Source organism: Lactuca sativa, chromosome 8 (assembly GCF_002870075.4).
Source record: "Lactuca sativa cultivar Salinas chromosome 8, Lsat_Salinas_v11, whole genome shotgun sequence".
NCBI classification, from domain to species: domain Eukaryota; kingdom Viridiplantae; phylum Streptophyta; class Magnoliopsida; order Asterales; family Asteraceae; genus Lactuca; species Lactuca sativa.
In genome coordinates, this window is record NC_056630.2 from 15,655,604 (window position 1) to 15,727,692 (window position 72,089).

At 37.2% G+C, this 72,089-nt stretch overlaps 1 protein-coding gene, 2 long non-coding RNA genes and 1 pseudogene across 4 annotated transcripts; 2 read left to right on the forward strand and 2 right to left on the reverse strand.

Moving 5' to 3' along the window:
* Positions 1-23,188: 23,188 nt before the first annotated feature.
* On the forward strand, positions 23,189-29,128 carry LOC128127656 (uncharacterized). The gene is made up of 3 exons (XR_008225541.1): positions 23,189-24,374; positions 28,052-28,285; positions 28,370-29,128. It is a non-coding gene; the product is annotated as an uncharacterized LOC128127656 (long non-coding RNA).
* Positions 29,129-29,215: 87 nt separating this feature from the next.
* Positions 29,216-30,210, forward strand: LOC111919639 (uncharacterized protein At2g29880-like; annotated as a pseudogene).
* A 367-nt stretch (positions 30,211-30,577) lies between these two features.
* On the reverse strand, positions 30,578-33,040 carry LOC122195732 (uncharacterized). Its single transcript, XR_006186387.2, has 2 exons — positions 32,465-33,040; positions 30,578-30,778 (listed from the first exon to the last, which is right to left on the reverse strand). It is a non-coding gene; the product is annotated as an uncharacterized LOC122195732 (long non-coding RNA).
* Positions 33,041-35,705: 2,665 nt separating this feature from the next.
* On the reverse strand, positions 35,706-38,808 carry LOC111919640 (uncharacterized). Of its 2 annotated transcripts, none has more exons than XM_023915199.3 (8): positions 38,076-38,808; positions 37,823-37,970; positions 37,587-37,737; positions 37,364-37,489; positions 37,214-37,294; positions 36,929-37,121; positions 36,572-36,842; positions 35,706-36,122 (listed from the first exon to the last, which is right to left on the reverse strand). In XM_023915199.3, exons 1-8 carry the CDS (start codon positions 38,271-38,273, stop codon positions 35,836-35,838), a joined length of 1,455 nt encoding a protein of 484 aa, XP_023770967.1. In that variant the 5' UTR covers positions 38,274-38,808; the 3' UTR covers positions 35,706-35,835. The 2 variants fall into 2 exon arrangements, with proteins under 2 accessions (XP_023770967.1, XP_023770966.1); XM_023915198.3 differs by having other exon boundaries at positions 35,706-36,125; positions 38,076-38,807.
* Positions 38,809-72,089: the final 33,281 nt, after the last annotated feature.

Sequence of the window (72,089 nt, forward strand, 5' to 3'; positions counted from 1 at the left end):
TGGGTTGTGACATATGCGAATAACACTTTCGGAGTCACAATAGAGTGGAATGCTTTTCATATTTAAGCCATAGTCACAAAGTTGGCTTTGAATCCAAATGACTTGAGATGTGCACGAAGCTGCAGCAATGTATTCAGCCTCAGCTGTTGACAACGAAACACATGTTTGTTTCTTTGATTTCCAACTCACCAGCTTGCCATCGAGAAATTGTTACCCCCGATTGTGCTTTTTCGATCTAAACCGCAACCCCCTAAATCAACATCTGAAATTTTTTGTATGAAGAATCCTGATTTCGCAGGGTACCATAAACCAAGAGGTGAGGTTCGCTTCAGATATCGAAAAATATTCTTTATAGCCATCAGGTGAGGTTCGCGTGGATTAGCTTGAAACCTTTCACAATAACAAACAGAAAACATAATGTTTGGTCGACTAGCTGTTAAATACATCAAAGACCCTATCATTTGGCGATAGAGGGTCATGTCAGCAGTCGGTTTTTCCAGAGAAGGTGTTAACTTCGTTCCAAACGCCATGGGAACCTTCACTTTTGACTCTCCCATCATTCCAAACTTAGCGAGCTGAGTTTTCATGTAAGCCTCCGGATTAATGAAAATTCCTTCTGGTCCCTGTCTAATGTTTAATCCAAGAAAAAAGCTAATTGGACCCATTGAGCTAATCTCAAATTTAGCTTCCATCAACTTTCGGAACTCAACTGTTAGGCCGGGATTTGTAGATCCGGAGAATGATGTCATAAACATAAATTTGTACAATCATCAAATGGTCACCCTCTTTCTTGCGAAAGAAGGTTAGGTCAACCGAACCTTGCTTGAATTTGGACATTTTAAGAAAACGCGTAAGAGTTTCATACTAGGCTCTTGGAGCTTGCTTTAAACCGTAAACTGCTTTGTCAAGAATGTAACAGTGATTGGGATATTTTTCATTTATGAACCCAGGCAGTTGTTCCACATAAACGATCTCTTCCAATTCGCCATTTAATAATGCACACTTCACATCCATTTGAAAAACTTCAAATTTTTTGTGTGTTGCATATGCCAAGAAGATGCGAACAGATTCCAATCTAGAAACAGGTGCGAAAGTCTCTTCATAGTCAATTCCTTCTTCCTAGAAAAAACCTTTGACTACCAGTCTAGCTTTGTTTTGGATTATGTTCCCTTCTTTGTCCATCTTGTTTCTGAACACCCACTTTAATACAACCACAGATGCATCCTTTGGTGTAGGAATCAGTCTCCATACTTTGTTTCACTCAAATTCATTGAGTTCGTCTTGCATTGCCTGTAACCAATCAAAGTGATCGAGTGCAGTTTTAACAGTATTTGGTTCAACTTTGGAGACAAACAAATTAAACATGCAAGATTCCACTTGAGAGCTTCACATATTCTTCAAATAAGTCGGAGATGCGAACGTTGCGAACCAGCTTTCGCAATTGAACTTCAATTTGTTTGATAAAATCCTTGAGCTTTGGAGTTGCATCTGATTTCTGTCTAAGAAAGAACACCCAAGTGAAACGAGAAAAGTCATCAAAAATTACTATTATATATTTACTACCACCAACGCTTTCAATAGCAAAAGGACCGCAAAGGTCGATGTGTAGAAGTTCCAAAGGTTCTATAACTTTCATGTTCACAACCGTTGGATGACTTTTTCTACTTTGCTTTCCCATCTCACACGCGGCACATAAGTGTTCCTTGTCAAACTTGAGAAGTGGAAGTCCTCGCACATGACCACCAAGAACTAGCTTGTTGATGTCTTTAAAGTTGAGGTGCGAGAGCCTTCGGTGCCATAGCCAACTTTCGTCAGGATGCACTTTCGTTAGTAGACATATAGATGGCTTCCCTCGTATTGGATTGAGGTTCAGTGGATACATTTTACATTTTCTTTGAGATTTCAATAGAACAGTCTTGGTCTTCTTTTCTATTATTTATGACCCTTCATCATCGAACGAAACCTTCAGTCATGTTCCTACCATTAGTTACGAAACAATGATTGTGTTGCAAGCCTTCTACATATGCCACCTTTCTGATTGAGAATTCTCCATTTGTGATCATTCCATAGCCTTTTATTGTGCCAAAATAATTTTTACCATAATTGACACATCCACCATCCTTCAGAGCACGAAACTCCCGTACCTCTTCCCTTCTCCCTGTCATGTGATGTGAGCATCCACTGTCAATATTGTTGGGTTTTGAGCATTCTAACACTTCCTAAGTGTACATGCAACCCTAATAACCTTGGATCTATGTTTTTCTAATTATCATGCAAAGTTAATTTCCAAGGCTATGATTCTATCTAGCATACATGGGGAACAATTTTAACTTGAATAATAGATAGAACTACATACCTTGTTGTTGAAAGTGTTCCTTGAAACCTTGTGAGCCTAGCACCTCAAGTGTGATTCCTCAAATGCTTCACACAACACCAAATGCAAAGTATAAACTTGAGAGAATACTCTAACACACTCAAAATCGGCCAAGCCCTCTTCTTTCTCTTGTGTAGCCAATTTTGGGGAGAGACATGGTCCTTATATAGTGTGTTGCATTAGGTAAAACCCTAATGTAACATGACTCTTCATTTCTCAATCCATGGGTTAATTCCATGGAGCATCCATGGAGCATCCTATGGGTGGAACCCAACTTGATAATCCATGGAGCCTTTTAGCCCACTATATAAGATATGGAAGATTTACATAATCTACCCATACATTTAATTAGTTATCCTTTTGATCACTTAAGTAATTCTTGATCAAAACTGATTAAATAATATTCTTAATATATTAGAACTTATAATATATTAAATAAACCGTATGTGTTATTTCTCTCATTTAGTTTATCCAATTGCATGGTGCCATGCAACCCAAATAGACCATGCCGGGTCGGGTCAAGTATTTACCAGAAATAGTTATGGACATAGACACCTTATCCAACAGTCTCCCACTTGGATAAGTCTAATAACTATAACTGCAATACTTCAGGAACCGATCGGCAATCGTAGCTCTTTCAAGGTCTCTCGGAACTAAGAAGATGTTGATACACCATTTAAGATAAGTGATCATATAATCCTCTGTTCTAGATATCAGCCGTACAAATAAATGGAAAAAGTCTTACTTATTGTCCAGCAGTTTGTTTCCCGATTTCCGATTTGTTTGACAAAGAACTTGATTGAACACATCAACTTAGTTCTAACTAGGCCCGGTACATAGGTCAAAACAAAATCATCGAGGGGCCCAGATATCAGCTTCTAATCCAAGAAGGAACAGATAAACTTAGACTCATATGTTTGTTCTACCACTCATTGAATTACACACAAAAGCACGTTTTATAACATCGAGTTACCAATACATTTTCGTACAATCAATGCATAACCAACTCGTAAGTAACAAATCATATCTCTAGGTTTGAAGACTTATATGATATTACCGTCTCACGATCACTTGAGATAAAATTCCATGAAGTGATTCCAGTGAGCGTGGGTTGATTCCAATACTCAGAACTTATGAGCACTCATGAAGTGTTGTCTTATATCCTGACACCTACAACCAACTTCATGACAGTCTTACTTCATATCTACTTCCAACATATGACTGACTGTGGAAAGTTTGAATAATATGTGAAACCACAACATACTATTCTGGAAGTCAAAACATGCAAAAGAAATTATAGTAAACGATTGACAAAAGATAGTAACACTTTACTCATAAATAAACACAACTTTTATTCATCATCAATTGTCAATTACACTTTACAAATTTCATAATTTATATAACTACTAAAACTTATATCATCCTTCAGCCTGATGCTCCGAGCATGTTGGAGATGCTTAACCCTACTCAGTCCCTTCGTGAGGGGATCTGCTGGGTTCTCATCCGATGATACCCTCTTTGTCATGAGGATTCCTTCTTCTATGCGATGTTTGATAAAATGATATTTTATGTCGATGTGTTTGGATCTCCCGTGATCCCTTGGTTCCTTGGCTAAGGCAACAACACTTTCACTATCACAGAAAATTTACATCAGCTCCTTTATAGCTGGTACAACTCCAAGGTCTCCAATGAAGTTCTTTAGCCATATTGCCTCCTTTGCTGCCTCGCTTGCTGCTGTATACTCTGATTCACAAGTGGAATCAGCCACTGCCTCCTACTTGGAACTCTTCCAAGTGATTGCTCCTCCGTTTAAGGTAAAGACCCAGCCCGACTGAGAGCGGAAATTATCCCTATCAGTTTGGAAGCTAACATCACTATACCCTACAACTCTCAAGTCATCACTCCCACCAAGGGTAAGGACCCAGTCCTTAGTCCTCCGTACGTACTTGAGGATATTATTTACCGCAGTCCAGTGTGCCTTGCCAGGATTCCCCTGATACCTGCTAACCATGCTCAAGGCAAAGGCTATATCAGGTCGAGTACACGTCATAGCATACATGATCGAGCCTACTGCTGAAGCATAAGGTACTTGACTCATTTCTGCTATCTCAGCCTCGGTACTTGGGCTTTGTGTCTTACTCAATCTGGTGTTACTCTGGATGGGTAACTCTCCTTTCTTGGAGTTCTGCATGCTGAATCTCTTCAACACCTTGTCCAAGTATGTACTTTGACTAAGTCCAATTATTCTTTTACTCCGGTTTCTTAAAATCCTTATCCCTAGAATATAGGCAGCTTCTCCTAGGTCCTTCATATAGAAACACTTCCCAAGCCAGGACTTAACTTCTTGCAGAGTTGGGATGTCATTTCCTATTAGTAGTATGTCATCCACATACAATACCAAAAAGCTAACTATACTCCCACTAGCCTTGACATAGACACAAGATTCATCTTCACTCCTAGAAAAGCCAAATTCCTTGACCTTTTCATCATAGCAAAGATTCCATCTGCGAGGTGCTTGCTTTAATCCATAAATGGATTTCTCAAGCTTACACACTCTATTAGGGTACTCGTTGCTGACAAAACCTTCTGGCTGACTCATGTAAACATCTTCAGTCAACTTTCCATTAAGGAAAGCGGTTTTGACATCCATTTTCCATATTTCATAGTCATGAAATGCAGCTATGGCTAACATAACCCTAATAGACTTAATCTTGGCTACTAGAGAAAAGGTCTCATCATAGTCCACTCCAGGAATTTGAGAGAAGCCCTTTGCAACCAGTCGAGCCTTATAAGTGTGTACATTACCATCCATGCCAGTCTTCTTCTTGAAGATCCATTTGCACCCTACAGTCTTACGACCTGGTACATTCTCAACCAAGTTCCAAACTTGATTGTCATACATGGATTGTATCTCGCTATCCATAGCCTCTTTCCATTTAGCAGACTCAGGGCCTGCCATGGCTTCCGTGTAGCTGTTAGGTTCATTCAGACCTACTAGTGTCTCATCACTAATAAGTGCCTCACCTTCCGCAGTAATATGGAAACCATAGTAATGCTCAGGTGCATTCCTAACTCTCGTGGAACGCCTCAGAGGTACATATTCGTCAATTGGCTCAACAGGAGTCTCCTCCTCAAGTTGAGGGCTAGGGTTTGAAGTTCCTTCACCACTTGACTGTTGAAGTTCTTCAAGGTCATTTTGCCTCCCACTGTATCCTTGTCTTATAAATTCTCTCTCTCGAAAGACTCATTTTCTTGCTACAAAGACCACATTATCACTAGGACTGTAGAAGAGGTAACCAAAGGATCTTTGTGGGTAGCTAATGAAAATACACCTCTCGCTTCTGGGTTCTAGCTTATCATGAGACTCGCGCCTCACAAAAGCCTCGCAACCCCAAATCTTGATGTGGTCTAGTTTAGGTACTTTACCAATCCACATCTCGTGAGGAGTTTTGGCAACTTTCTTTGTAGGGACTAGATTAAGAATATGGGCGGCAGTCTCTAAGGCATACCCCCAGAATGAGATTGGTAGCAAAGCTCGACTCATCATGGAACGAACCATATCCAACAAGGTTCGATTACGCCTGTCAGCCACACCATTCAATTGTGGTGTCCTGGGAGGTGTCAATTGTGAGACAATCCCACATTCCCTAAGATAGTCGAGGAAATCTGAACTAAGATACTCACCACCTCGATCGGATCGAAGCCTCTTAATGTTCCTGCCCAATTGATTCTCGACTTCCTGTTTAAATTCCTTAAACCTTTCGAAAGTCTCTGACTTATGCTTGATTAAGTAGACATATCCATATCTATTGTAATCATCAGTAAAAGTCAAATAATAACGATTAGCATCCCTTGTGGCATGTTTGAATGGTCCTCACACATCCGTGTGTACAAGGTCCAACAAACCTTCACCCCTCTCACAAGAACCTGTGAAGGGTGACTTTGTCATTTTTCCAAGTAAGCATGATTCGCAACTATCATCAGACTTTAGGTCAAATGACTCCAAGACTCCATCCTTTTGGAGTTGGCCTATGCGTTTCTTGCTTATATGTCCAAGACGAAAATGCCATAATGATGCTTTATCCAAGTTATTATTATTAACAGAATCAATACGCAATACATTATTTCCTAAGTTATCAACCACAGATACTGTTTCATACACGCCATCACAAGGTACTGCTTTAAAATAAAGAACATTATTAAAGAAAGTGTAACGCCCAAAATTACGAGCCAAAAATTTCATTTTGGAAAACATATATTTAGCAAAACATTCGAATAAAACGTTTACTGATCATAACATTTTATAAAGATATCGCATGTCTGGAAAAACATTTCAATAACATAAAAATGTCAGAGTACAAATCCCCAGGAAGGTCTCGTGATGCGGAATACGAAACATGTGTGTGATGGGCTGCTACCGCGCCAACTCCTTCCCCTTCGAAGAAGAGGTACCTGAAACCAAAACTAAAAACTATAAGCACGAAGCTTAGTAAGTTCCCCCATTGTACCGCATATCATGCAATCACATAACATACATATTGTCGGGCATTTCTGGGGTGCCCGACCTACCCGGTACGACCATTCTGGGGTGACGACCTACCCATGTCAAGCTATTCTGGGGTGCTGACTACCCATGTCACGCCGTTGTGGGGTGCTGACTACCCTTCGGTCCTGACGACCGAACCTCGGGGACTATTTCACCCCCTACTGCTACTATCACATATATCATAACATAACATATTATCAGACATATCTGGGGTGCCTGAACTACCCTTCGGTCCTAACAAATGAACTTAGGGACTAGTCCCCTCCTACTACCTCTATCGCATATAATGAAAAAAAGCCAGCATGCAAACATATCATCATATACTGTCAGACGTATCTGGGGTGTCTGACTACCCTTCGGTCCTAACAATCGAACTCTATTACTATCACATGTAACATATCATGCTAGCATATAACATATCAGGTAGTAGCAAACCTAGATGATATCACAAAGACAATCATCTATCATACATTTCCTACTGGTGGGCCAGCATTGTGGCCTTAGACCCACCGCTACTGGAAGGTAAGTCACCTCGAAGTAGCTGCTGATCTGTGTGGGAAAGGTCTGTCTGCTGCTGCTTCGGAAATCCTCCGACTGCAATTCCCACCGAACACTTAATCAATTACTGCTAACCGCCCTCAGGGTAAATTGTCCATTTACCCTTAACATGTCATGAGTCAAGTCACAGTCAACTGCTAGTTGACCAGACTCGCCGAGTTGGCTAGCCAACTCGCCGAGTCCCTTTCCTTTACTCTGACCATAATTCCGTCTCTACTCGTCGAGTTAAGCGTAGACTCGACGAGTCTTCCTTCTATACCCAAGGCCAATAGTCCTTCATCCTACTCGCCGAGTTGTATGAACAACTCGCCAAGTTCATCTTCATCCGAAGAACATTCTAAGCTGTGACTCGCCGAGTTGTATGAACAACTCGCCGAGTTGTTCTTGAGACAAGGAGATTGCCGTGAACTCGCCGAGTCATTGCAATGACTCGCCGAGTGACTTCATGAGTGAGTCTGGCTTCCAACCCACTGAGTCATACCCAATGACTCACCACTCCAACTCGCAACACAAAAAGGGGAACAACCCGGGGACTCGCGACCCGACTCGCCGAGTCAGATGAACGACTCGCCGAGTCTGCCTCATGCAAAAACTATACACGTGATTTTGCTTGAATCCAGTCCATGCCATTCGTAGATCTGGGTTCCTAGGGCCTGGTTTACACGTAAAGTTTCCAACTTTACGTGTAGATAATCACCAATGAAGGTTTTAGGGCTCAAAGTGCACCAAAAGGGGTAGATCTAGGACTTTCATGCAGTATGACTCCATAAAGGCAGTAGATCCAAGCTCCAGGGACTAAATCATGCCTAGATCTAAAGGCTAACAACTTATTACCACCCACCAAGCACAAACAAGCTTGAAGAATGGCTCAAAAAGGACTTTCATGAAGCTATTGGGGACTACAAGCTTGAAAACAGAGGGGAAACGAGCTATACCTCAAGGAAAACGTTGAGATGTCACAAAATTGCTTGGCCTCCTTCTCCTCTTCTTGATCTACTCTTCTTTCTCCTTAAAAACTTCAAGAACACACCCAAAACACTTCAATCTCACAAGGAAAAGGGCAAAGACGATGTTGGGAGCTCTGAGGGTGAATGGGGGCGAGGTTGGGGCGGAAATGAGTGTTTAAATAGGGTGCAACCCCTTGAAATTTAGGGTTTCAACAGACAGTGGTGACTCGCCGAGTCCAGAATATGGACTCACCGAGTCGCCAACTTAAACGTGCCCCCGGACCGCGTCCCTACTCGGCGAGTTGGACCTACAACTCGCCGAGTCCAAGGCTAAAATGACAATTACTAAGATAAATTTTACGTACCAGGAACCAGGTGCTACAGAAAGCATTAATCGAACCAACTTCATTATCAAATGAAAAGGTGAAACCTTGTTTATACAATGCATGAAAGGAAATAATATTTCTTGCCATTTCTGGCGAATAACAACACTTACTCAAATCTAAACTAAACCCACTACTTAGCGATAAAGTATAAACTCCAATCTTGGTGACGTGTGAAGCTTTCCTGTTTCCCATGATCAAGTTTATTCTTCCTTGCTCCACATTCTCACTTCTTCTTAGTCCCTGCAAATCAAAACATATATGAATACCACAACCGGTATCAAGGACCCAAGAGTTAGAATGGGGTGAGTTATTAGATAAGATAGTGTAAATACCTGCATGGTTGGGTTTAACTTTCCCATCCTTCACATCTTGCTAGTACTTTGGGCAGTTCCGCTTCTAATGTGCTTTTTCATGGAAATAAAAGCATTCAGCCTCTTTTGGGTCAGAAGAAGGAGTGATGAAACGTTTCTTCGTTCCACTTGAAGAAGAGCCATCAAGGGTCCTAACCTTGGTACCCTTCGAAGAACTTGTAACGCCCGTACATCAGGGCTAGTCAATTTAGAGACGATAGGCGTCAAAAATGACTTTTTGATGGAAGATTATCTAGAAGGATTAATCTTAACCAAGTTGTAGTATATGTCACAAGGTTTCCGTGCATATAAAGAACGCCAAAATCCGAGTTATAACGAAGAAGTTATGACCTGTCGAAGTTTCGCGACAGAACCAGCACGACACAGCGCAACGTAAAAAGTGAATTTACGCTAGAGCGGTATTTAGCCTTAGCAATCTAAACGAGGATCGAAGGTCTCTTTGTTGGTATCGAAGCGATAAAAAGTCAGGCGAGAACGGACGTCAAACGAAGAAGTTATGAATTTATAACGAAGTTTTTATGTCGCGACCTATTAAAAATAAATAATAAAAATAAAGTCGAAATTAGCCGATGGAGTCTAAACGAAAGTTGTAGAGCGTAGTCTCACCTTCGCGTGGATATAAAGAACGTCGAAAACGGAGTTCGTATGAAGAAGATATGAATTTCCGAAGTTTATTAAATAAATTTTATTTATTTTTAATCTTTTAATCTGGCATTATCCGAAGACGAGTCACCGGTCCGATCCGACGTACGCCCCGCGTACTCCGAAGAGTGTCGACATTTCGGATGACGCATGCAGTGACGATTTCGGAAGCAGTACGCTCTGCGTACTGCAGTACGCCCCGCGTACTCCGAGGCTCCAGCCTCCTATAAATAGGATCCGAAGGCAGCCGAGTCTTTTGCCAATTTCTTCTCTTCTCTCTCCCGTTTTGCATCGTTTTGCGTGCCAGAAATATCCTGAAGCCCCGGTATTATTCTCGAGCCCCGAGGCAAGTCCCGAGATCCCAAAGATCCCGAGAAGTGCGGTTCCTGAGCCGAAGCTCTGCCCGCGAGAAGTTCGATTTTTGAAGAGATCTTCCAGATCTGCTGAGGATTACTGCTTCTGCAAGTCGTAGTGTTGTCCGATCATCTTCTGATCAGGTGAGTGTATACTACCTTTCACAAACACGATAATAATACAAGTATGGTTTGAGTGTATTAAGTATATTGTTGTTTATACGAGTGAGTGTGTAGTTACTTTCTTCTAACACATAAATATTAAGTATTTTCTATAAAATACGTGCTATGTGTATGATATAAAGTTGTTTATATGTGTGGGTGTATAGTCCCTTTCATAAACACAAGTATAATACAAGTATTGTTTGGATGTATCACGTATATGTTTGGGAGGGTGTGTGGTTACGTTCTTCCAACGCATAAATATGAAGTATTTGTTATAAAATACGTGCTATGTGTTTATATATTGTTGTTTATTTGAGATGAGTATGGAATGAATGTTTTATATAGTTTTTAAAGGAGTTAAACTGTATATGTATTCCATATCTACAAATATGTTGGGTAGAACATGGGTAGATGAGATAGTTGGTATGTGATAAAATGATGATGTATGTAAGATGATTAAGAATGATATTGGCAGATGCACCAATTAGGGAATGTCATAATACTAGTAGATGCACTCAAGCATAGTATTGGTAGATGCACCAAAGAGAAAGTGACATAATACTAGTAGATGCACTTAAGTATAGTATTGGTAGATGAAACTAAAAGAGCATGCCTTAATGCTAGCAGATGCGCTTGAGAATAATATTGGTAGATGCACCAAGTAGTGAATGTCGTGATCTTGGCAGATGCGCCAAATAGAGATTGTCATAACAATAGCAGATGGGCTTATAGGATAATCTTGGCAGATGCGCTTATAGGATAATCTTGGCAGATGCGCTTATAAGATAATGTCGGCAGATGTGCCTAAAAGAGAATGTCATAAACCTGGCAGTCGCGCCTCATAGTGTATGACGTAATCCTGGCAGAGGCGCTTAAAGGATAATGTTGGCAGATGCGCCTTATGTAGCAATGGAAGTTTGTGTAAATTCCTTAGGTCAATCCTTAGGAATGAAGGAATGACGAGTAGTTGAATTCCTAGGGTAAAATCCTAAGAAACATAATAGGGATGAGTAATTGAGTTGATTGTTTGATGGTTGAATATAATAATTGTATTATTGTGGGTTGAAAACCCTATATGCTCACCAGGCTCCCAAGCCTGACCCACTCAGTTTTCTTTGCATTACAAGTAATGGCACAAGAGTATAAGTTGGTGGACTTGATGAGAGATTTTGGATTATAGGCCAGTAGTTATGAATAACTGTTGTAAGGTCTATTTATTATTGTTTATGCTTTTGATCTGTATCGGAACATGACATCCCGAGGTTTTATTATTTAATGAAAATACATTCTCTTTGAGAAACGTTTTGATAAATGGTTATCATATTTTATTTTGGGAACAAATTCCGCAATCGTTTTCTTTAAACGATCACTCTAATTTATAAAACAAAGCATAAACAAATCGGTCTTTTCTGGCCGTGAAAATGGGGATGTCACAGAACTCTTTCTCTTCTTCCCTCGTCCTTTCCCGATTGCCAAGACAGGGGCGGAGTTGGTAGGAGTAGGAGTAGTAACAATCGCCTTACCCTTAAGACCACTTTCCGCGGTCTTTAAGAGTCCTTGAAGTTTGCTGAGAGTGACCTCTTCCTTATTCATGTGGTATGTCATGCGGAATTGACCATAACATGAAGGTAAGGAGTGCAAAATAATATCTATTGCTAGCTCCTCGGGGAAGTTCACATTAAGCTTCAGCAAGCGGTCCACAAATCTTTGCATTTTCTGCATGTGGCCCGTGATGGGTTCTCCATCCTTCATTCGGGTTGTTATCATGGAGGAGATGATTTCATACCTCTCTTGTCGTGCACTTTGATGGTATCTTTCTATCAAATCTTGGTGCATTTCAAAAGGGTAGTAGTCCTCGTAGGACTTTTGGAGGTCGGCTGTCATAGTGGCCATCATGATGCATGCCACCTTGGTGGCATCCCTTTCATGTGCCCTAAAGTCAGCGATCTGTTGAGGAGTAGCAACTGTCTCATCAATCTCCTTAAGCTCCTTATCGAGAACATATTCTTTGTCCTCGTAGCGGGTAATTATTCGGATGTTTCTAATCCATTCATTAAAGTTGGATCCATCAAAAGTGACTGTCCCACACAAGTTCATAAGAGAAAAGGAGCCATTAGGATTAGAGCCAGAAGCAGCAGTGTTTGCAGACATCTGAAAAAAAGAAAAGTTTATTTTAGAAATAGGGATAGTCCTTAATAAAACACCCAAATGTAGTATTAAGGCTAGGACCCAATCACAATAGGTATGCCGTAATCTAAGTAATAACATATTTGAAAGGTAGGTGAATGACGATTCACCAATTTCCACCAAAGTCGAAATATTAAAGATATTTAATTTGGTTCTTAGAAACTCCTAGATTCTTTTGAGATTAAATGAAATTTTCAAAGGCATGTTTCAATCTTGAGTGTGCCCTCCAAGTTTTGTGACTGGGATGCCGAGGATCACAAAACGAGGTGTGAAGTAACCATGCAAATTACTTGGTACCCTTAATAAATTACCCCTCAATCGATGAGGCGGTTAACCACACACGCTCCATCAATACTATGATAAATATTAAGTCACCCTTTACCTACCTTGTTAAGTCCAGGTTAGTGTGCCGGTTAACCACACACGCTCCACTAACGACTTAGACAAAGTGTGAAGTGTAATTTCATGGATTAGCACCTTATTCACATTTTTCCTAAAGTAACTAAGATTGGAAATTTAATAAAACATTTAGTTACTTTATAATATTCATCATACTTTTATAGAGAATTTATAAGTCCTTGTCTTACCCGTTCGGCTAACGACCCTCCACCAGTCAAGCGAGCGGTGGGTGAGAGTGGACACCCATTAAGTTGTCATTTTATAGGCAACAACCTTATACCCACCTTATAGACCGGCTTCGTAAATGAGGCGTACTAGCGGTAAGACGACTTTAATCTTATACATATATATATATATATATATATATATATATATATATATATATATATATATATATATTATTAACTTATAATATTATAAGTATAAGGGTTGAATTTTAACTTTTAAAATTCTAAGGGTTGGAACTAAAGTTTTACTCAAGACTTTACTTGTTCCAAAACTTGAGGGCAAGTTTTGTAAACTTTCAAAACTTTTCATTTCTTGTAATTTATGAGTTTATTAGGGTATTAAAAATGAAGACTCTTCATTTTATAACCCATGTGTTCTTTTATGGTTTTTAAACAAAGTGACTTTTGGTTTTCCATAACTTGAGGACAAGTTATGGACTTCATTAAAACACATAATGATTATGAATTAATCTACCACATAGGTTACAAATAATTCCTATGATCATCTAAACATCATAAGATCAAGAACATGAATATGAACACTTTCATGAATCAAAAATTACACTTAAAACTTTGTAATTTTGATAACTAGTTGTTGTAAATGGATCAGCAAAGACATTACACCATCTAAAACAAGTTTTCAAGTACCAAAACAGTTTAGGGTAATGTTTCTAGTCCATTTCCAGCAACTAAAGTCGAAAATCTGCATTCTGAGGCTCCTACTCGCCGAGTGCATTAACCTACTCGGCGAGTAGGTTGAAGATTCACATGAACTCGGCGAGTTCATCAGTCAGATTGCAAAAATATCGACTTTTTTCAACTATTTAGCACAAATAACAAACAAACAAGCCTAGTATCTGATACCACTATTGGGTTTTGAGCATTCTAACACTTCCTAAGTGTACATCCAACCCTAATAACCTTGGATCTATGTTTGTCTAATTATCATGCAAAGTTGATTTCCAAGGCTATGATTCTATCTAGCATACATGGGGAACAATTTTAACTTGAATAATAGATAGAACTACATACCTTGTTGTTGAACGTGTTCCTTGAAACCTTGTGAGCCTAGCACCTCAAGTGTGATTCCTCAAATGCTTCACACAACACCAAATGCAAAGTATAAACTTAAGAGAATACTCTAACACACTCAAAATCGGCCAAGCCCTCTTCTTTCTCTTGTGTAGCCGATTTTGGGGAGAGACATGGTCCTTATATAGTGTGTTGCATTAGGTAAAACCTTAATGTAACATGACTCTTCATTTCTCAATCCATGGGTTAATTCCATGGAGCATCCTATGGGTGGAATCCAACTTGATAATTCATGGAGCCTTTTAGCCCACTATATAAGATATGGAAGATTTACATAATCTACCCATATATTTAATTAGTTATTCTTTTGATCACTTAAGTAATTTTTGATCAAAACTAATTAAATAATATTCTTAATATATTAGAACTTATAATATATTAAATAAACCATATATGTTATTTCTCTCATTTAGTTTATCCAATTGCATGGTGTCATGCAACCCAAATGGACCATGTCGGGTCGGGTCAAGTATTTACCAGAAATGGTTATGGACTTAGACACCTTATCCAACAAATATACCATTCATCATCGAACTGCTCGTCACGAATAACCTGCACGAATTAAGTAGATTTAGGAACCCAAAGTTTCTTGGGTCCATGTGAGCCTTTTACAAAACAGGGAATACTAAGAGAAGAATCAACAAAAAAAAGTTTGTTTTATTAAGGTGGTCTTATCTTTTCTTTTGATTGTGAAAACTTTGATTTTGTTAGTTTTTTTGCTAACATCACACGTTGGAATTACGTTTTTATTGTTCACAACCTTTTGGTTCTCTTTCTTAGAGTTAGTAGATGTTTGCTTTGTCTTCTTTTCATCTTTCGATACTAGCTTCCCTTTTCCCTTTATATCATCTTTTGGATTTTGCTTTGAATGAGAGGGGTGAGTTTTGGACGCGAAACCTAGATTTCGGTTCTTTCCTTCTGAAGATGGAGAGCCGAAACTACTCCATTGGTTTCGTTTGCTTCCATTTTGGGAGCTGAAACTACTCTGTCGGTTCGCTTTACTGCAAGAATGACATTGAATGCAAGATATAGAGTTATGCTTTGATTTTGTATCTTCAGAAGAGTGAAGATTTTTCTGAGTGAACATAATTAGGGTTTTGGAATTTCCAAAACTGCTTCTTTTCAGATAGATTCTTCTTATATCTCCTATTACGTTGATGTTTCTGCTCTGACCACTGCTTTGGTGTTTTATGGATATTAGCTTTGGGTTTCGGTCTTTCATTACGAGTTTCACTCTTTAGCGAGGAGGTTTCGCTTGTAGCCTTGACTAACTCTCTTGGAACCTTTTTGGTACCACTTGTGCTTGGCACATCAAAATGCGTAGGCTTGTTAAGCGGTTCTGCCACATATCTGCCTTTGACTCTCCATGATGTTCTCTCAGACAGACCAACTGTTTCATCAACATTATTGATTGGAGCCGACCAGAAATGCTCCTCACAACCATCAGCATTATCAATATTTACTATTGCTGTCAGCTCGGCTGTTTGCTGCTGTGTAACTCATGTAACGGCGTAAACCTAATTTGGTTTGGTTTGAACCTTTTGATATACCACAACCTTTTCTTTCAGAATTCTAGACTTAGCTTGAGACAAGCGAGCGAACTCAACCGAATTTTCAGAAATTAGATTTTTGACAAGTTCGGGTTCACTTTGACAAATTCAGAACAGTCCACCTCATCCTCTACAGATATTTCACTCATATCATCATCCTCATTAAATCAGAAGTATTTTCAACATCAATTTTGTTTTCTGAACTTAACATGGCATTCAACGAGTCAAACTTCTGCATGTTTTCGGTTTTAATTTTTAATTTGTCATTTTTGTCCAAAAGGTTCTTAAGCATGTCCTTATGGTCCTTGGACTTGATGAAGGACTCTATTTTGTCAAGACCAATCCTATAAGCTGGAGAAATTTCATCTGATGATACAATGGCTTCACAGTCATATACATTAGTATCAATTTCGTCCTCCTTAAATTCAAGGAAGGGCAGAATCATACTGTGAATTTTCTTGCCTATATTACAATTTAGATGCAGTTGGGTAATATTTGAATATAAACGCTTAGCAATTAAACAAAAAACATTTCTCTTTTTTAAAAGCTTTAAATTATCCCTTTGCAAATAAATTGTCTCATCCAATAAAACTAATTAACTCATTCTCCTTTTGCTCTATCCAGATCCGTCTCTCCTCACTCTTCGAAGACACCCTGCTCAATTGATCAGTTAGGTTAGAGTTCGTGAGGCGATTTTGTGTTAAACCACCACTTAAACTAGAAAATTTAGATTTTAATCCATTCAGTTCTTTTTCATAGTTTGTAACAGGGATTTTTAATGATACAAGAATTAATTGTACCTTTTTGATCAACTGGTCACATTCGTTCATCTGCTCTCCAACTGGTTTCGCAGTGAAGCACCTGTCTTCTCGCTCCCTTGCTTCTCCTTTTGCTCCATCACAACCACCATTAGTAGTGTAGCCTCGCATCTCAGATACTCCGGCAGACACCATTAAGCACTTCCTTGTACTTTCAGCTTCAGCTTCTTTTGTCACGAAAGCCCTGCCATGTGTGGGCTTACGTACTTCTTCATCCTTAGAGTCTGTGGATCAGACTTCCACACCACCAAAATCATCATCCACGAGATTTTCCTGCACAATTAAAGCATTATAGTATTGTTAGCACCAGCTTTCTTCTTCTTTATTTCTTCTAGATTTCGTAGGTAGTAGGCTTCATCATCTTCATTCTTGTTCTTTTCTGACATTTTTCTCAAAACACAATCTTTGGCAAAGTGATTTTTGCCTTTGCAGAAGTGACAATCAAATCCAAAGTCACCAACAAGCTTACTGTCCTTCTTTGTTTCTTCATGCTGAGGAGAGTTCTTTGGTTCCTCCTTTGCTTTATCCGAATTGTAGCTTCCTTGCCAGTTTCGGTTCTTGGAGTTAGGAAAATTTCTTTGCATGAACTTCTTTGGATTAGAGACCATCAAAGCATATTCTTCATTGGTTAGATCAAATTCTAATAGATCTAAATCTTCTTCTTCTTCAGACACGTTCTTTCCTTTTGAAATGAGAGTCAAAGATCCCATGCTTGAAACCACACTCGTTTCTTTGGTCACTTCACTTTAGTGTGATTTAAGAATCCCCACTAACTTCGCCAATGAGTAGGTTTTGAATTGTTCATGAGCTTTTACTATAGATACCACTGCCATCCATTCGGTTCATAGGCCATTCATAAAAGTGACCTTTTGCTCGATTACTTTCCTTTCTATGCCATGCTTTATCATTTTTCTAAGAAGATGATTGAAATGATCAAAAGCTTGAATAAGCTTCTCTTCCGGTTTTTGCTTGAAGTCTCCAAACTCTGAAAGCAGTAAAGTTTGGATAGAATGCTCAAGATCCTTATCGGTGGAATATAACTCCTTCAATCTATCCCATATTTTTTTTGCCGTCGTGCATGAACTGACCAACCAGAATGTGTCAGATTGTAGGGCGAATCTGATCATTCTTAGCGCTTTAATGTTGCTTACAAGCTTTTCCTTCTCGTCTTGAGGAACATCCTTTACATCAACCATGAGTTGATTGTACTCCTTTTGCGTCTTGATTGTTCTGTTTGTGCCAAAGTGAACAAACAGACCTATAGTAATCGCTTCCCAGATTAAGTATCCATTATCTTCTAAACCAATCACATAGTCTTCAAAATGATGCATCCAAACTTCATAATCTTGAGTATATAAGATAGGAATCCTGGTTGTTAATCTGATACTGTTAGAGATATTGATTGGGTTCGTTTGTGAACCGTCAAGAGACATGATGATTTTGTTTTGAAACCTATATAAGATCAGACTAGTAAACAAAGTTGGGGTATAATCGAAGTCTAAGAACTGCGTCAATGAAGAATGACGGTTCCAGCAGAAAACGATAATAACGGAAAACCCTAAAACCTTCTTCAACAGAAGAGATGCGTATGGATTACACGGTCTCCTGCTCTGATACCAATTGTTGAAATAAAAACTTATTTGATCGATTAGATCCTTAACAAGTAAATAAACAAGAACAATAAATACAAGAACAATCAATGAATCAATCCGTATATCGAATGATTAAAATATAGTCACACCTCAGAAGAGCTCTCTTAAGAACTTCCTCTGTAGAGGTGCGCTAGGGTTTACAAAACAATAAATGTGATAATTATGAAAAGCGTTAATGATAAGGATGCATGCATGCACCTTATATACTAAACCCTAGAAAGACAAACACGGTTGGACAGGCCTAAACCGTGAATACAAAATATACTAAATAACATAGGCCCAATAACGCAACACAATATCTTCAACAAATTCCTAGTCCAATAATAATTCTTTGATGGCCCAAAGGTCTGAGCCCATTGGGCCCACTAAAGCCCAAAACAATTGGGCCTTGGCCCAACTACACATACCCAAACAAGAGTGCGAGACTCTAAATTTCCTCTTACCAGAAAGCCTAACACACAAAACCTAATCCCATACCTGAAGCCCAAGCATGAAACAAACCCCTAAGCCCATTGATCCGCATACGTGGGGCGTACCCCCATAGGTACACTCATCGTACTCGAAGACAAAGGTCGGAGGCTCAAATTAGTACGCGGGGCATACAAAGACTTACATGGGCATACCCACAGATTCTCCAAACACCTTTTGTGACTTAACCAATTAAGAACTTTGCGTCTAAACTTTAGGAAACCTCTAAATTGAGCTCTTAATGCATAAAGTATGCACCTTTATGCATTTGAATGACCTATAGGGACCCAATAACCACTTCAATCCATTAAAACCCAACAAGAACATGCATGGAGCTCATCTAAGCATCAAGCAAACATTTTTATAAACTAATAACCTTAGGTCTGCCAAGAGTGGCAACTGAAAGCTTCTGAAGTGGTGTCCAACCGCTAGATCTCACTTAAGAGTTCAAAATGGGACCAAAAACCCACATAATCATAGATATCAACTTCTAATGATCAAGCTAAGAACTTTTTATTATTTCCTCAATTCTCATTGGTGCATACATGCACACAATAATTGCTAGAAACATTTGAACCTAGCTCTCTCTCTCGCTCTCTCTCTCTCTCTCTCTCTCTCTCTATATATATATATATATATATATATATATATATATATATATATATATAACATTAGATTTAAGATTAATACATCTACATCAAATCTGAACTATTCTTACATACCTCATACATTCAATCTCTCTCATTTGCTTTCAAATCCTCTCAACTTTCAAACACTTCCTTCTACTACTACTACTACCACCACCACCACCTACCTTCGGCGACTGTACAACAACGCCACCACCTACCTCTAGTGACTATCCACCACTGCTACCTATCGTCTTCGCCACGCCGCTGCTTCCTGCTAACGAATAACTCATTACCACCGTTGTTATATCCTTCTTCAACGACTTCCAAAAGACCAATTGGAGGATTCTGGTAGTTCTTTTTTTCATTTTTGCTAGTGTTCTTAGTCAAGATTTGTCCAGATCTTATCAGATCTCCAACCTGTGGCTTTAGATATAGAACATTTTCCTTCAGTTCTACGTGTATCGCTCTCACCACTGTCGCATATCCATTGAACCGTTGCCACTGACAACATCAAACCACCACCAGATCTGTAACCAATCGACGTCATCTACCACCATCACTGCGGACGTCATCCTTCACACCTTCAGATTTGTGATTTGTGCTTCATTTCCGACCACCTTCCGACCGCCGACCTCTCTAAAGCACCAAAAAACGTCATATCCTCCCTCAACCTTTCATATCTGAAGCCAAAGATGTCAGAAAAGTCATAACCGCCATCAAACTTTTGGATCGGAAGCGAAAACACATTGAATTCTTAGATCTGGTTAGATCTGATGTGTTTAGTGAGATTTCAAGCATAGATCTGGTTTATAAATCATTTTATGGTGGCTAGTGGTGGTTCTACCACAATATCATATCTATTCCACCATCATCAACTCCTCACCTCAGACCACTAGAAAAGTCATCAACAACCATCACCTTTTTAGATTTGAATTCAAAGACACTGATTTATCAAATCTGGTTAGATTGGATCAGATCTAATGTGTTTGGTGCAATTTCAGGTATATATCTGGTGTATACGAAGCATTTCATGTTGTCCACCGGTGGTTCTACAACCTTAGATCGTCGAAAAAGTCACAAACTGTCATCAACCTTTCAGATATAAAGTCAAAGACTCTCTAATTTCTTAGATATGGTTAGATCTTATGTGTTTGGTGTCATTTAGGCATAGATCTAGTGTGTACAAAGCATCTCATGGTAGCTAGTAGTGGTTCCACCACCGAATCATATCTACATCAGATCTGATTTGTATGGTGCACAAAAGGTGTTTGATGAAAGTTTCAACAAAATCAGGTATGTTCTTAATTAATTCGTGAATATTATGATTGAGAGTCTTGAATTGTGTTTATTAAACTGTGAATGAGAGTCCATAAATACTCTATTAAATTGTAAATTTGTGTGGTGCATTCTCTAAATGAGACTCATAAAATACTTTATTAAATTGTGAATAAAATTCTTGAAATGTAAGTTTTAAGCTGAGAATATGGTTGTGAATATATATTTTTTGTGTACTAAACTGTGAATTTTTTATATTAAACTGTGATTTTTGTGTATTAAATGTGAATTTATTATATTAAGCTGTGAATTGACTGTCTTAAGCTTTGAATTTGCTTTGAAATTTATGTTTGATTCTGAAATATGAGATGAAAGAAGCAATATACACAAATCTAGTCTTCACTAATTTTGAATAAAATACATAAAATTTAAACTATAAATATTATGTAAGATAAACTTAAAAAAAACACTAGCCTCCAAATATCAAGGTATAAATGTAAGTTTTAAGTTAAGAATATGACTATGAATGTATAGTTTTAGTGTATTAAATTGTGAATTTATTGTATTAAATGTGAATTGATTGTATTTAAGTTGTGAATTGACTATATTAAGCTGTGAATTGATTATATTAAGCTTTGAATTTTTTTTTTTTTATGTTTTCTTCTAAACAATGAGATGAAACAAACATTATACGCATATATGATTTTCTCTAATTATTATAATAAAGTATATAATATTTAAACAGTGAATATTGTGTAAATTAAACTTTGAAAAAAAAAACATTAACTTCCATATATGAATATATAAATATAAGTGTTCAGTTGAGAATATGGATTGAATGAAAATATTTTTGTTTATTAAACTGTAAATTTATTGTATTAAGCTGTAAATTTTGTATATTAAATTGTGAGTTGACTATACTAAATTGTGAGTTTACCGTATTGAATTGTGATTTTTTTTATAAATTTTGAGTTAAAATATAATTTTTTTAGGTATTTATTAATTTTCTTGTGAATATATTTATTCTTTGTGCTGTATAAATATGTAAGAATGTAATGTTTTTTTTATTCTTTTGCATTAAAATCAAAATGAGTGAATATTAAACTGTGAATGTAGTATTTAAGTTGTCAATGAATAATTGTATATGCAGATCTGATTTAGAAGGAATCATGGTTGCAATGATGACACAAGTGGTTGGTGGCGGCATGTGGTAGTTGGTGGTGATGGTAGAGTTTAGGTTTGACTTTTCTGAATCATTGAATTAGTGTAAAATATATGGTATTAAGTTGTGAATTTTGTTTATTAAACTATAATCGGCTATATTAAATTGTGCATTATCTACATATTTTGTGTTAAAATAGGAATGAAAATATTAGACTATAACATTTACGATTTTGCCCTTTTTTCACCAAAAAAGACAAAAAAAAAAAAAAGAATTTTTACATATTTAATAAGTATTAACATGTTTAATAACTATGAGCTGGGGGTTCTTAGGGTTCTTAACTTTTATTGGTTCACATTTGAACCAATCTATATATATATATATATATATATATATATATATATATATATATATATATATATATATATATATAACAGGATCATGTGAGGACTCTTTTCTCGGTGAGGACACCTTAAAAAATTAAAAAAAAAATACAAATCATAAAATCGAGCATATTATTATATCGGAGAAAAAAAATTTGGAAAAAAATTTTAGATCATTAAAACTGAATCATAGATCATTTTTATGATCCATGATTCAATTTTAATGATTCAAAATATTTTTCCAATTTTTTTCCTTTACAAAAGAGAATTCACCGGAACCGGACCCTATATATATATATATATATATATATATATATATATATATATATATATATATATATATATATATATATATATATATATATATATATATATATATATATATATATATGGTCCGGTTCCGGTGAGGACTCTCTTTTCGGTGAAGACTCGTGAGGACACTTTAAAAAAATTAAAATATATATAAAAAAAATACAAATCATAAAATCGAGCATAATACTATATACAACAACTTATTTTTGATTATCATTTCTAATAATATTTTTGTCAAAAAAAATCAAATGATAATGAATTTCTGAATGCAAATAATAAACTTTTAGACAAGAACTTTAAGAGATATAGTTTTCCTCTTTTAAGTTGTAATATAAATGTAGTTTTCTTCTTTTACGTTGTAATATTCAAATAACCGTAATGCTTTAATGTTTAACACATTTTGAATATTAAAAAAGCTAGCAAGACTTCTCTAACTTATAACATGAGACATCCCTAAAATTATGTAAATAAGAAGGTAGATTGATCAACGGGTTGACGATTAATGGATCATGGAACATGGAAGTTGATTTTATTAAAGGGGAAATTTTCAATTTCTTTTCCATGAAGTTTAAAGATGATGTCCTAATTTATTCAAAAAAGTTAATGAGATTGGTTGTGAATTCTTTAAATCTGAAATCACTTCCTATAAAATAAAATAAAAACACTATATGGAGTTGTGCAAGTGAAAAAGCTTCGGAACTCTAAAGGTTTACATTCAAATTCTTGAAAGGGTTTTGGAACATCTTGGAAGTTGACTTCACCAAGGCTGTAAAGCACTTCAAATCTATGACTCAAATCTGATAGGGGTGTAGCTCATCATTTATATTGCTTATTCCAAAAATCCAAGATTGTTTGTCACTCTCGAATTATAGACCTATAAGTCTAATATGGTGTTTCACAAGGTAACCTCCAAGATCCTTGTTTTGCTGTAACGCCCGATTTTCAAGTATGAAATATTTCTTTCAAGTCTTTGGATCTTACTAACCACATCGTGACTGATGGACTGCCACGACATGACCTCATTTAAATGAATGTGCAGATTCTTTGATCCCCACGGTGTGGTCGTGTAATGGCCACATCATGGTGGCTATTTTATGACAAACCCTAAATTTTCGGGTCTTAAGCCCTATTTCAAGTAAGTGATAGCTAGAGTTTTTTCCCTTCTTAGCCTCCATCACACTCTAAACTCAAAAATCTAAACCCTAGCTTCCTTTTCATGATTTGAGCTCACTTTGGTGCCTTTTGTGATCTTTGATAGAAGAAGAACGAGCTTAGGGGGTGTTTGGTAGGCAAGAATAAAAGGAGGAATGAAATGGGATATTCAGGGGTAATGAAAAAAACATGTTTAGTACGTATTTCATGATTTGAGCTCACTTTGGTGCCTTTTGTGATCTTTGATGGAAGAAGAACGAGCTTTAGGGGGTGTTTGGTAGGCAAGAATAAAAGGAGGAATGAAATGGGATATTCAGGGGTAATGAAAAAAACACGTTTAGTACGTATAAGGAAAGGAAAGCCCTATTCTTGAAGCAATCCCATTCCCCTAAAACACGGGATTTTCATTCCATGGGGTAACCCCGTTTTTTTTCATTCCATTCCCTCCTTATAATTGTATCTTCCGAAATTGCCCCTCTATCAGCCTCTCAAATCGGAAGCGTAGGCACGATATCACTAAAAATCAACATTGCATCTTCAACTGATTGAGGAAAAGATATCGATTTTGCATTTGGATATCATAATCGCAACGTTTTCCCTCACAAACGTTGACTAATTTCCAACGAAATCATTATAAAATTGTTTTCTATGAATCATTACATGATCGACCACCAAAGCTTCAAGACAATTTCAAGTATATTTCATCACGGCTCCAAGAATTTCGAGGTTAGCTTTTTTTTTTTTGGTTTGTTGTATTCTCTGTTATTAGCATTCATCTGATAAGGTTGTTCACTTGTTTGTGTTCTTGAAATTATTATGTATTCAATTTTCTATTTGTGTTCTTGTTATCTATCTTTTTGAAGCTACTGTGATATGTTTTTACATATCAAAATTGATGTTATTCGGCTGTTCAAAAAAAATGATGTTATATGTTTGACATGAACATGCATACGTAAATGAAACAATGATAGGATTGCAAGTTTGGATTTTGATCAGGGCATTAGAATTTGAGTAGGGGCTGATGTTAAAATGAACATCCAATTTTTAAATCCTTTTAGTAGTCTATTTTTAAATCCTTTAAGTAGTCCTTTTAAAAGTGCTCATGACTTGGTGTGATAAAGCATCTGCAGTCACTTTTATGCTCATTTGAAATCCTTTAACAACAATCTACACACCAATTCTTAACATCAACAAACTCTTAACAACAATTTATGCACCAATTCCTGACAACTAGGATTTTGATTAACTTGAATTAGCTAAAGGAGTAACAAAGATCTTAACACCAACCTATAAAAAAAATGACTTTATGTCCCCTTTCTTTCCCAGCCCCTCTACAACCAAGAGGTTTATATTATTAAAATTGAAATAATTAGAGTATGTGGATTTTGATTCACATCCACATACTCTAATTAGAATTTTACATGTAGGTTTATATTATTAAAATTGAAATAATTTCATTAACACCTATAAAATTTTCATATACAAATAATGTATGTATATTTTAAGCTATAAAGGATAAAATGTCAAAAATACAAAACCAATATCGGCGTATTTATATGGTTTTTTTTTTAAAACACGGTTAAACAATAAAATTAGTAACGAGTTCCACTTTGATTAACCATGCAAGAATATGTCTCATTAGTTGTCTTTTTTAGATTCTTTTATGTGTTATAACTTTGAACCATAATAAATGTGTTTATATGGTTTTGTTTTAGAATTTTGGTTTCGGCCCCTAGCTCTAATGGTGGTGTTCCGGCCCTGTCCGCAACAAAATCTTTTGTTTGTACACTTGATTAACAAATAACTCTCATGTCACATCTGCATTTTTCCTAATTTCTTTAGCAAAATAAATGACATCAAACCATCATGATAAGCATGACACATGTGATTGTTTTAGCATAATTCATTTACATATCCCACTTTAATAAATTTTATATGCTTTCAGTATTTCATTATGTTACCATAATTTAGTACTATTGCAATTATGGCTCACCTTAAAATGAATAGACAGAAAAGAACAAAGAAACTTGTTGCATTAGTACATTGTGGATTGAGATAATCAGTTTATTAAATTGGTATTTTCAACTAGCGAGTACTATTATTGCCATACATATATTTATGTGTCCAACTAGACCTCGCTACAAGATGTTACACCCAGAGAGAAAAGAGTATATGAAAAGATTATTATACGAAAGTGATGTGACTTGTATACAACAATTAAGAATGAATAGGGCTACGTTTGTTATTTTGTGTCGTATGGTTGAGATTGATGGCAAGTTAAAGGCCTATAGGTATCTCCAAATTGACGAACAAGTAGCGATATTTTTGTATATTTTGGCCCACCACGTGAAAAATCGTGTGTCAAAGTTTCAATTTCATAGATCAGGAGAGGCAACTAATAAACATTTCAATAATGTAGTCAATGTTGTTATTCGATTGGAAAAAGAATTGTTTAAGTGTAACATCCCGAGATTTTGCAAGTATTTCCGAATCCTCTATTCTATTATTATTTTGTCATTTGTAGTCATTGGGGTTAGAAGAGTCGAGCCATGAGGAGCCTAAGGGCTAAAGTTGCAACTTTGAGAACAAGACTAGTATGCTAAGCGTACTAGGCGCACTCTAGTACGTTGGGCGTACATTTGTGTATGCTAAGCGTACTCGCGTCAGATGGAAACCCTAGTATTTAGGGTTTGAGTGATATATAAATATCCGTATGAGCTCAAAACCCTCCATCTTCTCAGCCTCCATAACTTTGAGCCATTTCCCCCAAACCCTGACCCTTTTCTTGAGTGTATGAGCTAAAAGTGGGTATTTTGAGTAGTTGGATAAGAAGGTGTTACATCAAGAAGTTGGGGAAGGAAGACAAGCTTGTAGATATGAGGTTTCTTTGTACTCTAGAAGCTCCAGGTGGTAAAAAAGCTTCAAACTTTATGCTTGTATGATGTAGATCTTTCCATGCTAACTTTATGGAACCATTTCTTGTCCCAAAAGTCCCAAGTTGGTGCATGTTATGATTTGAACGAAATAAATTGTCCTTTCAGATCCTAGAGAGTGTCCTAAATGATAAAAATGATGTCCTAGTGGCTGAAAGTGTCACATGCATGTAGTAGGAAGGTCTTAGTGGATTAAGACCATGTATTAAGAACTTTTTGGACATCCAAAATCTTTAAGTTCAAGACTTTATGGTTCTAAGGCACATTTGGTCGAAGGATCTGGAGTTTGGGCTTAAGTGTTTAGGCCATTAAACACTTATTAGGGTTTTGGTGAGACCTTGTGTACGCCCCGCGTAATTTCTATACGCCCAACGTACTGAGTCAACCACCCAGATGGTGGTCAACGCAAAACGGATGTACGCCCAGTGTACCAGAGGAGTACCTCCCGCGTACGCCCTCTGTTGGGCTTTTGACGATTTGGGCTTCGGGATTGGGCTCCTTTTTGGACTAGTTCGACATGAGCCTTGTTGGGCTTTCTGAATAAATGTGTTTTAGGCATGTAATGGTAGTAGATCTTAATATGAAGCCCGAATTGGGAGTTAGGGCCCAATTAGGAAAATTGGGCCAATAATGGGCTTTAAGTATATGGACTTCTGAACAGTGGATTTGATAATTGGACCTTGGCCCAAATTAGAGAAAAGGCAAAATGGACTATGTAGACCCTTAGTCAAGATTGATATCCTATGTGTTGACTTAGTAATTATTATTTTGGATAGTTCAGGATTTTCGGTGAGACAACGATCAGAGACTTTTAGTCCAGTTCAGCACTACTTGTGAGGTGAGTTCTCATCACTATATTAACAGGGACTAAGGCACCAACGTTGGCCCTTTTCGTATTTGTATTCGGGTTTATTGCATGATATTTTTTATGATTTCTATCCTGGTTATAGGATGGTTGCCATGTTAGTGATCTGTTAGATCAGTATCCTGGGTATAGGATGGTTGCCATGTTAGTGATCGGTTAGATCCGTATCCTGGTTATAGGATGGTTGCCATGGTAGTGATATATTAGATCTGTATGACTATCTGTACATGCTAGCTAGTGTATGATATACATGTGCATATGTTTGTTGGTTTGGAGGATTGGGTTGAGGCAGGTCTTGCTTTGTGCTTTAGGCCAAGATACCCAGGGTGGACCGGATAGACTGCAGAACCGGTTAGGGTATACTAGTCAGGATGAAGGCCCGACGAGCGGTCTGGATAGGTTGTAGGCCCTGCGAGGCAGTCCAGACATGTCGAAGGCTCGGAGAGCGGTCCAGATAGGTTGAAGGCCTGAGAGGTGGTCTAGTCAGGCTAAAGGCTCATTATGTATGTTGTTGTTTAAATGATATGGTTATATCTGTATGGCGTTGGTATTTTGGGGGTAAATCACTAAGCCTTCGAGCTTACGTTTATCAATTATTGTTTCAGGTACTTCTGATGATCGCGGGAAGGAAAAGGCATGATCGTACACCACCTTATGTTTCATGATTTGATTCTGGGATACTCTGACACTAAACTATTTTGAAAACAAGTTTGTAATAATTATTGGTTTTGAAATGTTTTAAGAAGTTTAAAATTTGGCATGATTTTTATGGGCGTTACATTAAGAAACCCGAGCCTATACCAGAAACTTCAACCGATGAAAGATGGAAATGGTTTAAGGTATGTGATTTGCTAGACTCGAGTATATATAGATTATTCTTGGTTAGCATTCTAATTCTCAAACACATTTAATTGTGGTTATAGGGATGTTTAGGAGCAATAGATGGGACACACATAAGTGTACATGTAGCAAAGGCAGACAAACCTAGATACAGAAATCGAAAAGGCAAAATAACAACGAATGTACTTGTTGCTTGTACTCCTGATATGCAATTCATTTATGTATTACCAGGATGGGAAGGATCTGTTGTGGATGGTAGAATACTACGTAATGCAATGCTTCGAGAAAATGGGTTACAAGTTAGTAAAGGTAACTATTATCTTGTTGATGTCGGGTACACGAATGGATAAGGATTCCTCGCACCATTCAGGGTCAAAGATATCATCTCAATACTTGTTGGAATGGTCATTGACCAAAAAAGGCTGAGGAATATTTTAACATGAAGCACTCGGCGGCAAGGAACGTTATAGAATGTTGCTTTGGGGTATTAAAAAAGCGATGGGCTATACTTAGAAGTCCATCATTCTATCCCATTCGGACACAAAATAAAATTATCCTTGCGTGTTGCCTTCTACATAACTTTATACGAAAGGAATTGCCATATGATCCACTTGATGATGATGATATTATTGACACGAACAACGATGAGGATGATGCAAACCTTGGATCACAAGTCGAGCACATAACAACAATTGGAACATCTAATGAGTGGACAATTTTTAGAGAAAACTTGGCTAACTCAATGTTTAATTCTTGGAGATCTAGGCGTAACTGATCTATCATTTTTGTATTAACTAAATTGTGATACATTTTTATGAAATTTTAGTAATATTATGTTTTCATTTATGTCGTGTTTTCTAGTGACTTGTTATATATTTAATAAATGTTTTTGTAATTAATTATATATCATTGGCGTTGCTTGTCAAGGTATGGAGTCACAAGTTCATGGAGATAGGGGTCCAGGAAAAAATAAAAGGAAGTGGAATGAGATAGAAGACGAGAAACTTGTTGAAGCTATGGTTGATATACTTAATTTGGGTTCTCACTTTAAATCACACAATGGTTTTAAGCATGGGTTTTTCGGTGCTGTGAAAACCCGACTTGAAGTCTCACTTCCCAACTCGGGAATAAAAGCAAAGCCACATATCGAATCACGTATTAAAACTTTAAGGAGCGATTGGTCTGCTGTGCATGATATGATGTCATGGAACAACACAAGTGGTTTTGGATGAGATTATGAAAATAAAATGCTTTAAGATCCTTAATCTGTTTGGCAAGCATACACACATGTGATGATTTTAACTGAATGCTCTAATGTTATTTTTAAGTACTTTTTAGCATAATTTATTATTTGTTTATTTTTGGATGAATGCAGCAAAATGGAGAGGCAAAAAATTTCCTCGTTACAGGGACCTATGTCTTATATTTGGAAATGATCGTGCTAATGGAAGAGATGCTCAAACAGTAGCGGATGTTATATCTGAGAAAAATAACGAACAACAAGAGTCTGACAATTTCATGCAAGGAACTGGAGACGGATTAGAGGATATAGATGTTGGTGCTCCAGTGAATAGTCCTACGTAAGCTCCTTCTAAAGAAGATTCAAGTGCACAACGAAAGAGAAAAAGAAGAAATAGTTTGGATCCTTTGATGAACAACTTGAAAGATTCAGCAGATATAATTGGTTTAAAGATTGATAATGCAACTAGTACATTCGATGCAGTTTTTGGAATCGAGAGAGATAGAGAAGAGCTACGTAAAAAACTGTATTCTAAGATGAAAAAAGTTGTTGGTAACTGTTTGTGACTGTAACAAGGTCGTGCGTATGCTTTCAAAGAGTGATGAGTTTATGGTAATCTTCTTTATGGTTGAGGACGAACACAAATTTGGATGGGTAAAGGATTTGCTTGAAGATGATGTTTGACGTTATTTATATGATTTTTTTATAATATTGCAAATTTTTTAAAGTTGTGAACATTATGATCATTTTTTTGTTAATGTTGGTTTGACCTTGATATGTTTTTATGACAAAGTTTTTTATTATGAATAAAACTTTATATTTTTGTAAACCATTTATGTTTATGTAATAGTTTTTGTTATTAGTTATAGAAACTAAATTTTTTGACTAGATAATGTTGAATTTATTGAATTATGTGATCTTTATGTTAGAAGGGTATTTTTGTCATTGTAAATTATTTTCATTCCAGTCTTTTATCTTTTTTGTACATAGCAAACAACATGAATGAATGACACATTCCATTCTGTAACATCCAAAAACTTAAGGCCAAAAATTTCATTTAAATTAAGTTATTGCATAAAACCGATCAATATAAAAACTTTCATAATAATATCCCATGTCAAACCAAAGGGTCAATAATCAAAACATAGTATCATAAAACCATATCAGAATGTAATCCTAAGACTCCAGTGTGCAGAAAACATAGTGTGATGCGCTGCAACCAAGCCGGCTCCTTTTCTTTGAAACAATGTACCTGAAACACATAACACATAACACGGTAAGCACGCATACTTAGTGAGTTTCTCAAAATACCACATATATATATCAGCCACTCGAGGCTATAGCTCTGTAAGACCTTCCAGTCAATGTGTCTTAGTGGGACCTTCCGGTCATATATCTCTGGTAGACCTTCCGGCCCTACCATGACTTGCCTTCCGACCTCAACTCTGATTACCTTCCGGCCATAACTTTGTCGACCCTCCGGTCCCAAATCATACAACACTTACATATCACATAAGTCGCATAGCTTATACAAATATATAAGACCTTCCGGTCACATATCACATAAGTCACATAGCTCATACAAATATATAAGACCTTCCAGTCACATATCACATAAAGTCTCATAACTCATTCATACACATAAGACCTTCCGATCACACCTAGTTACCATTCCTGGTAAAATATAGTGAGAAAACTCACCTGACACTGCTAAAGTCCCACAGACTCAATCACACACTGTTGAAGTCCTACAGACTCAACTCCAACTGCTAGATGACAGATTCCCGATCTATCGATATCAAAACATCACCCAATTAATAATTGGGTCCCACTACACAATCATAAGTACCTACTTTGGATAATTACTACATTACCCCAAGGCTTGGCTTTATTTAAACCCAAGGCATAAACCATAGGCCCAAAGTCAATTAGGAATCAAAGCCCAACATATGGCCCAACCTTCCATTCTGGGCCCAAACTTAAACATGGTCTTATTCTAAGGCCCAACATCATATAATCACTAAGGCCCAAACTATAGCCCATTTATGACCCAATTTTCCAAATTAGACCCAACTCCCTTACATGGGCCTTACTCTAGGCCCATTAAATTATTCTAGTTCAATTGCTTGCTCTTGGATGGCCCATTATTATCCCAATCATCTAGGCCCAATAAAAAAGCCTAACTTAAGACCCAATTGAAATTAAGGTTTCACATAACATGATGATTATGGTTAAGTTTCCTAATTAACCCATTAAGGACTTAATCCACTAAGTCCAATATTGTTTAGATTAATCTTTACCAATGATTATCATTTAATATTTCAAGCTATTAAATAATTCCCATGTGTGTCCCAATAAATTCTCAAAGTTAGGGTTTTATTGGCATTAGGGTTTTCCAACACAAATACTAGCCCATTTATCAATTTGTCAGGCTTTTAGTTCAATTAAGGCTTTATTGGACCTATTAGGACCACTAGAATATCATTAAGCCCATTAGTCACAAGTTTAGGCTTTTAGGTTCATTAAGCTTCATTGGGTCCATTAGGACTTACAAGGCCCATTAGGCTTTCAAGCCCCCAAACGAATCAAGCTCAATGAGGCAAGTACACCGCCACCCGACACGGCGGCCAAGCTCAATGAGACAAGCACACCGCCACCCGACACGTCGGCCGGTGGCGGCAGCCACCACCCTAAGGTGGTGGAATTTCCTTTCATTATTCCATTTTACAATTTACAAAGAAAATACTAAAAAAAATAAACGCACACACTACACTAAGCAAAGTAAACACACACACACAACCACCTAATGGTGGCCGGTGGTGGCTAGTGGCGGCAGCCACCATGGCTGGCGGCCATAGTGGTTCTTCCCTTCGATTTCCAGCCAGCAACCCACGCACCATACGTCTTGGATTCAACACCAACACCCATCCAAACATACCTCGAGACCATGGCTTCCGACTAATGACTCGACGGCTAGACAAAATGAAACCGCGACCAAGGGCCACTTCCGGTGGCAGCAGCGACCTGTACAATGTCGAACACCTTGAGAGGGCGGAGATGCGAGATGAGGTTGGCCTAACCGAAGGTTCTGGTCACCCACAGCCTAATCTTCTTCTTCGTTCATGGCCCACGTTTGGTCTCGGTGGGGTTTCCCAACCGCTCACGGCATTACAGCGGCATCAGGCGGCGGAGAGACCATGCTCGTCGACGCGGCAGCAGGTGGAGCAGCAGCACTACGGCGGCGCCTACAGCGGCGGTCGAAGAAGGAGGATAAGAATGAGAATGGTGGAGGCTTGGTGCCCGCTTAGCGACCGCTGGCTGATCGGAATGGGTGGCAGCGCCGACGATGGGAGGCATAAGGGTGGTAGCGGCGGCTGCATCCTTCCCTAGGTTAGGGTTTGATAATCGGGGGTATTAGGGTTATATACCCGGATCTTTTATACTCTTTCCCATAATCGCAGAAATGGTCCCTCTCTCTATTATTCTTTCCAAATAAACTCTCGAATTTACCATATCTACCCTAATTTCAGAAATTCTTTACAACTCCAATCCAGAATTTACCCAACAACCCATAACTCTCCAAAACCCTTCATAATAAGTCCCAAAAGTTACCATTTAGTCCCTGCCTTCATTAATACTTACAAATTAAGTCTGGATTTTACACTTTTAACCCCCAATCTCTTAAAGTGTGACTATTAGCTCCTCAAGATCAACCTTTGAAATGTAATTATTTATTTATTTATCTGATAAATAAACAGGGTGTTACACATTCCATCAGAGTAACCAAACATGACGATGGAATGGTAATGAATCATTTCATTACCTCGTCCATTCCATTACTTAGTTCATTTCATTCCTTTCTCATTCCATTCCACCCAACCAAACACACCCTTAGTGTTAGTAGCAAGCAAACAATCCATCTCCATGCCTTTTGTGTGTTTTCTGGACCATTTGTAAGGTACCAAACTCTAATCTTGTTGAGTTTTTTCTTATAGATCTAGGCGCTTTGGCATGTTTTAGTTAATGATTGTATTTTTGTATGGTTGAAAAGCATAAAGTTGGCAACTTTATGGATCATCACAGTCTCAAATGCATCATATCTTCTGGATCTAGATGTTGGCTGAGTTTCTAAGCCATGCATGGGTTTTATGTCACTTTTTTCATCTTTTGACCTAGTTTGGGGGAAGACATGCATGTCTATAAATTTAGATTTTTATGAGCCTTTAGAGCCTCAAGAATCCCTTTGGAAAGTTTAAGCTGAAGGCATTATAGATCAAGAGCTTAATGCATTAACCTATCCAAGTGCATTAGCTACGACATGGCAAGCTTGGTGCCACGGCGTGGCAAATGAAGGCTCCGCGACTGACTTGCATGGACTCTGTCACGGTATGGCGAGATGCTTACCATGACATGGTAGTTGTTTATTATCGCGACTGATTATGGTTTTGTAGGAGGTGTCTAGCACCTGCTTTATGACCGTGAGAGCTCATTAGCTGTAAATTGTGTTGCGAGATGAGTTTTTTCGCTATACTATGTAGGATGCTAGTTGTCTTTGTGATACTTGCATGAAAGACCATATGAGTAGCCCATGACAATTGTATGAAATACCATGGGGATAGCCCATGACACTTGTATGTAAGACCGGTATTTGGATCTCGGCATTGCAAGGAAAGGCGATTGGGGTAGCCCATGACACTTGGATGTAATACCATGGGGTAGCCCATGACATTTCAGGGAAAAACCATGGGGGTAGCCTATGAAAAATGTATGTATGATATGTGGTATTTTGAGGAACTCGCTAAATTTTGTGCTTAAGGTTTATGTTTTAAATGTTTTCAGGTACTTTTAGTTCAAAAGGAAGGGCCCGATTTGATAGCACTGCATCCCCTGAAGATTATTTCCGCATTATCTATTTTGATTTACTCTGATGTTTCAGAGATACATTTTACTTTGATTGGTTTCGAACATATGTTTATGTGATTTCGGTGTTTTAAAAACAAAATTTTATTTGCATTTTTGAGACGTTTCATTTGCGTTTCAAAGAGCCATCACTTCGGTTGTTGGTCAAGAAATATCAACATACTTGGAAAGGAGAAACATTCTTAAGGGTCCTTCTATAGTCAATGAAGTATACTCTTAGGCTAAGAAATAAATAAGAAAATGATGTTGGTCAAAGTGGATTTAAATGACTCAATATCATGAGATTTCCTTGACTCCATCTTAATGCAAATGAGATTTGAAAATAAATGGTGTGGATGGGTAGAGGGTATTTTAAAAGAGTGGTAGAGCATTTGTGCTTGTTAACTGCTCTACTAAGGAATTCACTATTTCTAAAGGTATGAGACAATGTGATTATCTATCATCGTCTTTCCTCTTTATTCTTGCAAGGGAATGCTTGCATTAGAAGGCGACTATAGAGAAGATCTTTTTAGGGAATCAAATTACCAAATAACGGGTGTGTTTGATGTTACCTCATGTACGAAGATGACATTATATATTCATTAGTGATAGGTATGTTTCGAACATCCACAACTTGAAGAAAATTCTTAGATGTTTCCATCTTGCCTCCCATCTAAAGGTAAAATTCACAAAAACAAACTTTTAGGTTTTCAAGTCTTGAACACTTGCATCGATGGCCGATCTATGTAATTGTGATTTTGGCACCCTTACATTTACATACCTCGGTGTCCCTATCATGGCCAATATGAAGCTTTGTGAAAATTGGAACCCCATTGTGGAGCAATTAAAAGCTAAATTGAGCACATTGAAATCCAAAATTCTCTCGTTTGGTCATGGAATGACTCTAGTCATATCAGTACTTGGCAGCATTAGGCGGAATGTTTTGGAAAGTATTAGGCCGAATGTTTCTGTGGGGAGGAGATGGGTAAAAAAGGAAGATAAATTGGGCTGCATGGGAAAAAAAAACATTGGTCCAAAATCCATGGTCTTGGTATTATAGGCTGATTAAGGAATTTGAATCTCACCCTTCTAGCTAATGATAATTGTTTGATGTCAATGGAATCCAATCAAGGACCTAATGTATTGGAAGATTTTATTGAATTTGGCAATTTTGCCTTCATTGTGTCGTGTTTTTTACTATCGGCTTGGTGGGTGGTTAATTAGTTAAAGTTTTCTTGATTGGAGCTCTTCCCCTCTCCACTTAAAGTACTCTTTCCAAAAAAAACAACTAACAAAATTACAATTTCAAGTACAAATAATCAGAGATAATACAGTTGAGTTCTAAAACACACATACCATTCATTTTACACACTTGTTTTAACAATTTACCAAATTACGACCTTACCCTTTTCAGTTAGACCATACATGAACTAACCCAAGTCTATTTCCTGTATAAATCTCATTCCTTTCTTCGTCATAGAAAAGGGCAGTAATGTCCTCAAGAGCTTCTGCAACAGAACTCATAATCCTTGAAGCCCTAATTCTCTTCCTTGAAGTACATTTACAACTTCTGCCACTACCTCCATTAGAAATTACATTATTGCCACTGCAACTACACTCATCCAAAGGAACACCATTCTTTGCCTTCACCTTCGCAAGACATTTCCCCGTCAAAATGTTGCTGATATTTATCGAACCTGCTGCATTACCAGACCAGAATCGTCAGTAAAAACTTGTGATTAAATTACTGTTTTGCCCTTGTTCATAAAGTATTATCAGTTTAATCACTACAAACAAAAAAAAATGTTTAATTCGCTAAGTGGTTGTTTAATGATGAATGTCTGGATAAAGTGTTGTCTACAATCTGTTTCTTTTCTTGACCAAATCAAAAGTCCGAATGTGACTAAATGACCATTTTACCCTTACATTTCAACAACTTTTCACAATGTTCCATCAATTTTAAAGTGAGAGGAGTTTGGAGGAAATAAAAGGGTAAATAGATAAATGGTCAATGTCTGCATACATTAAACCAAGTTTCTAGCATAACCCATTAAGTCATTCTTTCAAGATTATGCCAAAAGGAAACAAACATGTATAGCTGTCCAGATTAAGTAAGTAGATAAGAAGGGCTTTTTTTGTAATTTACCATTTCCTTCTGTTAAAGGATCATCAGACTCGGTTTTACAATATGAAATGATAAGATCTTGATCACTTGTGATGTATATGTTGTTAGTGTTGCAATCTGGATGCCATAATAAATGATCTTCAAATGATGTCACAAGTTCCCCACGAAAATTCCATACAGCAACTGTTCGGTTTCTAAAAGTTAAAAATAATTGATTTTCATATAGAAATATGAATGCTGATGGAGTCATAAATTCTGTCCTGCTAACTTCCGTTAAATCAGAATTGCGTACCTAAAAGAAAAAAAGAAAATAAAGTTTTAGACTTTCAGTGTACTTTTAACATAAATGCAAGAAACTGCAATGAAAAAGTTTCTTACATCAAGAATCTGTAGATTCTCATTTTCTTGCTTCACAAGAAGCTTCTCATTGAACTGTTCAATGAAATCCACCTTCTTGTTTCGGTGAAGAAGATGATTGAAACATTTTAAAACAGTTCCATCTTCAATTGAGAGAATCTTGAGTGGGACATGACCACTGGCTTTATTATATATCAACAACATAATTCCAGGACTGTTTTTTTTTTAAATGGAAAAAAGAAATATCATTAACGCATACACATAAATTTTATAATTGGGTAAATATAGGAATAAGAATAACCTTACCTTATTTTGATTTCTTGTACATTTTTATCCGAAATGGAGTATAACATCGTGTAGTTTTTCAAATCAAACACCTTGTAAATGCTGGAAAAAAAGAAATTAATATAAATCAGATTATGCAAGAACACTTGGATCAAAATCTCCAAAACTTACCTATCTTGTGCTGAAAATGTCAACACCTTTCCATTCACATCATCAAATTCCACAAAACCAGGCCATTTCAAAGATTCAGATTCAAAAAGACCAAAACCAGCATCAGGTTGACCTCGTCGTATATATCTGCCACCAATTTTATAATTTTTTTTATATAAATAATAAATTTCACACATACTACAAAGTACAAAGCATAAGAACAGTGAGATTTCATTTAACATACTCGATTCTTGTTGTTCTGCATTTCAAGGAGCTAAAGCTGTCTGAAGCATAGACTGATACTGTAATGAGTGAATCATTGTTCTTATTGTAAAACAAGCTTCTTATAACTTCATCAGGACTGACGTTTAGAAAGCATATTCTCTGGTTAGTCTCTGAATCAAATATATAATAATAATGTGGTATTAGTCTTCACTCTTCAAGATTGAGTATTATAGAACTTCCAAATTATATTTATACCTCGACTGAACGCAGCACAGACTCCAGATTGTGCAAGAGCAAAGACTATATCACGAGCAGCAACAATCTCAATGATTTTTGAACGCTTTTTCAGAAACGGTAATACCATAGAGCAGTGTCCCTTTGGATCATGAGTATCATACTCCTCCTAGAAACGATATGATAATTGATACGATACCAAAAGAAAACCTAACTTTAAGCAGATAACTTAAGAATGAAAGTGCGAAATAGAAAACGCGTATGAGTTAAGAACCTGCAATCGAATGTTTCTGAACCTCTCTTGAGCATCGCACATCCTAAAAGCACGATCCCGCTTCGAGCAAATCTCTCTTCTCTGAAGCTTCTTAACGCTATTCACAAACCCATCAACACCACCACGGGGACGTTTCTTAGCAACCACCCGCCGACCATTACACGGCCTTGGACTCGCCGTGATTCTCCTTCCGTCCATCACTCTAAACTCTAAAGCGACACCCTTTCTTTCACCTCTACCGTACAACCACGCAAATTAAAACCCAAATTACTTGTGTATATGTATTTGACGGTCTGTATTAGGGAACACCGACAATCAAGATATAATTACAATCAAAATCCAAGATTTTGAAATAGAAAAATAAACCCTAAATCCCAGGACCCCGAGTAGAAATTATCAGGGATTTTGGATTGCTCGTGGTCCTGAGCAATTAAATTGCCCACGAAAACACCAAACAGAAAGTAAAATTATAATTGAAAAACTGATTATGTGTATATAGCCAAATTTTCTGTTTCTCCCTCCAGAGATATGAAAAGGGGAAGAATCGAAGCAGATTGGAAATGGTGGTGGGGTTTGAACTCAACGACAATATATTTAAAATTACAGAACTTCATAGGATTCTATAAAAGTATGGCATCCGAATTGAATTCCATATCGAAATTTTGAAACGGGGATTTTCGACAACACCTCTGCCATTTCAATTTCAAATGCTTACAAAAGCGATCATAAAATTTTGTAAAGGGAAAATGACTTAACTATTTCAATTGTCCATATATAGGTAATGTTCTTTTTTTTTACACATTAAGGTAACTAACTTGTTTTGTTTGTTCACATTTAGGTAATATGACCGGCTATCACCTGTTTTTGCTTATGTGGCATCCACCTGGCATTACGTTGCACCTACGTGGCATGGTGCATATATGGGAAAATGACTTATTAAGGTAACTAACTATTTCAATTGTCCATATATAGGTAATGTTCTTTTTTTTATACACATTAAGGTAACTAACTTGTTTTGTTTGTTCACATTTAGGTAATATGACCGACTATCACATGTTTTAGCTTATATGGTATCCACCTGGCATATGACATGAATACGTTACACCTACGTGGCATCCACCTGACATATGACCTGTTTTGTTTCTTCTTCCTCATCTTATTCTTCAAAACAACAAGATGAATTTCAAGTTGATCATCCATGTGATTGCGGCTTACCATCTCGTGTGAAGATTTCAAGAACTCCTGACAACCATGGAAGAAAATTTAGAGTTTGTCAAAACTCGATGGTAAATCAATATTGTTGAATATGTTCCAGGAGTTCTTGAAATCTTCACACGAGATGGTAAACCGCAATCGATGATCAGCTTGAAATTCATCTTGTCATTTTGAAGAATAAGATGAGGAAGAAGAAGCCATCATCGACCGATCTAGGGTTTAGAATTAGGGGTGGAATCGTATGACACGGTTATAGTGTAATCGAATGAAGACAATATATGCACCATGCCACGTAGGTGCAACGTATTCAAGTCATATGCCAGGTGGATGCCACATAAGCAAAAACATGTGATAGTCAGTCATATTACCTAAATGTGAACAAACAAAACAAGTTAGTTACCTTAATGTGTACAAAAAAAAGAACATTACCTATATATGGACAACTGAAATAGTTAGTTACCTTAATAAGTCATTTTCCCATATATGCACCATGCCACGTAGGTGCAACGTATTCAAGTCATATGCCAGGTGGATGCCACATAAGCAAAAACAGGTGATAGCCGGTCATATTACCTAAATGTGAACAAACAAAACAAGTTAGTTACCTTAATGTGTACAAAAAAAAGAACATTACCTATATATGGACAATTGAAATAGTTAGTTACCTTAATAAGTCATTTTCCCTTTTGTAAAACAAAACCGAAGAATTTAGACATATAAATGAGTTAAAATTATAAACTACATTATATTTTTACTTTTAATTGTTTAAACCTAATATATATATATATATATATATATATATATATATATATATATATATATATATAAAAGTTAAAATTATAAACTACATTATATTTTTACTTTTAATTGTTTAAACCTAATATATATATATATATATATATATATATATATATATATATATATATATATATATATATATATATAGGGAAGAGTTATATGGAAAATGAATGATTAGGGTAACACATATTTGAACCAATGAAAACATGACAACACATCACTTTCACAATAACTTCCACAATACATTACTTGTGAAGAAAAAAATGGACACGTGTCATTTGATTATTGGTTCCAGTAGATGTTGCCCTGGTTATTTGTTTTCCATAGAACTCATTCCTATATATATATATATATATATATATATATATATATATATATATATATATATATATATATATACTAGAAAATTTTGAGGCTCGTGCTAAGCACGACCCATGAATGGTATTTTTTATTTTTCCTGGAAAAACCATAAGATTATCCTGATAAACCATACTCAAAGTCTCAAACAAACACAATACATGTTAAATGCAACAAATAGCAATGAACTTTCATTGATAGTTTTTCATACTTGATTATTTTGATAAAAATAAAGGAACAATGATATTATTGGAAGCTCTCTTGATGAAGTACAAATGGGGAGATGTGCTCCTGGATGCCTCATATGGTAAAAAAAAATAATGGACCAACATGTTACTTCAACAAATAAAATATCAAATTTAACACTCAAGAAAATGGAACAAAGTAAATTTCTTTAGTGGCGTTGCTTTGATATGAAAATAACATATAAAGTGGAACACATAAATGTTCGCCTAATGGCCATTGGGATTATACCTGAAATACCCTTTCTAAAGTTGGTTTAAAATAGATTATCTCAGGTACATAGGTATGCCTTCATCATCTATTGTTTTAATTGTAATGAAATGACTCTACATTGGAAAAAACTACTCGTAACATCACAAGAAAACATATTTTCAAGATGCACATGATTTTGCTAAGGGTTAAATGTAGAAAATAGCAAAATGCTTGCATTTCATTGCTTATTATAGCATCATACTTTTATTTTTTCCTATAAAAGCATTGTATTTAAAAATCAATACATTCACTGCTATATTTTAATAGAATTTCAAAGTACAATGTCCAAATTAAATAAATAAAAGTACAATGTTGTAATTGGGTTCTCAAAGTACGATTTGTTAATAAGAAAAGAAAATAAGTACAATGTGGTAATAGAAAGAAATTAAAGTAAGTCTCTACAATAAACAAATAAATAAAAGTTTGTTGCTATTTGGTTGCATTATGCTCATTCAAAGTCAAGGACCCATATCAAAAATACCCATAGGAAGAAAGAAAACGTTTCAACAAATATTTGTACTTTATACTAATGAAAAAAATTTAAAAAAAATACAGAAAAATAAGGAAAAATAGATTACTCAACATCTATAGTTGTCTCTTCCAAGTAAGGTTGTTGAGGAGGGGCAGCATAACCAAGTTTGTAATGTATCATGAAGTAAAAAACTAAACTTTTTAAAGTTATTGGTACTTGAAATAATGCATATTTCGGTCATTATAAAAACTTATAAAACGATGAGGATTTTATATATACTTGATAACAAAAGCATATCTAACGGCGTATCTCACAAGTTATGTAACCATTTCCGTTGCATTGTTATTGAGCACGCTTCCTGTTAGCATATTACATAAAGTATAAACTTATTTAATATCTTAAAATTTCATATAAAACAAAATGAAATAATTACCACAAACGGTAAATCCATAAAAGATAAAGTAATCTAAACAGATTTTAAGTTTATTTTTATTGAAAAACGCATTTACGTCTTTATAAATCTTGCAGTTTTTTGAAAAACTCTTTATAAACTCAAAAATATAATCATGTGTATGTGGTTATGAGTTTTCACTTATTACCAGAAATGACAATTCAAATCTCAATTTATGCACATGAGTTTATTCTTTTTTTAATTATTATTATCCAAATATTTTATGCTATGATTGTAAATATCACAATAAAAATGAACAGTCAAGTTTTATATATCATCTCTTTTTGCAAAAACTTATGAATGTGATGGATTAATATAAAAATTTACCCATAATCCACCGAAATTACACATTCTGACAAATAATTATATTATGATATTTCTAAATTAACAATATAAGACATATTCCAAACAAAAACCATCAATTAGTTCCATTTCTAAACCATGTATTTTCTTAAATCTTCTTGTCTATTTCTTCCCTTCTCATACTCAGCAAAGATTTTAACAAATTGATTTTCTCTAATCTTATAAACACAAATTATATACATCTTCCCCAAACCAAACGCGATCAGATTTGATTCCAATACAGAATTGCATGTTATTATGTTGGCAAAAATCGCCAATAAAACGTGAAGTTGTAACCTCTTGAATGCAAGACAGGATAATTTCCAAACCATATGCAAACACATGTATACAAAATAATCATGAACTTGGTGCTTAACTAGAACTGAAGGGTGCAAATGACTCATCTTTTCAGGTAGATATGACAACATTAATTGACATAAATTTACTTATACAACTACTATCATGTAACCACATTTCATCGACTACCTTTAGGGTACACCCAAAATCATCACACTTTCAGTAGATGGTCCCAACTCCCAACCTATATCCAAAATTAAAAACATGTACACCAAACTTTATCTAAAAGGGTGTGATGGATCACCATTAATCAAAATATAATATATCAAAATGCATGCTAGTTAATATAATAAGATTATGGTACTTGTGCATCTATCTCAAGATCTTCAAAAAAACAGGGGTGTTATGAAACATGGGGAAAGACATGCAATGAGAGTACTGAAAGCCTATTGTTCTTGGTCTACCACTAACGGGAGGGAAGATGGAACAATTCGTAAGGGAGATAATTTGAAGAAAAGCGATTGTGGAGAAAGAGGAAAATAAGAGATGTGTGTTGTGGTATGGGAAAATAGCAAAAAAAGGGAGGGAAGAACAAGTGGAGGGAAAAAATACATGCTCTGTTGACAATGAAAGAAATCGGGATTCATTTTGAACCCACCTTGACCGATATCAATGTTACAGAGAACATTAAGCAACAAAAACCTAGTGTTTTCATAACCTACAACCAAAAATCAAAAGAAAAATGTAAAAATTAACTAATATGATTTTAATAGTATAAAAAAAGATAAAAGTACAACCACCGATCATTGTCGAAAAGAAATGAAGTTTGCTTACTGACCTTTGTGAGGCCTAGCGAGTTTTGTGGTTGGAAATGGGGAAGATGAAGATCAAAAATCAAATATGAAATTCACTGATTATAGGGTTCCTTTTCAGATCTTAGGGTTCTTGAAAATCATTTAAACACCACGATATCAAACTACCCATTTGAGATATCTTGATCTCTATATATAGGTTCCAAACTAAAAGCCACACCTGTTACAGTTATCGACATAAGACGGTTCCAACTTTTGGGGTGAGAAAAGTGGAGGTCTTGACGACGGAGAAGCTAAAGGGAAACGCAGAAAAGGGAGTGGTTGTGTGGTGTTTTGGGTGAAATTAATAAACACAATAACCGCCGTAAGAGAACATGAGGCAGTGGGAATCGACTTCCATAGACCATGGCGTCGCTTAGAGGGTAGTTGACGTGGCGCCTTAGCAACTGTCGAAATGTGGTGTTGGCGGGATGATAAAAATAAGGTTTTTATATATAATAATGATATATATATATATATATATATATAGAGAGAGAGAGAGAGAGAGAGTTAGGTTCAAATGTTTTCACTATCTATTGTGTGCATATATGATTGATTCTGGACCAATCATTTTAGTTATTTTAAGAAAGTAATTAATGCATATTAAATGTTGAAGATAAATTACATCTTCAACATTTAATATGCATTAATTACTTTCTTAAAATAACCAAAATGATTGGTCCAGAATCAATCATACATGCACACAATAGATAGTGAAAACAAAATAACCTAACACTATATATATATATATATATATATATATATATATATATATATATATAGTTAGATTATTTTGTTTTCACTATCTATTGTATGAATTTATTATTGATTCTGGACCAATCATTTTAGTTATTTTAAGAAAGTAATTAATGCATATTATATGTTGAAAATATATTGGATATTTATTACATCTTCAGCATTTAATATGCATTAATTACTTTCTTAAAATAACTAAAATGATTAGTCCAACATGCACACAATAGATATGAAAATATTTGAACCTAATTCTCTCTCTCTCTCTCTATCTATATATATATATATATATATATATATATATATATATATATATATATATACTAGTTTATAACCCGTGGAAACCACGGTTACAAAATTAATTAAACATTAATAGTAAAAAAACTCAAAATTATTAATCACTTATTTTTAAAAAAAATTATTAATTAAGAGATTTTTTTAGTTATATAGAATTATAATCATTGATTTAAATAAATATGTAAAATTATATCATTTTATAATTTGCATTAATTTTATTTTAATTTTTATCCTAATGTTGTTAATTTAATGTAACTAGAGTGATAAATTTAAAATTTAAAATTTAAAATTGATAATCAATAGGTTGACAAGTGGCATACATTAATTAGGAGATATAATAGGGTGACACATGGCAAAAGGAAATTAAAATATGCATTAATTATTAAGCTTAATATGGTGACACATATCAAAAGGAGAATAAAACTATTCTTTTATTAGAATAGGGATATATATATATATATATATATATATATATATATATATATATATATATATATATATATATATAACACTTTGAGGACTTCCTAGCGAAAAGTCACGCTACTGGTCCTTATGGTTTCTGTTCATTGTGCAATTGGTCATTGACCCTAACCCCGTCACTTTTGTACGGTCGGTGCAGGGGTGTTTTTATCTTTTCATTTATCATCATTTTCAGATTAAATAAAATAAATGGCCAACCCAACCTCTCATGGTCCCCTTCCTTTTCCCTACCAGGTTAGTCTCCCTCAATTTGACCCAACCCTCATCCTCTTAATCACAGATTCCGGTGAGGAGTGGTGGTGGTGCTCCGTTATAATCATACTATCCGGTGGAACCATGTGAACATTATCGGCGATCACCATTGAACCCTTCTCATCCGTTTCTTCCCGTCCCAACATTTCCTCCCCAAAGATCTGACGACACCCTAAAAATCGGAACCCAAGAAACACTGGAGAAGAAAGAGATCACGAACGATTCTTCTTCGGAACCTACAAATCGAACCTAACTTTGTTACCCTTCATCCCCCCCCCCCTCTCTCTCTCTCTCTTTCTCTCTCTCTCCCCCTCTCTCTCTCTCTCTTTATATATATATATATATATATATATATATATATATATATATATATATATATATATATATATATATATTGTAAATCGATCGATACTTTCATCTGCTTTAACAACTTCAAGAACCCTAACCCTAGTCCTATCACACAAGTCGTTGTAATTGGGTGAAGAAATCATCATCAACAACAACACATACCCCTATTGCTGATCATAAATCAACGATATCATAAGTTGAAACGGGGTTTGAATTAACTAATGTTCCAAAAGTCAAGACGAAGATGTCAGGTCTGGTAAAGTATTGGATCCTAATTCTGCTAAAATTCACGGTGATTCAATTACAACTCTTATAGTTTCTCCCGAGTATAAATAAAGATTTGGAGATTATAGTAAGAAATCGATGAATCTGGCTTGGTGGTAATGATGGTGGTTTATGTGCCGGTGGATATATTGGTGGTTTTGGTATAGTTTTGGGAGATAGCTTTGGTGATGAAGGATTACAGTGGCTGATAAATGAAAATACAAAGATACATCTGCACTAACGGTACAAAAGTGACGAGGTTAGGGTCAAGGATCAACCGTTCAATGAACTGAAAGCATAAGGATCAGTGGTGTGACCTTTTGCTACGAAGTCCTCAAAGTGCAATATTATGTAAACCACATGGACCAATTGTGAAAAATTATCAAAAACCTTTAGACATATTTTTCCCTTTTTGCTTATTTATTCTCATGTGTAGGATGTTTTTGTTGGTTTTCGAAATTAAAACCAGAAGGTAACGATATACTAGTCTATTTAGGGGTGTTCGTTTACATGGATCGGTTCGATCCGATCTAATCAAGTGAATTCAAATTAATTTTGGTTTTCAAAAAATAGATCCAAATAGTCCACATTAAATTCAAGTTTGATTCAATCTAACTCAATTACAATTCAGTTGGATCGGTTTTTATAATTCAGTTATAAAAAATCGAAAAATTTTAAAACCCCGTATAATTAGAATATTAGTCACATTTATAGAAGAAACAAAAACAAATTATTTAATAGTGGTTTAAAATTTATAAACAATTACTATAAAATATATATTATCGTTTAATATTTTATAGACTAAAAACTTTTAAGAGAAATTACGTAGTAAATTTTTTTATTAGGTTAAACTTTTTGAATCTCTTTGAAAAAATAACTATAAATATATATTAAAAATAAATTGTTATTTGATTTTTTTGGACTATTTGGTTCTTATTTTATAAACCAAAATCAATCTAAAATCCAAACTAATAATTTGGTTTTATTGAAAACCAATCAAAAAAATCTGAATATCCAAACCAAATAGTTCAATCAAAATTGTCCAAGTGGACAATTCAATTTTATCCAAATAGTGAACATGTAACGCCTCATTTTCACAACCAATTTTTTTTTATTTAAAGTAAAAAACTTCCCAATTATAAAACCATTTTAAGAAAACCATATGTTCCCAATTACAATTATTAAAAATCAGAGTATTATAATGAACGTGAAATCCTCAATGTTAATGTTGAGTGTGTACAGTCCCGCCTTCGCCTTCCCATAACCATTGATGATACCTGAAATAATTAACAATTGGGTAAGCATAAAGCTTAGTGAGTTTCCCCCAAAATACCCCATACGATAAACATACAAGCATGCATCAGGCCCATTCATCCATCGGGCTGGAATACCCAAGGTTTGTTAACCTACTGTCTTAACCCAACTGCTCTTCCCGAGCCTCTATGCCTACGGCTTACAGCCGACCCACACCGGGTATCTTGGCCTACAACACAAAGCAGGACTGCCTCAACCCACTACTACCATATGTCGACATATAAACAATCAGGATCAAGTTGAAGAGAACTGATCCTTGTGTGTGTTTTGGTGTGTGTTTAGTGTATCTTGAAGAAGAAGAAGCTTGATGAAGGAGCATTGATCAAGTTGGAGCTTGTAGATCCAAGGTTATTCAACTTTCTCAGCTTCCTAGAGATATAAACTCTTGACCTTGGTTATTTTTGATGGGTTTTAGGTAAAACAAATAAACTAGAAAAACAATTATCCTAAGTTCACATGCAACCTACTTTGGATCTATGTTTTAACTATTGAACATATAACTTTGATTTGCACAACAAGAACCCTAAGGGAAGAAGCTATTTTCGAAAATAACTAGGAAGAGTTTTAGAATTACATACCTTTCAATTGTTAAAGTAAATAATTGATAATCCTTAGATCTTGATCTTCTTGTAAGCCTAGCACCATAATTGTTGTGCCTCTAATGGAATCACACCTAAGAGCTAGCAAGAAGGAAACTATAGAGAGAGGAGAAGAGGGATGTAATTTTCGGCCAGGGTTTCTCCAAGGGAATGGATGGCCGAAACTAGTAGCTAGAAGGCTCCATAAATAGTCAAGGTAAATTAGCCCTAAAGTTAGGGTTTAAGGGATAACCCTAGGATTCCCCTGCTTAGGGCCTAAGCAAATCCAGAAGCCTTAACCAAGGCCCTTAGACAAATTCATTAGGGTTTCCCCTATGAATTTCGTCCACCTCCTCTAAGGAGGTCCTGGAACATTCCTTCCAACTATTTAATACTTGCAAACTAGTCCCTGTACTTTACAATAAATACAATTAAGCCAAAAATTAATTCCAATTAATTTCTGGGTAACTATTAATTAAATATTATGATTCCCAATTAATATATTATTTTCATAACACATTAATAAATAATTTATATTAATTTATTAATCTTATAATAAACTCTCCTTTCATAATTTCCTTGTCCAATTGCTAGGTTTGAGGGCAACCCAAAAGGACTGTGTTGCTATCAATTCAAGAACATATCAATTATAGTTATGAGCTTAGACACCTAATCCAACAGTCTCCCACTTGGATGAGTCTGTAACTATAATTGCTAGTATGACCTCTAAATCGACCAACAAATTGTAGCTTCCAAAAGTTGTTGTCGAACTCTGACCCAGTCAGTTAGGTGTCCTAAGATAAATGATCATATAATACTTCCTTCTACAAGATATACTTGTACATAAGACATGGAATGAAATCAATCACTTTGTCCAAAATCTATGTTTCCTGATTTCTGATTTGTGATGATATAGGACTTCTTAAACACATCAATTTAGCCCTGGTTGGGCCCATCACATAAGTCAACACCAAATCATCAAGGGGCCTACATATATCACTTTTCCTATTTAGGAAAAAGGAATGAATAAACTTTGACTCATATTCTTGTATCTTTTACTTATCAACTATACATGACAATACGTTTTATAACACCAAGTTATTGACGCGTTTTCGTATCACCAATGCATAACCGACTTGTAAATTACAAACTCATATTTCTCCGTTTCAAGATTATAAGATATTATCATCTCAGTATTACTCGTGATGAATTCCATGAAGTAATACTCTGAGCGAGGGTTTATCCATTACTCAAATCTCCATTTCTAAGTACTCATGAATATATTGCAACAATTCTATTGCTATGTCTAACTCCCTTAGACAATCTGCAATCCAATTCATGACAATCTTAATTCACTACATACTTCCAAAAGTATGAGCGACCATGGAGTTTGAATAATCATATTATTCGGGAAGTAAAACATGTAAAATATAAAAAACAATAACAAACAGTTGATAAAAGGCAATAAACAAACTCATAAATAATACTTTATCATTTAATCACCAAAAGTCAGTTATATTAACTTTGTTACAAGTTTCAGAATAAACTAGTATAATTGCTAAAACTAATATCATCTCTCATTCCAATGCTCCGAGCATGTTGAATATGCTTAACCATACTCAGACCCTTTGTGAGGGGATCTGCTGGGTTATCCTCATATGATACCCTCTTTACGACAAGATGGCCTTCTTCTACTCTATGTCTGATAAAATGGTACTTTCTGTCGATATGTCTGGTTTTACCATGATCTCTAGGTTCCTTTGTTAAGGCAACCGCTCCTTCATTATCGCAGAACAGTTCCATAAGCTTCTGAATGGTTGGAACAACTCCGAGATCTCTGATGAAGTTCTTCAACCAAGCTGCTTCTTTTGACGCTTCACTCGCTGCTATGTACTCTGATTCACAAGTAGAATCAACCACCCTATATTGCTTGGAACTTTTCCAAGTAACTGCTCCTCCGTTTAGTAGAAATACCCAGCCAGATTGAGAACGGAAGTTGTCCTTATCCGTTTGGAAGCTGCATCAATATAACTGTCTACTCTCAAAGTATCACCGCCACTAAGGACAAGAACCGAGTCCTTTGTCCTTCGCAAATACGCTAATATATTCTTAACCGCTTTCCAATGAGCTCTACCCGGATTTCCCTGATAACGACTGACCATGCTCAAAGAAAAGGACACATTAGGGAGAGCACAAGTCATAGCGTACATGATCGATCCAACAGCGGAAGCATAAGGCACACGACTCATGTTAGCTATTTCCTCATCTGTACTCGGGAATTGAGTCTTACTCAATTTTGTATTGCTCTGGATAGGTAGCTCTCCCTTCTTGGAATTTTCCATACTAAACCTCTTTAGTACCTTGTCTAAGTATGTACTTTGACTTGGTCCAATTAGTCTCTTCTTTCTATCTCTCCATATTCTAATCCCAAGAATATAGGCAGCTTCTCCAAGGTCTTTCATGGCAAAACACTTTCCAAGCCAAGACTTAACATATTTCAAGGTCGTAACGTCGTTAACAATGATTAATATGTCATTAACATATAACACCAGAAAAGTTACTATACTCCCACTAGCCTTGATATACACGCAAGACTCATCTTCACTCCTAGAGAAACCAAACTCTTTGACTTTCTCATGGAAGCAAAGATTCCAGCTGCGAGATGCTTGTTTCAATCCATAAATGGATTTCTCAAGCTTGCACACTCTATTGGGAAACTTTGGATCAACAAAACCCTCTGGGTAATTCATGTAAACATCCTCATCCAACTTCTCTTTAAGGGAAACAGTTTTGAAATCCATATGCCAGATTTCATAGTCATGAAAGGAAACTATGGTGAGAAATATCCTAGTATATTTAATCTTAGCTACTGGTGAGAAGGTCTCATCATAGTCAACCCCCAGGATTTGAGTGAAACCTTTTGCAACCAGTCGAGCCATGAATGTGTGCACATTTCCCTCCATGTCGGTCTCCTTTTTGAAGATCCATTTGCACCCAAATGTCTTTCGAGCTGGTACACAATCAACCAAATTCCAAACTTGGTTGTCATACATGGACTTTATCTCGTTGTACGTTGCCTCTTTCCACTTGGAAACCTCTGGACCTGCCATTGCTTCCCTGTAATTAGCTGGTTCTGAAACGACCCAAAAATCACGACTAAAAATTTCTTTTAAAACATTACTAAAACCATATTTATAAAAACCGTATCATAAGTCATAACATAATTTTCGAGTATTAATTCAAAACATAATCTCATTATCAGAGTGAAACACTCCCAGGCTAACTGACTATGGTGTGTGCACTGCAATCTCTCCGAGCTCCTCTTTTGAAAACTGAGTACCTGAAACCAAAAACTGAAACCGTAAGCACGAAGCTTAGTGAGCTCCCCCAATCTACCACATACCATACAATAACATATAAAGCACATACTGGGCCTTGCCCACTTCATCGGACCGAGGTCCGGACTAACTGGGGCCTTGCCCCCTGCGTCGGACCGAAGTCCGGAAACTGACTGGGACTTTTCCCCTGCATCGGACCGAAGTCCGGACTAACTGGGGCCTTGCCCCCTGCATCGGACCGAAGTCCAGAAACTGACTGGGACCTTGTCTCCTGCATCGGACCGAAGTCCGGACTAACTGTATCGGACCGAAGTCCGGAACTAACTGAACAACGCATAACATAAACATATCAACTAGCATGAACACACATATACTGCATACTGCATCGGGCCATGGCTCGGAACACATAACACATAAATCCTGTCTGAGCCACGAAGGCATCAAACATACTAACTACTGCATCGGACCGAAGTCCGGAAACTACTGCTAGCTAAACGGGCTGGCATTGTGGCCTTAGACCTGTTCCTACCGGAAGGAAACTCACCTCGTGATGCTGACTGGTGAACTCCTAAATGAGAAATCCCCGACTGCTGCTCCGGCTGCTTCCCAGTTATCATGGGAAATAAAATACTAAATCAGAATAGGGATTCTCTTATGGGTAAAATGACCATTTTACCCCTGTCATGGCATGGGTCACAACATGGCCCAAAAACCCTCAATTCCTTCTAAGCCCATCCATGGCCCCACTAAAGGCCCACTAATGGCCCAATTTGCTCTATTGGGCCCAAAGCCCTTTATTGGACCTTACTCAAGCCCAATGCTAAATCCTTGGTCCTTAGCAACTGAATTCTGATGGCCCAATAAGGCCCAAGGACCCTAAGTCTCCACTCAGCTCACACCGAGGCCCAAAATGCAATAAGCCCAACTGACTGCGTTACGCGAGGCGTACTCTAATGTACGCTTAGCGTACTATCCTGCTAGAGAGTATGTGGGGCGTACCTGCAATTACGCTCGGCGTACTCATTCTGTTAAGACACTTTCCATTAAGCGCTTAATACTCCGACTCAAGAGCCATAAACTTAGATCTAGGTCTTATTCCATGCCCTAATCCATAAAGTTGCTTACTTTATGGCTTCCATGACTTACATAAGTCCCAACTCCAAAACCCATGTTTTAAATTCCATGAAAGAAGGTCTTAACTCATGCATGAACTCATTAGGGCTTTCAAGATATCAACTTTTTGTTCTAGGGAGTCATTTAGCACCAAGGGTGGCAACCCTTGACCTACAAATCAGATTCAAGCTATAAAGCTTTCACCTTTGGACCAAAAACTTCCATAACTACCCATACTAGATCTAAGCATCCATAGACAAAGTTATGAGCTTTTACCTTCCAGGTGTTCCGGAGGATGGTGTTGTCTCAGATCTATAAGCCCTGGCCTCCAAGGTTCTTCCTTGCTAATCTTCCTCTTCTCTTTTCCAAGCTAAGACCACCAAGATAAGCCTTCCAAGATCATGATCTCACAATATGAAGGTAGGGTCGTTCTTGGGTTCCTTCTGAGTTTGGGGAGGCCGATATGGGGGCTAGGCTTGGAGCTATAATGTCCTTTATATAGTGCTTGTCCAAGAATTAGGGTTTTTAAGCTGTTAGCGTACGCTGGGCGTAACTCCCGTACGCCGGGCGTATGCCTAAAGGACCAGCGATCTTTTGCCCCTTTACACTGGGCATACACCAGCCTTACACTGGGTGTACTCAGCTAAACACACGCACCCCAACATGCATGTATGGTCTTCTATGCAAACTTTCTCTATAAGGGCCATTCTTGCCAAATCTTCAAAGTGTCATAACTCCTTCATTCTAGATCCGATTTTGATGAACTTAATATCCACGTAAAGGTGACGAGAAACCCTACGTTTCTAACAACACAACCCGGCCTGAAAACTTCTCAAATAATAACTCTAAATTTGATAACAGACTAAAACGCCCCTGACCTTGGCCTCTGAATTTCCATAAACGAATATTTTAGAACAGGGCATTACAACTCTCCCCCACTTAAACTAGACTTCGTCCTCGAAGTCACTATGGTCAACTGACCTGCAATTCGCCTCCCACACCCTGCCTGGTGACTCTAACCCTTTTGTCCATCACTCCAGCCACTCTCAGTGCTGGTCGCTACTGCTGGAACATACTAAATGCTTCTTATTTCCATAACTTAGTGTTGAGCACCCGCCCCAGAGAATGGATCAGACAATCCTTCGAGTGAAAGATTCATCCCTGCAACGGTTAAGACTTATACGAGAGCTGCGCAAAAAGGTCAAACCCTCCCCTCTGAGATTATCCAACTCTGCTGTGAGAGGCGTAGCACCCTCTTTCAACTTGCTGCCTCTGACTGAAAATTTTGTTGCCCCTCATCCGCCTACCAGATGCACTAAGACCACCCTGGTCCAACTAATTTGCCGATATCTGGGTTATCGGACTCCCACCGATCACTACACCCCATCGTAATCTCCTAGTCGCTTCCAGCGACTTGAGAAGATACTCCGACTATCTATAACAGTTCTATCCACTCTACCACCCATACTGAATCGATGCTGCTGGAACCAGCCTGCTCATCTCCCATATTGTCAATGCCTCCGGTTCTGCCGGATAGGCAGTGGATGACAAAGTGACACACAAACTGCCAAACCGCAGGCAACTTATTCTTTTTGAACCCACCAATCCCTCGAATTGGTTTTTGATACCCCATCTGGTAGAGTGCTGAAGTGACGTTAGCCATTGATGGTGAGAAGAATTTGATGGATGGATGAACCAGAAGGTTAATGGTTATGAGGAACTTTTCTTTGGACAAGATAACCAAAGAACCGTTAATGAGATTGAGATGAACTTCTTGGGGGTTTTCCAGTGGGTGATAAGCAGAAAATGCACTCTTGAAGAGAGTAGAAACTGGAACAACGTCTGTAAATGCATCAAATGGACCAAACAGATGGTGGTTCTTGAGAAACTTGATCATGAGCTTGATGGGAGCATGGTATGAAGGATGATCTTCAAATACTGCTCTGAAATTGCTTGAAGAGATTGTAGGAGAGTCTGAACCTGTTGGATTCACCGAACCAGAAGCCTTGGATTGCTTCTTTGATACTCCTGATTTCACCATTATTGAAGTTTGAAGGTGCTCGAAGAAGAAGTAGAACACAGAGTTATTGATGGTTTTGAGAGGGAATGATCGATATTCAGAAAGCGTAAAGTGAATTTAGGGAAGGAGATGAGTTTATAAAAGGGGGTGAAAGAAAAATGTTTAACCCTAGGTAAATGGTAAGAATAGGGTAAAACGTCGATTGGGGTTTTGGGGGGAATCTATGAATTTTGGATTAAATCTCAGCCACACATAATTAAAACGGGTTGTGAGAGATTTCAGAAGATTTCCAAAAGGGGTTTGCATTTAATGTAAATTCAGACGCATGTCAATATGTCAGGTGATCGTGGGGGTGATGGGAGAGGAAGTGGTAACGGATGGGACGTGTTAGGGAGAGGAAAGGACAAATTAATGATGAGTTTATTGGAAAAACGTTCTTTTTGTCATCATTCCTAAAATAGGTCTGATAAAAGGATTTTTCAAAAAGGAAAGATGACAGTTTCTAAGGGGAATGTTTTATTTTATTTAATGAAGGATCATTAAATAGCACACAAAGATTCACAGGTTGATAAAACGGTTGAGAAACTATCACGACGATTGCGGATGAAAACTTCATTGCGGTTTGGAATTTCATCGCGGATGACTAAAGAAAAGACTGCAGTGAGAAACTAAGAGAAGCACTTGTACAAAAGTTAGTAATCACAAGCAAGAAGGACCCATGAAAGATAGATATAATATATGGTTGCGGTACATTGACTGTAGAACAGGGGATGTTCCAAAACCATCTGTTATAAATAACTTTTAGTAAGGACCGTAATAGGGACCAGGAAGGTCTGCGGTACTAGTTAATTCAAGAAGAATTTAGGATCCGGATTCATGATTCCTTTTAGGTACCAAAGAATTTGTTTGGCTGCGGTCATGTGTGATACTTTTAGATCAGCCTGGTACCTTGCACACACACCGGTTGCAAAGACAATGTCAGGTCTGCTTGCGGTAAGATACATTAGTGAGCCAATGATACCTCTATAAGTCTTGTGATCCACAGATTCACCAGAGGGATCAACAGAGATCTTATATCCGAAGGCATATGGACCTTAGCCGAAGAGCAGGTGTCCATAGAGTATTTCTTCAGAAGTTCAGTGGGGTATTTTTCTTGATGAATGAATATACCTTGTTGAGTTTGTTTGACTTGAAGACCTAGAAAGAAGTTAATCTCTCTATTCATGCTCATTTGAAATTTGTTTGTCATGTGCTTAGCAAATTCATCCACCATTCCTTGATCAGATGATCCGAAGATGATATCATTCACATATATTTGTACAAGCATAAGGTGAGTCCCGTTTGCTTTTGTAAATAGTGTGGGGTCAATCACTCCTCTTTTGTAGCCTGAAGAGACTAAGAATTCAGAAAGAGTTTCATACCAAGCTCTAGGGGCTTGCTTCAGACCGTAGATTGCTTTTTGAAGCTTGTAGCAGTGATCAGGGAACTCGATACTTTCAAATCCAGGAGGTTGTTGAAGATAAACCTCTTCTTTTAATTCCCCATTGAGAAAAGCACTCTTAACATCCATTTGGTGTACTTTGATGTTTTTATGAGAAGCATATGCTAAGAAGATTCTGATTGCTTCCATTCTAGCTACCGGAGCATACATCTCATCGTAGTCAACACCTTCCAGTTAACTATAGCCTTTAGTAACTAGCCTTGCCTTATTTTTGATAACCGCACCAGATTCATCTAGCTTGTTCTTGAAAACCCATCTTGTACCAACAATAGTATCAACAATAGTATGGCCTTGTGGAATGGGAACAAGTTGCCACACTTTGTTTCTTTCAAATTCTTCCAATTCTTCTTGCATTGCAGAAATCCAATCTGGTTCCGATAAAGATTCTTTGATAGATCGAGGCTCGACTGCGGACATAAATGCTGCATAGTGACAATGATCAGATAAATCTTTGGCAAATCGAGTTTGGATACCTGCAGTTGGGTTGCCAATAATTTGGTCTGGTAGGTAATCCTTCGTCCATACATGTAGACGAGGCACCAGATGATCAGCAGCTGCGGTTGAAGGAATGTTTTCAATATCAGAGGTTGCTTCAGATTGGGGAGGAAGTTCCCCCTGAATTTGTGAACAGCCTGCTGAGTCATCTTGACTTGTTGGAGCAAGAGAGGCATTTTCTTTGATAGGTTCCCCCTGGATTATTGAAGGGAGTCTACCTGGAACCTGAGAGGGTTCCCCCTGGACTACGGATGGGAGAGTGACAATTCTTGGATCGGTTCTAGTGTCAATATTTTCTATGATTTCATCATTCGAATCCAAAGATACGTTTGATGATAATGTTTCTCTGCGAGCAGGAATTTGAACATCAAGTACTGGAACCTCGATGGTTGCGGGTAGATCTGGAGTAGAGTTTTCCCCCTCAATCGGAGAGATGGAAGTATTGATAGATACTACATCGGATGGAGATGGTCCAGAAATATCAGCGTGTTGTTGTTGAGCTGCGGGAGACACAAGAACTTTGGATAGTTTTGCCATTTCAACAGGATCGAAGAGATCATCATAATTGACTTCAACTAGATTTAAAGGACCAGAAGAGGCAGGAATGTCACATTCCATGATTGCGGTGGTTTCAGTGGATGGAGGGACATCGTGGATGTGATAATCATCGAATTTCACATCGAAGCTTTCAATGATCAGCCTTGTACGCCTGAAAAGCACTCGATAAGCAACCTTGTTAGTGGAATAACCAAGGAAGATGCATTCATCAGACTTAGGTGCAAACTTGTTAAGCTGGTCTCTGTTGTTGATCATGAAGCATCTACACCCAAAAATATGAAAGAAACGAATGTTTGGCTTGCGGTTGTTAAGGCCCTCGTATAGTGTCTTATTGAGACGTTTGCACACAATGCTTCGGTTTTGGACAAAGCATGCGGTTGCTACAACTTCAATCCAAAAGTAAAGAGGAAGACGGGCTAAGTTGAGCATGGATCTGGATGCTTCAACAAGTGTGCGGTTTCTTCTTTCTACGACACCATGTTGTTGCAGTGTGTAGGGTGCTGAGAAGTTGTGAGAAATACCCTTGGACACCAAGAAACTGTTGAGGAGATGATTAGTGAACTCGGTTCCATTATCACTGTGGATGCGTCTTACTGGAAGCTTGATCTGAAGTTCCATTTCTTTGATGAAGTTTATGAGAATCTGTGGTGTTTCGGATTTGAGTATGTGGAAGAAGACCCATGTGAAGCGAGTGAAGTCATCAGCAATAACCAATATATATTTCTTGTGGTGGAGACTAGCTACAGTTGAAGGACCGCAGAGATCAATGTGCAATAATTCCAGTGGTTCTGAAATAGACGAGTCCATTATCACAGGGTGAATTGCTTTGACTTGTTTACCACATTCACAAGCTGGACAGAGAATATCGTTGCTGAATTTGAGATTAGGGAGACCGCGGACTAGTTCACCAGTGACCAGATTGTTGATGTATCTGAAGTTGAGATGAGCTAGCTTGCGATGCCATAGCCAGCTGACTTCGAATACAACTTTAGAGAGGAAGCACAGCTGCGGTTTACCAATGATGAGAGAGACATCCAATGGATACATTGTGCCTTCGAATCGTGACTTGATTAAGCAAGTGCTTCTGTCACTTGTCATTATGTAACAAAACTGATCATCAAACTCTACTCGATGGCCTACTTTACATAGTTGGCCAACACTAATGAGATTGTGTTTAAGGCTTTCTATATAAGCAACCTTCTGAATGGAAAAATTCCCCGTGGTGAGAACATCGTAGCCTCGTATGATGCCATTTGCATTGTTTCCAAAAGTGACATTTCCACCATTGCATATAGGCCTGAAATCCCGAAGGTACTCTAACCTTCCGGTCACGTGCAAGGAGTAGGCACTGTCGATCAACCATTCTTCTTCTTGATCCTCCTTGCATAAATCCTACAAAAACTAAGTGGTTAATTCGGGAACCCGAGCGAGTTAGGAGCCCGGAGTCACATACGATGTGTTAATCGATGCATGATGCAAGATGGTAGGGACAGGTTTTAAGTCAACTTTCAAGCCTAGTCCTGGGTGTTTGAAGTTCTTTGGAGTTTTGTGAGATTGTGAATAATTACGAGTGTTTTTGGAGAGATTAGAAGAGGCCCTGAAATTCTGGGTGTTTGAAGTTCTTTGGAATTTTTTACATTGACATTGACAAGAGAACTTTTTGTCATTTTCCCTGACATTTGACCTGGTCTAAGGTTTTGAAGAAAAAGTATGTTTTTGTCCATTCCAAGGATTGTGAGATTTGACCCTTTTGTTTGTGTGTTTTGAAAAGGTGTTTTGTGCAGGTCTGACAGGTATGAAGGCACGTGCAGAGCTTTTCTGATGTGATTTCTTAAACATTTGAGATGACCTTTTGAGTGCCGGAGTTGGCAAAATTCCTTTCCACTTTTGAGATTTTGAGACTGACACTGGAAAGGTTGGAGTGGGTAGGATACCTTTCCATTTTGGATCATTGATAGAATAGATTTGAAATACATTTGATCGAAAAGACGTATCCTTATGTTTGGATATTTTTTTAGTATTGTCAGAAACAGTGAGCTCCTTTCTTTTTGTTTTCTTGGAAACAATTTTCTTGAAATGATAATTTGAAAAAACAAACTTTTCAGGACTTTTTGACTTAGGACATTTCACAGATTTCTTAACTTTTGAGCAAATTTCCCGTTGCTTGCCACGAGAGCGAAATTCTTCTTTAAAAACTCTTTTTGCTTCGGTCTTAGGAGAACCGCAGTCGGTGATATTTAATTGCGGTTTCCTAGAATCTTTTAAGGATTTTGAAAAATAGTGACTCGATTCATCCGAACTTGAGAAATCAGGACTTTGAGAACATTGACCAAATTCAAAAATTTCAATTGGTAACTCATGATTAATTGGTTCAATGGTCACATAACTTTTGACTTCAATCTGCGGTGAAGTGCTTTGGACTACCGCATAGTAAGTCTTGGTGGACACTTCTATAGGACATTTGATATCGGACAAAGGGACAGATTTCAGTATATGACTACGGTCAGAAACACTGCGGTCAGATTGTAAGGATGGGAAGTCTAAAGAGACTTCAGGACTTTCAATAACAATTTCCTCATCGGCTACGGATGAAGTCTGAGAATCCGTGTTGTCAACATGAGTAGAAGATTTAGGGAGAATTTCTTCTATAACACAATTATTACTCAGATCATGAATTTTTCCAAAGTGGGCTTGGATATCCTCAGGAAATGTTTTGTCATTGACTAGAAACAAGAAGTTGCGGTCTGGAGGGACATAGGGACGTTCAGGTGTGAACCGAGGTGAGGAGTCCGTTGCGGTTGGATAACCATTGGACCAACCCCAGTTAAAGGTGTTATCAACATTCCCATTATTAACAAGATTCTCAATGGCCTCAGTTTCATTAAACAGTTTTTCAATTAAAAGATTTAAATGTACAATTTCATTATGTGCTAGATCTTTCTGATTTAAGGATATTTCTAATTGAGTTTCACTTAACATTCTAGCATCTTTTTCTAGCACTAAATCCTTCTCTAACATTGACATTTTGAGTCTCTTATTATCCAAACGTCCTCTACCATGGAACATCTCCTGCGAAGCGATATTCTTCTCTAGTGCTTTATTGTAGTCTGTAAGGACGGCAACACAAGTTTCATTAAGTGTGTCTATGAAAGGTTGACAATCATGCATGTTGTAATTTAAAGTTTGAATCATGAGTTTTACCTGTTCCACAATGCTGAGAGTTCCATCTTTATCCATATAGCAATGGTTCTTCTTTAGATTGGTTGAGCCATCTTCATCAGCAGTTGCTACCATACAGATCTTGCCTTTCCCTTTGCTGAGATCATCTTCATCTTCGTCTCCTGATGACCACACTTGATGATTCCTCTTCACTTGAGCAACGTAGGCCTTTCCTTTTTTGTATGTTCCAGTTCTTGAGCCATTCTAAGATAAAAGGCTCTATATTTCACTATGTTTGCCTTGCAATCCTTGGCAAAATGGTTTTCCTTGTTGCACTTGTGACGTATGATGACGTCACTCTTGTCTTCTATGGAGGTACCGTAGTCAGTTGATTGGGACTACGGTGGTACTTCTTTGGACTGAGTTTGCTGAGACTGCGGTGGAGGGAGAGGGTTCTTGGTGGAACGAAAGTGGTTGTTTTGAAAGTTGCGGTTGAAGGGTGGTCGATTGAATTGTTGGTTTTTGCGAAATGAAGGTGGTAAGCGATTGAATTTCTGACTGATAAGAGCAATGGCATTCTGAAACTCTTCTTCATCGTCATATTCTCAGTCAGCTTCATATGACTGCGGTGGAGAGTCATACGAGGTGGGATAAGTTTGAGTGTGAGGTGATTGGGCTACTAATGTGAGTGGTCCTCCGAAGTCTGAACAGTCCTTGAGTACAGTGGACTCTTGAGCTTGCAATTCTCCATAAATCTTATAGAGAGATAAAGAGTGAATCTTCCTGTCACCTTGTACGATCATTTTGGTTGTTGTCCAGTGTCTTCCTAAGCCATTAAGAAACTGCAGATTTGTTTCATGATTGTTGTGGATGGTAACCGCATTGGACAATTTTGTGACAATCAAGTTGAACCTTTTAAAAGAGTATTTGAAGCTTTCACTGGAGTGGGCTTTGAAGTTATTGAATTCATTGAGTGTTGTGGTGAGCTTTTTGTCTTGAGCCTGCTCTGAACCTTCGTACAAGTTTTTGAGAACATCCCAAATCTCCTTTGCTGATTTGCAATTTATGATGATGTCGAAGTTGTCAGGAGCAACTCCACAAGAGATTTCATAAAAAGCAATAGCGTCATTTTCCATCTTGTCTAGATCATCTTATGTGGGATGGTTAAATGCTGGTTGACCTCCTCCTAGCCTTGCTGTGGCTCCATCAGTTTGGAATGGGGTAAGGACTGGAACGTGGGGTCCTTCTTCTATAGATCTCCAGACATCTCTACCAAGTCGTCTGAGATATCTTTCCATCCTTTGAGACCAGTGATGATACTCATTTGCAACCAGTATTGGAGCTCGATTGGAACCACCAACACTGTTGGAAACATTCAGTGATAACGATTATGCCATTTTGAAATTTTTGTTTAGAAATGAGCTTCAGTGGTATAGAGGGCTCTTTGAAAAATCAGAGTTCCGATTTTCAAAAAGTAACCACTATGTCTCTGATACCAATTGTTGAGAGAAAAACTTTGAGACACACTTGAACAAAACGGTTAGAACAAGTATATAGCGGAATAGTTAATCTCGAAGGATCTGTTAGCTCAACAATAATATTAATAGTTAGAAGTTAGCGAGTTAGATGCGGAAAGTAAAGTAATATAAATGACAACAATTGTTATATCAAGTTTACACGTAAGTTGATTCATAACTTGGAATGCATTCTGTAACGCTCGTGTTTCTAGGCTAGGCATTAATATTGACATAATGGTCTAGGTTAACTGTCACACCCCAAAACCACGAACGGCGGAAACGTTCAGGGGTGGAGGACGTCATGTATAGTATCACAACAGTGTATAATAGTAAACAAGCAACAACATCATCCATTGCATTATAAGTAAAGTTTTAATACATGTGTGTTCTTTCATTGTAATAAGACACCAAAAATATACAATCAAAATAAAAGACGAGACTTGTCTGCTCCGTCTTCTCAAAACCTGGCCATCGTACCTGTCTACTGTTGACCTGAGAATACAAGTTATTTTGAAAGAGAGTATCAACTTTAAAGCTGGTGAATTCATAAGTAATTAAGTGTCATTGTCTTGCTTATGAAAATCTATTATGAAGGCCATGTAAACCTTTAAATGAAAATATTGATGTAAGTATGAAAAACCCTAGAAAATCCCTTATTTTCTATAAGTATGAAATGTAGTCTTCTACCAAGACCCGAATGTTTTGTTATGACAATGTAGTCTTCTACCAAGACCCGAATGTTTTGTAATGACAATGTAGTCTTCTACCAAGACCCGAATGTTTTGTAAGTAATATGATAGCTTTTCCTTTCTATTGACTAGTACTAGAGTACTTAGTCTAACTCCTCGTTTATGTGAAAGTATCCCAAAATAAAGTAAACAGGAAAAATATAATCATGTAAGTGTTATTATCTTGGGTTACCGGGACAAACACGACATCACCGAAGCGAAAGATAGACCCTATGGACATCCGAAGAGTGTCCCCTCATCCTCTGTAGCGACAGCAGGGTGGAGGGAGGGTTAGTCCCGATATCGATCTCCTAATACAGATCGTTAACCTAATGATCCTTCGAAGATTCACATCTCATCCACTGTTGCAACAGTTGGACAGAGGGATGGTTAGTCCCGTCATTGACTACTAAATAAGTAACAACCTTAGACATCCGTAGACATTCATCGACCACTGGTGCTAATCAGTGGGGTTCAGAATGGTAAGTCCCGCCGAGATATCCCATTGAACCGGGATAAGAAAAATAATTTACACAGTACGTACTAATAAATCATCCTCGTAGTTCTAAGTACAAGTATCTAGGTAAGTAAATACAGGATAATGCACCTATGTAGAAGTGTTCCTGTATGGTATTCATGTAAGTGTGTTCATGTAACAGGTAAGTATATGTAAACATATTCATGTATCATGTAATCCTAAGTACGTGTACTCATGTATCATGTAAGGTATTAGTATAGACTCATGAATGAACTGACTCTTGTGTGATTCCTTGTAGTAGTAATAATGTTTGATATCTTCTAACTATCCCTATGATAGTTAACTGAAAGGTAATTGGTTGTTTACGTAGGTTTATGCACTCTTGCTACCCAAGAGTATTGGAAACTAAATGAAGGGTGAAAACTATAATCTCTAACATATAAATGAACATATGCGCATAAGTATAGTTTGATTGAAGAAGGTAAAATAATGGTTTTGAAAGATATCTAGGAGTTTTGAACAATAATTAAGAATGACTTGATGTCATTTTAATAAACATTTCAAAACTAATACTTTTGTTATCAAGGTATTTTAAGATAGAAAACCACTTCATGTGTCACCTTTTGAAATATGTGAAATCTACTGAGTGAAAACACAGTTATAAAATACATAAGACTGATTTAATAACATACTGTTTTCTACTTGTATTCCCCCCCCCCATTAAAACGTTTAAAATCATTTAAAACATTGATTAAGGGGTATGAACTCACCTGTAGTTGGTAGTTTAGATGAACTGGACGGTGTAGGATTGTTAGGTGTCAAGTGAGGACTTGTACACACACTACGATCCTAAAGAACATACAATCACACATATATGCACTCAATTAGTCTCAAATTACTAATTGATAATGTTAAGACATCCTAGACATAATAAACACTTTATATAAGTGTTTTAAGCCCTAAGGATTGCATCTAAGCTATTGTGGGACAAGGCACTTGTGTTTAGGGTTCCAAAGGACCCCATGTATGAGTTTACTCCTCATATACCATCACACATGGAGTTTACGGTTGTAAACTCTTGATTTTATGGCCGTAAACTCCCAACCATGGGTGTATTGTGTGTTTTGAAGTTCTAAATGATTCCTAGAATTATTCCAACTTGGTGGTTAAATTCTTGGAAGGGTTTAAGGCATAGAAACACTCCATTTAGGAGTTTACAGCCCTAAGGCCATTTCCCTTAGAGTTTGGGGCCGTAAACTCTTATGTATGGGTGTTTTTGATGCTTTCAAGTCTCTTGCACTTGTGGTATAGGTTCTAGACTTTTATTCCAAGCATATGAAGGCCTTAGGCACACTTTGGTGCCTTTGTTTGATGTTCATGGCCCAAGAACCTTATTAGGGCCGTGAACTCATTTGAAGGGGTGTTTTTGATGTGTTTTAATCCTTCATTTAAGTGGGAATAATTTCCATGTAAATGTCTAGGGCTTTAGGTGCCTTGAAAGCACCCTTTGATCCATTTTATTGGAGTTCACGGTCCAAGATCCTCTTGGGCCGTGAACTCCCAAGTGTTTGTGTTTCTTGGTTGTTTTCTTGTCCCTAATACGCATACAAATGAGTCCAATGCAGTAGCATAACACAAGGGTCGGTCTAGGCTTTGTTTCGGGAGTTTACCGCCCAAGAACACCTTGGGGAGTAAACTCCTAAATCTAGTGATTTAGCCTTCTAAATCATGTTATAAACACATATTAAGCTTTCTAACACTACTAGAAAGAGGTACTCACGATTTGGGATAAAAACCCGAAGATCCGTGAGAGAGAAAATGGCTTTTCTCTAGTTGGAAATGTGAATAATGAATGAATTTGGTTCAGAATTCTATTTATAGTCCTGAGATATTTTTGGCAGAAAATATTTTTATTCCTGAAAATGATCTCTAATATAATAGAGTGTTGGAATAACAGTGTTGCACAAAACCCTAGTGCACCCACTCTCCTGATACTTCCTGAAGTGTAAACCCTGAATTACTCAAACTTACACGAAAAAGTCTGAAAATTAACTGTGACTGCTATAACTTCTATTGAAGTGATATAGTTTGTACAGAATGGAAATTTCGGGTTGTCACATTAACCTTTGTAACTCATTTAGAAGAAATGAAAAGGAATTATGTGAATTATGTGTTTTATGCTTAATTATTAGGATTTAATTAATTAAGAATAAAAATAAGCGTCAACATTAAAGTGTGAGATAAGCCCTATATCTTTACATAAAGTTGTAGTGGTCGAAACAAGGATTTCGGGGATATAAAGAATGCCGAAATCCGAGTTATAACGAAGAAGTTACGACCCGTCGAAGTTTCGCGACAAAACCGTCACGGTGTCGAATGTCGTAAAAAGTGAGTTTTTGATAAACTACTTTTTAGCCTTAGTAATCTAAACGAAAGTCATAGTATTCGTTAAACCGAGAAGTTCGATAAAAAGAACTCCCAAATCTGACTTCGTATGAGGAAGTTATGATTTTTCGAAGTTTCAACTTAGCAGTAGACAACTAAAAACTCGAATTTTAGATCAAGCGATTCTTAGCCGACACAACCTAAACGAGAATTGAAGGTCTCGTCATTAGTAGCACAACGGTAAAAAGTCTGACAAAAACGGACGTCGGATGAAGAAGTTATGAATTTTTAACGGATTTCCTGTCCCGATCTGTTAAAAATAATAATAAAAAAGTTAAAGTCAAAATTAGCCGACGAAATCTAAATGAAAGTTGTAGAGCGTAATTTTACCTAGGCGTGCATATAAAGAACGTCAAAAACGGAGCTCATATGCGAAAGTTATGGATTTTAGAAGTTTTTGTGCGAAAAACGAGAAAAATCCCCAAAACCGAGAAATTTCGCTGAGTCACCTCGTACACGTCATCCCTCGCATGCGAGGCCTCCACGTGGCACCTCTTGATAAGACCGAGCTTCGCGTGTCATCTTCTGATTGGACCAAGTCCACGGTCCACTCGCATTCAGACAGGCTCGCAAGAGACACCCCGTGGATGCTCCTCGGACACCCCTTTCGCATACGTGGACTCTTCTCATTGGACCGAGGCTGCTAACCAATCCGAAGCTCGCAGTTGACCAGTCCGAGCCTCGCCGAAGCAGCCACCTGGTCCGAGCCTCGCAGACGCGTGCCATCCCCTCCTCGGTTCGGATCCGAGCCTTCGGTCCTCCTCCCCTATAAATAGAAGGGTGCGAGACCTCCCGGGGGTATTTTGAAAACTTGTCATTTTTAGCCCCTTTCTCCATATTTCTTTCATATTATCATCCCCCGAAGCCCCCGTATCGATTATAAGCCTCGGAATACTCCACGAAGTGCCCGTGAATCCTGGAAAATTTATCTTTTCGGTTTCGAAGGCCGACTATTACAAAGCTCGGTTTCTCAATAAAACTCTCGGTTTTATTAGAAACGATCGTTTTAGGAAACGAGTTGCTACCCGATTATCATCAAATCAAGTGAGTGTATATTCACTTTCAATTTACACATAGATATGAAGTATTTACCTTAAAATACATGTTACGTGTAAATATATTAATTGTTTATTTGAGGTGACTGTTGTGTTGATATTCTATACAAGTATTAAACTGTATATATATTTTTATCTACAAATATGTTGGGTAGAACATGGGTAGATAGTTGATGTGTGATAAAATAAAGTGATCAGAGGTATCGATGTTTAAGATGATCTAGTCATCTAACAGAGTATAGACAACGGCCACAGACTATTTTAGATAGTCCAGTGGAACGTTAGTAGACTCATAATCGGTACGTATGTTTGAACTATATGTTCATAAAGTGTTCTTGAACAATATGTTCCTTAGGTGTTTTTGAACTATGTGTTCATCCGTTAATTCTTCTTTTTGACACTATTACGTGTTGGGGTACGAGAGCGTACGGGAGTACTTTATTAGTATTTTCCCTATGCTTTTATTTTGAAGAGATTTGGAGTCTTCGTTTCTTTTGTGAAGTGATCGGACGAGCTTCATGGGTCAGTGTTTTCCTTTCCGATGCCGGATAAGGGTGTGTCTGGGGGTTCAGACCACAGCCTAGGCATTTGTCAGTGTTTTCCTTTCCGATGCCGGATAGGGGTGAGTCTGGGGGTTATATACCTCATGATATTCAGACCACAACCTAGGCATTAGTTAGTGTTTCCATTGCCGGATAGGGTGCGTCTGGGGGTTATATACCTCACGATATTCAGACCACAGCCGAGGCAAAGTTCGATGCTGGATAAGGTGCATCTGGGGGTTATATACCTCACGATATTCAGACCACAACCTAGGCATTGATAACTACCCCTGACTTAATTGTTTTGTGGTTCTTTCTTTTACGAACAAAGGTTCGTAGTTAAACTTAGTCCATTCATTCAATATCTTTATCGATCCTTGTTTGCTGCTAGAGGATTTCTGAAGCAGTTTCGTAGTTAGTTGTTCATATCGATCCTTTAGGCTAGATCTAGTAAGATCACTATATAAGGTTAGTATGTGGGGATCAATGTTGTTAGTTCCTGTTAAGTAAACCTTGGTGATAATGTGACTTCATGCCTATTAGGTAAACCCTGGCGACTATAAGACGTAGTGCCTATTAGATAAATCTTGGCGACGATGTGACTTCGTGCCTATTTGACCTAAATTGTTGTAGGAAAACAATGTTGTCACCCCTAATGAAAATCCTTAGGCTAGGTCCCTTGTGATAGTTGTTTTAGGGACGTAAGGTGAGGGTAACGGGAATGGGTAATTGGGGTAATTTGGTTGAATGATTGATGTTTAAACATAATAAATTTATGTATTGTGGGTTGAAAACCCTATATGCTCACTAGACTTCCAAGCCTGACCCACTCAGCTTTTTATGATTACAGGTAGTGGACCCCGAGCATAGTCGGATGATGATGATGAGTGATTTTGGATTATAGGCCATTAGTTATAAATAACTGTTGGAAGGATTATAATGTATTGTTTATACTTTTGATCTGTATCGGAACATGACATCCCGAGGTTTTGTTATGAAATAAAAATATATATATTTCTTAAAGCAAGGTTTTGATAAATTTTTATCATGTTTGGCTTTGGGAACAAAATTCGCAACACTTTTAATGAAATGATTACTCTGATTTTATTTTAAAAAGCATAAACAAAATCGGTCTTTTCTGGTCGTGAAAATGGGGATGTCACAGTTGGTATCAGAGCATTAGTTTAAGCGAACTAAGAAATATCCTACGATTTCTAGACTTAAACTTAGAATGCTAAGTGATGATTGTGAGATGAGTGTCTACCATAATTTAGACATGGGCGCTAGTTTATTTTAGGAAGGATGCCTAAAATGCTTCTATGTGCTAAATGTTTTGTGTTATAGCTATAATGATGCTATTATTTGTTTGGATCTATGGTTTGTTGCCGACCAGATCTGGAAACCTTATATGTGTAGGATTCTAAGCGTACAACTACGATATTAGAACTAGCATATAAACGTTTCGGAGTGATAAGGAGATTTATACGTCTATCGTAAATAAGGCTTTCTTATCTTAAATTCTCGCCTGGTACACCGAACGTCTGCTTGGGTGTACAAAACGTTATGGTGGAGACTCGTAGAGAATTGAGTAAATGGAGGAAATGAAAGGCTTATGATAGTGAATGACACCTATCAGAAGATATCGTAAGAGTGGTATCTTGCCTTTAGAATATGTCTAATAAAATAACGAAACGTTTAGAGGGGTACGTTACGTCTGAAGTACACCTTCGATTGGCAGGATGATGGAACGATTGGTGTAATTCTTGAAGTTGTCCCATTGTCTGGAATTTCCATCACCAACCAAGTTCAAGTAGAACTGATGATTGAAGATACTCGTAGAAGAAGTCCTAGTAGAGTCTAGGAAAATTCTATGGTTAATTGGACACATTCGTATGTGTTAAATTGTTTTATGATTTTAGAACTTGGGGACTGCGAGATAGTACTTGGGACGAGTATGAGTAGGTGTGAATAGTAGTAGAGATCTATACTACTGGAAGCACAAGACTCACACTTGGATCAGGGAAAGTCACAAGGTTACCAAGAAACTAGTGGTTGATTCCGTTTTATTCGGATATGTCATTACCATCATTTCAGTAATGACTAAGAAGATGATTGTTATTCCGACCCTAGTGGTCATATCGAATTGAGTCCGACTACGATGAGTTGGTTATGTGGTTCAGAGAACCAAGTTCGATGTAGCAGTTGACTTAAGCCAAATTGAAGTAAAGGCTGATCAAAACGATCAATAGAAGTATCACGTTCGTTGATAAAGAAGTTGGGTTATGTTGTATTCTGACCCAAAGGGATGAAGTGATATCGTATGCACTGAGGCAACGACGCTGGCTAGAGTTACTCAAGGACTACGACTATGAGATATTTTACCACCCTAGTAACGCAAGTATTGTTGCTAATGCTCTCAGTCGGAAGGCGAATCTTGAAAAGAAAAGGCCAAGAGCGTTGAGAATTGAAGTTGTCTCTACAATTGTGGGAAGTATGAAAGAAAGATCAAGAGGAAGCTTTAGAGAAAAATGACCGAAAGAAGGAACGTTTGGGATAAAACGTTGGTGTTTGATACAAACGGTCAAAGAGTGAAGGTATTCAAAGATAGCATTTGGGTACCTAAGATGGGAGGAGTAAGAGGATTTCTGATGGAAGAAGCTCACAAAACCATGTACTCGATTCATCCCGGCAATACGAAAATGTATAGGGATCTAAAACCCTATTACTGGTAGCCGACGATGAAGCTCGAAGTTGCTAAAGTATGTGGCTGAGTGTGTAACTTATGCTAGGGTTAAGGCACAACATCAGAAACTATATGGGAGTTTAGATCCTTTACCTGCACCCATGGGTAAATGGGAAGATATCACTATGGATTCTGTGACTAAACTGCCCAGAACAAGGAACGGTCATGACATGATTTGGGTGGTCGTTGATCGCTTCACTAAGAGTGCGCATTTCATAGCAACCAACGAGAAATGGTCTATGGATAAACTTGTGAATTCTTATGTGAAGGAAAGTGTGAGGCTTCACGGTGTTTCATTAACGATTGTATCCGATCGTGACAACCATTTTACCTCAAGGTTTTGGAGGAGTCTATAAGAGGAAAAGCAGTTTATGGGACTTGAAATAGTCCATTAGATTGCTGAAAAGTTGTAAGTGATTAGGGAAAAAGATGTTAGCTGCTCAAAAGAGCTATGCTGACAAGAAAAGACAACCGATATCATTCGAAGTTGGAGATTCGGTTTCACTTAAAGTCTCGTCGTGGAAGGGACTTATAAGATTTGGTAGAAGGGGAAAGTTGACTCCAAGGTTTATTGGACCATTTAAAGTTCTTCAGAGAATCCGGAATCAAGCTTACAAGCTAGAATTACCGGAAGAACTAGAGAGTATTCATAACACCTTTCATGTGTGTTATTTGAAAAAGTTCACGGGAGGTGTGCCCGACATAATTCCCATTTCTGAATTAAGGTTGGACGAGAACATAAGGTTAATTGGAGAACCTGAGGCAATCGTTAACCGTAAGACTAAGAAGTTGTAACGTAATATAGTCGATTTAGTGCCTATACGTTGGAAACATATAAATGGGCCAGATCCCACCTGGGAAACGGAGAGTGACATAGTGAGTCGCTACCCGTAGTTGTTTGTCGTTGTGTGATTCCGGGGACGGAATCATCCTAAGGGGGAGAGAGTTGTAACACTCGTGTTTCTAGGCTAGGCATCCTAATGGTCTAGGTTAACCTTTGTAACTCATTTAGAAGAAATGAAAAGGAATTATGTGAATTATGTGTTTTATGCTTAATTATTAGGATTTAATTAATTAAGAATAAAAATAAGCGTCAAAATTAAAGTGTGAGATAAGCCCGATATCTTTACATAAAGTTGTAGTGGTCGAAACAAGGATTTCGGGGATATAAAGAATGCCGAAATCCGAGTTATAACGAAGAAGTTATGACCTGTCGAAGTTTCGCAACAAAACCGTCACGGTGCCGAATGTCGTAAAAGTGAGTTTTTTGATAAACTACTTTTTAGCCTTAGTAATCTGAACGAAAGGCGTAGTATTCGTTAAACCGAGAAGTTCGATAAAAAGAACGCCCAAATCTGATTTCGTATGAGGAAGTTATGACTTTTCGAAGTTTCAGCTTAGCAGTAGACAGCTAAAAACTCGAATTTTAGATCGAGCGATTTTTAGCCGACACAACGGTAAAAAGTCTAACGAAAACGGACGTCGGATGAAGAAGTTATGAATTTTTAACGGATTTCCTGTCCCGATCTGTTAAAAATAATAATAATAAAATTAAAGTCAAAATTAGCCGACGAAGTCTAAATGAAAGTTGTAGAGCGTAATTTTACCTACACGTGCATATAAAGAACGTCAAAAACGGAGCTCGTATGCGAAAGTTATGGATTTTAGAAGTTTTTGCACGAAAAACGAGAAAAATCCCCAAAACCGAGTGTATTACATAAAAGACAAATAAAGTAATCTAGCTAATTTGACTGCGGTAGCTGACTCCGGGTGCAGATGTAGCTGCGGTAGAGAAATGGTTGCGGTAGCTAAGTTCAAGAGGGTCTCTTTCATGATTCAACACCAACAATGGCATTGATTTGGTCTAGGGACAGGGCATAATCGTGGTTCATAAGCCGAAAATATTGGACACCATGGTCCAAATAGAGTGAAGACAAGAACTCAGCTGTTGGGAATTTATAGCTGAGCTCGTGGACCTACAACAACCCTTTCCATCTAATGTTCCAAAACAAGGTGTGGGCTTGATTATAGATGTGCAACTCATGGTGATATGGTACATGTGCAACTTGAATTGGGCCATAACAAACTACACCATCATGTGCCGGATTGGGTGGAGGTAGAGGCCATTGTGATGGGGTCCTACGAAGACAGGCCGACGACTTAGTGCGTCTAGGTCGTTTAGAATGCTCCCCTTCCATATGCAAAATTTGGGGCAAAGACTAAAAGTCAACCGATCAACAGGTCAAAAAGTCAACTATTGACGGGTCCAGTCAACACAAGATTGACCACCAAAATTCCGCGGGAAACTCGGTTGTGAATTATTTCCAAGTGATTTCCAAGTCCAATATGACCACAAATGCATGCAATTTGGTATCAAAAACACAAAATCCACGAGTGAAGAATTGGAAAGATTATACCGAATCATTGGTGGAAATGCGTTGTTGTTGGTGAGAAAGTTCCTCTTCAACCACCCCAAGCTTGCCTACATGACGATTTAAGCACAAAAACACCAAATTCCTTAGTAATTTTTGGACCTATGGATTGTCAAAAAACCCCCAAATCCACCACGAAAGTGCAAGAAAATGGTGTGTGAGATGTAGGAGATGAAGTATAGAAGATGAAAATCAAACCTTTTTGAAGATTTAAGCCACAATCATGGAGGAATCAAGGGATGCAAGTAAAAATCGAACTTGAGGGGTTTCTTGGGGTAGAGAAACTGTTTTGGGGAATGTTCGTGGGTAAATGAGGCAAAATCCCA

What these genes read in the sequence shown, in the direction of transcription:
- LOC111919640 (XM_023915198.3), bottom strand. Translation starts at nt 38,273, where the DNA reads ATGGACGGAAGGAGAATCACGGCGAGTCCAAGGCCGTGTAATGGTCGG. An exon ending in AGAATCTACAGATTCTTGAT is followed by an intron (nt 36,843 to 36,928) that starts GTAAGAAACTTT and finishes TTTTTCTTTTAG; the next exon opens with GTACGCAATTCTGATTTAAC. An exon ending in TCCTTTAACAGAAGGAAATG is followed by an intron (nt 36,126 to 36,571) that starts GTAAATTACAAA and finishes CTGGTAATGCAG; the next exon opens with CAGGTTCGATAAATATCAGC.